The sequence below is a fragment of the Diceros bicornis genome, chromosome 19 (genome assembly GCF_020826845.1).
Source record: "Diceros bicornis minor isolate mBicDic1 chromosome 19, mDicBic1.mat.cur, whole genome shotgun sequence".
NCBI lineage: Eukaryota > Metazoa > Chordata > Mammalia > Perissodactyla > Rhinocerotidae > Diceros > Diceros bicornis.
Window position 1 is genome coordinate 13,280,046 of NC_080758.1, and position 70,903 is coordinate 13,350,948.

General features: G+C 53.7%; 1 long non-coding RNA gene across 2 annotated transcripts; it reads left to right on the top strand.

Moving 5' to 3' along the window:
- The first annotated feature begins 1,844 nt into the window (after positions 1-1,844).
- On the top strand, positions 1,845-20,519 carry LOC131418109 (uncharacterized). Of its 2 annotated transcripts, none has more exons than XR_009222855.1 (3): positions 1,845-1,957; positions 18,989-19,289; positions 19,904-20,519. It is a non-coding gene; the product is annotated as an uncharacterized LOC131418109 (long non-coding RNA). The 2 variants fall into 2 exon arrangements; XR_009222856.1 differs by lacking the exon at positions 1,845-1,957 and adding an exon at positions 10,148-10,271.
- Positions 20,520-70,903: the final 50,384 nt, after the last annotated feature.

Here is a 70,903-nt window from a genome sequence, read left to right on the forward strand (position 1 = left end):
TCTTGTCTTTTATACTTCCTTAGGGAGGAGGGCACAGATCTCATTTGTGAGTGTCTGTGTGTGTGTGTACTTGTGTGTGTATGCCTGTGTGCATGTGCACACGCCTGTATGCGTGTTTGCATGTGAGCGCCTGTGTGTGTGTGCACGTATGTGTGTGTGTGCATGCATGTGTGTGTTCACTGTGGGCAGGTGCATGGACCGGGTTTCAGGTCAGGACTTAACCCACCAGCTCAGACCCTCACGGGGTGGGAGGGTCTGCCAAGCGCCCTCTGGCCACGTTTCTTCCCCATAATTCACAGCAGACTCCTCTGTCCTCCCGGTCTGAGGCCTCCGCCTGTTTTCCAGGTTCTTCCAGGCAGGTGGGGACTCCTGGCCCCCTGGGGAGCTCAGTGTCCCCCTGGGAGAGGCGAGGGGCCTCAGGGGCTCAGGTGTCCCCCAGCCTGGGAAGTCGCTCAGCCAGGACACAGCGGGCCTGGGCGGGGCCTCAGCAGGATTCTCGGGACCCTCCCGGCCTCCTGATTCTCCAGCACCTGCCCGTCTCCAAGCACGCCGTCTGGGCTGCCTCTCTCCTCTCGCGTCCCTCCTCGCCCTGATGGCATCTCTGGGCGTGACCGTCCCGGCTGGGTGACGGGCTCTTCAGGGTCCTCACACCACTCCCGACCCCTCCTCCCCCCTTGTGGGTTTAACCTCCAGGGGACCTTTCTCTTGACACCCACACACCTCGTTTCTTCCTTCTGCATCTTTTTTGGAGGGATTTTGTGAAGAATACCTGACTTAGATCAATGACAAAAAGAACCCTGTTGCTGTGTTTATCTTCCCATCAAGGGGCTGAAACAATCTGAACAGGTTTTGTCCGAGCGCTTTCTGGCTGAGTTTGGGTTGGAGCTGGGAGCAGATGGGATTTTATGAGGGTTGTAAAAGTCCGGCTTTTAACGTGTCTCAAACAAATCGATGTGTAAAGGAGAAACATTAAAAGTACGGAAAACGTGGCCTGGGATGTGTTTGGAAGGTTCTGGAGCACAAGGGCACGGAACTGGGACACAGAGTGGCTTTAATGGCTCTCGAAATTTGCCGGAAACTTGTTCCAGAAAAGCAGAAAGAGGCTACAGAGTCTCCCTCAGGGGTTCGTGATCAAACTTCCCGGCTCCCGAGCAGGGACGGTTGTGCACGGGTTTTATAACAAGATTGCAGCATCATCCATGTATAATACACTCTTGTGGTTAATTCTGCCCGAGTTTTCAGTTAAACCCAAGCTGTCTTGTTGGTAGAAATGCAATTACATTAGAGAAAAACTGTTTATATGTCTTGAGATATTATGATGATGAAAAACAGCAACATAAACTCCCATTAAGGCAGAAGAAAGTTAATTGTGTTTCATGCTGCCTCCCTGGGCCAGTAAGCCGGCATAGACATGATTTAGTTCAGCAAAACAGGGCTCATCTTTTGCAGCACAGTACACATTTTCTCCCTTAATTACAAATAATTGTATAGCATAATTTATACTAATGCCTGACGCCGAAAAGTGCATGTTCAGGAATAAAGGGTTAGTTTGGGAGGTGGGAAAATTATAAACAGGTGTAATTGCAGTCTCCTGGGGGTTGCTAGCTTGTAACCTTGGAGACCAACGAGATTTAATCAGACTTATCAGCGGAAGTCAGCTGGGCAGCCTCCAGTTAAGAGAGTGTTCTAAGAACACAGATAACAGCGACAATTTGTCTAGTTGCTTAACCATCCATCAATCGTTCTCTTTTGGATAAGCAGACAAGAAAGATTAAACACATGAATTTTACTGTGTGGTGAAACACACACAGCAGCACTAGTCCACGTGTAATTGAGCGTTTAAATAAGCGATGCCGCCCCCAGCAGCACGGCTGCAAGTCTCTGTGGACGAGGCAGAGCTCGTGGGTCTTTGGTGGATGGTAGTTCTCTAAAGGGGAAAAGCAGGGTCCGTTGGACCGTAAGTACAATTCCATTTAGGTCTCTCTAAACAGAACACCTGATTTTATAATCACCTTCCAGAAAATTCACTTGTGAGCTGATTAATGGCGGTGGTGATAAAAGCAGAGCAGAGCAGCCCCATGGCTGAGGTTCTAATTTATCTGGAGTCGGCCCCTGCCGGCTGGTGAATCCGTAGCTGATCTCCCCAGGCCTTAGTTTCCTCGTCTTAAGAATGGGGAGAATATTGAGGACATTGCGGGTTGTCATGTGGATTAAGTGAGATTAACAAGAATAAAATGCACGCATGGTGCCTGGCTCGTGGACGGTGCACAATGGATGTTCATTGAATCAGAATTGGAAATGCACTCTCGTGGGCCCTGTGAGTCTCCTCCATAGTCTGCAAAATGACTGAAAATCTGGGGCAGTTGGGGATCTAATTCCCCACCATCAACCTTCTAGAAGGTTTCACTGTGGATGAAGGAGGCTGTAGGCCTGTGTGCCTGCATTCGCTCGTTCAGAAGGAACCACAAGCCGGGCTGTGGGAGCTCTCGGTTGGTGCTGGTTAGACAGTAGGTGGAGGGAGGGCTTGTTTCTTTGCCGTGAACAGGGACCATCCGCTGTGGGCCCTTCACAGACATTATTGGGGACCCCCGGCCACAGCCTGTCGGCCTCAGCCTGGATGCGGGCAGCCGTGAAGGCCCCCAACAGGCCTCGTTCGTGGGTTACCCACAGGCCAGCTCTGATCCCGCGGTGCATTTCAGAGCAGGAGCCAGGCCTCCTCTGGGAGGAGGCGTTGGGAGGGAAGCCCCGTGAGCTGCTCTGGGGGAGCTGGCCCCCTGAGCCCGGTGGAGGAGGGGCGGCCCTGGGCCTCGGAGCCGCCCGTGTGCGCCCGGGGAGGAAGGGGCTTTGATCAGGGTTGTTGGAGCCGGCGGCAGCCTGCGCGTCCTTGGTGAGATGCTCATTATTCATTCATTTGACAAACGTTTATTAAGTTGTTAGGTACCAGGCCTTAGCCAACAACAGGGTATAGGACATGATCCTCTTCTGGCTGCCAGATAAAATGTGGGGCACCCAGTTAAATTTGAACTTCAGATACACAATGAATCATTTTTTACTATAAATGCAATTATGTCCTATGCTAAATCTGGCAACCCTATCCTGCTCCCAAGGATTAGATCAGAATTTCTCAACCTCAGCACTATTGACATTTGGGGCCAGATGATTCTCTGTTTTGGGGCTGTCCTGTGCGTTTAAGGTTGTTTAACAGCATCCCGGCCTCTACCCACCAGATGCCAGTAGCAACATGCCCCAGCTGTAGAACCAACTACATCTCCAGATGTTGCCAGACATTCCCTAGGGGATACGGTCTTCTTGGCCAAGGACCAATGGGTTAAAGTCTAGGAGGTAAAGTAGATATAACAGGTGAACACGACAAAGAGTTTGTGGCAGCTGCTACTGGTTGCTCATCCAATATCTAGTCCCCCTCTTCCTTGCCAATAGAAATCTGCTTTTTTGGGCACATGTTGAACTTTCAAAAACTCTTGGAGACTCAAACTGCAATGAAGTGGCTACTGCAGCTCCCCAAGGGGAAAGCCTCTCCAAACACGGGGAACGGGAGGGCTCGTAGGGGAAGGAAACAAAATTAGAGTGTCAGCCGCAAGCTTGGTGGGCTCTGGTCAGGCAGGTGCTACCATCTTGCAGAAAAGAACTGTCTTGTGGTTTGGCCAGTCTCTATTCCTTATGCCCTGGTCTCAGAATTGTTGACTCACACGAGGAACTGAGAGGGAGTAGGTGAGTCTCTCGGGACCTGGGAACATGGAAGTAAGCTCAGAGCAGCACATTTTATCATTTCCCCAGCAGCCACTGCTCCTGCTGAAGGAAACGTGTCAACGCTGCCCTAAGCCCATCAGTGCAATCCCGGGACGAGCATGTGACAAGTTCTGGTCAAGAAGCTATAAAAAGAAGTCTCCTGGGGCTTCATGGAAAGACTTTGCTCTCCATTACATCAAGAAGTCCTCAGAATGTAGAGACCTTCTTTCTGCTTTAGATGCTGTCATCTGAGGTCATGATTTGGAGTTACGACAGCCATATTTTGATTATGGGCAGAGACTTTACCAACCTGTAGGCTGAGGAGAAAGAGTCTGAGCCACTAAACCAGCCCTGGGAACTCTTGCCAAGTAAACAGTAAATGTCCTCAGAGTGTTGCTACTTATGGCCAGAATTCCCAACAGAGCTGGGTTCAGGCCGTCAACAGTAAAGCAAGTACAACTGTGTTGGTTTCCTATGGAGGCTGCAACTAATTACCACAAATTTAGTGGCTTAAACAACACAGATTTACTCTCCAAATTTATTCTGGAGGTCAGTAGTCACAAATGAGTTTTACGGGGCTAAAATGAAGGTGTCTCGGGGCTGGTTCCTTCTGGAGGCTTCCGGGGAGAATCTGTTCCTTGTTTCTTCCAGCTTCTAGAGGCTGCACCAGTCTACAGTCATGTGTCACTTAACGACGGGGACACGTTCTGAGAACGTCGTCGTTAGGTGATTCCGTCGTCGTGCAAACATCACAGTGTGCTTACACAAACCTAGATGGTATAGCCTACTACACACCTGGGCTCTATGGTGCTCATCTATGGGACCATTGTTGTATATATGGCCTGTGGGTGACTGGATCGTTGTCGTGATGTGGCATGTAACTGTGATTTCTGCTTCTCTCACCACGTCGCCTTCTCCCTCTTGCGAGGACCCTGCGATTATGTTGAGTCCACCTGGATAATCCAGGATAATCTCCCCAGCTCAAGACGCTTAGTCTAGTCACATCTGCAGAGTCCCTTTTTACCCTGTGAGGTAACGTTGACTAGTTCTGGGGTTAGGACAGGGCATCTGCGGAGGGTCGGTATTCAGCCTACCCAGACAACGACACTGTGCCACCAGCCTACCGATAGTGTGAACCTTGCCAAGTCTCTTTCCTGTTGTCGATGCAAAATCACCAATAATGACTCTATAGATACGAGAGAGAAGGTGAAGAATTATAACCCAGGAAGGCCTTTTTATTTATTTATTTTTGTGTGAGGAAGATCAGCCCTGAGCTGACATCCATGCCAATCCTCCTCTTTTTGCTGAGGAAGACTGGCCCTGGGCTAACATCTGTGCCTATCTTCCTCCAGTTTATGTGGGACGCCACCACAGCATGGCTTGACGAGCGATGCGTCGGTGCGCACCCGGGTTCCGAACCTGGGCCGCCAGCAGCGGAGCGTGCACACTTAACCGCTAAGCCACGGGGCCGGCCCCAGGAAGGCCTTTTCCAGAAAGGAAGAAAGTGTTCAGGAGAAGTATGATTTTCAGTACAGTCTTATACCTTTTTAGAACAAAACGCATACATTCAACACGCCCAGGATACAGATTCATTGAAGTTTCAAAGAGGTATTCAGTTGCAAATTAGCAGGTCAACATGCCCCTGATGTCGGGAAAGGGACTGATATGGGGGGCGCTACCAACAGGGCAGAGGAGGGGAAGTATGCGTTCGTATCTTAAGAGAGTGCCTTCTTGGCCTCAGTGGTTAAGCAGATGTACGACGTATGTTTGAGGGGCCATAAGTCAGGCTTCTTTAGTTCAAGCCAAATCAGTTTTAACCAGAAGTTACCCCACATACTTCAATATGTGGAAATCTCTTGTCACTCTTCTCTGCCTCAGTCTCCCCACCTGTAATTAAATGTCCTCTTCCTTCATTAACCATTGCGAGGCAGGGGGTCTCTATAGCTCCCGCCTCTCCTCGGAGTTCCAGACCCCTGGACCTCATTAGATACAGTTAGTTAGTTAGATGACATTTTCCCAAGATGGCCCAAAGGTAGCCCAAACTCGGCACGGCTAAGACTCAGCCTGATCTCCGCCCCCGTCTGGTTCCTGCCCCTCTCCTGTTTGTCTTCTCGGAGAGCGGCACCTTCATCCACCTGTTTGCCTAAATCAGAAATGTTCTCTTCCTCATTTCCACCATGTAATCCGTTACACATGCCTGTTGATTGCACTTTCTGTGGGTAGTGTTTTCTGACACCAGCAACCATTCTCCCACCGGGTGTCCGACAGTTCAGTGTGCTTCTGGTACTAACCACCCAGAGTGGGCGCAGACCCTACGGCTAAGGGCTCAGTCCCACGAGACTGTACCCACTTCAGATGCTGGAGCCACCCGTCCTTCTGAACGAATGGCTATAAATCGGGGTTCCCACGACCCCCTCCTCAGGTCTGGTTATTTGCTAGAACAGCTCACAGCACTCAGGAAACAGTTTACTTCCTAGATTACTGGTTTATGATGAAGGGTGCAACTCAGGAACAGCCAAATGGAAGAGACTCGGAGGGCAGGGTATGGCGGGGGGGGGCTTCCATGCCCTCTCCACACACCACCTTCCCCACACACCACCCTCCCAGCACACCCACGTGTTCATCAATGGGAAACTGAACAGCTTTGTTCAAGAGTGTTTATAACCTGATTTCCAGGCCTGCTTCCCTCCCCAGAGGTCAGAGGGCAGGGCTGCGAGTTCGTGGTGACCAGACCCCATCCTGAGGCTGTCTAGGGGCCCCACCTGAAGTCACCTCGTTAGCATAAACTCTGGTGTGCTCAAAGGGGCTTCTTATGAATAACAAAGACACTCCCATCACTCAGCAAACTCCAAGAGTTTTAGGAGCTCTGTGCCTGGAGGCCGGGACAAGGACCAAATATATTTTTTATTATATGACAGTGTGTATCTCCCACACTAGTCCCTCCATCTTTGCCACCCCCTCCCCTGTCCAGGCCTGCACCACCTCTCACCTGGGCCTCTGCAACAACCTCCTGATTGGGCTCCAGGCGTCCCCGCTGACAGCGCTCAAGTCCACCCTCTACAGCAGCAGCCGGCGCGCTTCTCAGCTTGCAAATCTGATCAGCTCTGCTCCCGTTCTTCTCAGTAATCGATGCCCTACGAAAATAGTTTCATACCGAACCTCTCCATCTCAAGTTCGTGTGCCCGATGCACAGCAAGCCAAACACTGAGACATCGGTGCTGGGAGATGGAGAAAGATTTATTTGAATTGGCCAAAACAAGTAGGTGGGAGCCTGGGTTGCCTCAGATCCACCTCCCCAAGAACAGAAAGTGGGGAGTTTTATAGAGCTAAGGGGCTTGGCAGGAGGGACTTCAGGGAAACAAAAGGGTCACTCCTGATAAGCCCCTGGGCAATCTGAGTTTTGGGCTTCAAGGGCTGCTGAGGGCTGGCCATCGGTGATTGCAACCTCCCCGAAGGCATTCTCTTTCTCCTGCAAAACAAGCTCACAGATCCTCTGGAAAACAAGCTCACAAATCCTTGAGACCCCTGAGTCACCCCTCAAGTTAAACAGGAAAAACAGCAAATTGGTTTAATATCTACAGTACCCCTCAGGTACCCGGCTTCAATTTCCTGGACAGCAACCAGCCCCGCCCAGAGGACATCTCCAGGCCGGCCCTTCCAGACTCCTGGTTATCACAGTCAGGGCCTCAGGGCCTTTCTGGACTGAATCTCACAGGACTGGGGTCTGACCTTGGGGGTGAGGGAGGAGGAGAGCCCTCAGCTGGTGTGGGGAGAAAGCTGTCCTTTGTGGGAATGGGAAGATTATGACCAATCCTATTCCTAATCCCATGTACCTAAAAGATACTCTTTTCTAGACTTGATAAAGTGGAAGTTGAAAGTCCTGATCTCAGGGGCAAAGCAGAAACCAGACCAAGAACCTCCTTAGAAGGGAAATCAGAGGGGCCCTGGCTAGTAATTTACACATCAACCCCTGAGAGTCATTGGCTGGAAGGTGGTGTTGCTAGTTGGCGGGGTTTTTAATTCTCTGCGATTTCCAGCCTGCTCTGTGTGTGTGTGTGTGTGCTTGTGTGCACAGAATGACCTTCTGTTGTTCTGGAAAAAGCCCCCAAGCAAAGAGACTCAGACATCTGCAGTTGTAAGTGGGGCTGAGCACGGTAAAGGGCTGAGGGATTTGAGTAGGGACAGAGTCAGCTGCAATAGAGAGATGCTGCTAAGTGTCCCTCATGCGATAACACAGACATTTGTTCTGCAGCAATGAGACCAGTGCTGAGAAAGTTAGTCTTTTTTAATTCTCCTTTCCCTTAAGAAGAAAAGTCTCCATGTCATGCCAATGTCTTTAACACTTCTCTAACACTTGATCATCTCTCTCTCTCTCTTTTTTTTTTCTCGCTGAGGAAGATTCGCTCTGACCTAACATCTGTGCCAATCTTCTTCTATTTTGTATGTGGGATGCCGCCACAGCATGGCTGACGAATGACGTAGGTCTGCACCTGGCATCTGAACCTGTGAACCTGGGCGGCTGAAACAGAGTGCACCAAACTTAACCACTAGGCAACGGCGCTAACCCTCTTCTCTCTTTTTAACAGAAAAAGCAGACCTCAGGCTCCGAGCCTCGGGTAGAAAATAGCACCTAGGTTGGAATTTCTACCGTTATTTTCTTTTTCAGTTTATTTTCCCAATTAAGTTGAGGATATAAGGTTTGCTGTTGAAATACATTTACATAATTAGACATCTGATTTAAAAGAAAGCGAATTCCTCACAGGCTGTGCTGCATCAGACAGGTGACGGGGTGGCCGGAGCACAGGGATGCTGGCCCGAGGGATAAAGTCCACACCCGCAGGGGGTGTCTCAGGCTCTACCTCCTGGTTTCCGCCACCTCTCTGTATCCCATTCTCATTTCCCACCGATGGCTCTGCCCACGGGAGCCCCCTTCTCGCCCCCACCAGGTTCGTCCTTGTCTCTGTTGCTATCCCGGCTGGTCCTCCCACTGCACCACCTTCCTGCTCCTTCTTTCCAATGTCGGCTCCACACGCCCTCCCCCAGCCCCTCCCCAGACCCCCGATTCCCCCCGGTTGGAGCTGAGTGCTTGCTGCTGGGGCCACCCCTCCCCCAGGATTGTTGCATCTGCTGCACGTGGCTGCTGACAGCCGGGTCCCCACCAGCCCCGGCGCTTCGTGAGAACAGGGTCCTGCTCCTCCCTGGAGCCCAGTTATGGAGGCTGTGAAGGGAACAGAGTCGAGAGTGGGCGGGAGGGAGGTGCGTGAGGACCTCATCCACTCCCTTTGTCCTCTCAGCAGAGAAGCGAGTCCCAGCAGGTGCCCCCTCCCAGGGCCCCGCCGGGTCCCGGCAGGTGCGGGCGGCTCCCGAGCTGGGCATGCGGGAGGGGGGAGCCCTGGAGGGGCCGGGGGCAGAGTTTGCAGAGTCGGCTGGGATTCAGACCTTCATGGTGAGAGCTGAGGTCTGCATGCACCTCAGGGGCCGTGTGTGCACGCGTGTGAATGAGAGTGAGTGTGTAATGTGTGTGTGACCAAGAGTGAGTGTGTATGTGTAATGTGTGAGTGTGTGTACATATGTCACTGTGTAAATGAGAGTGAGTGTGTAGTGTATGTGTGAATGAGAGTGTGTACACGTGTGAGTGTGTGACTGAGAGTGTGTACCTGTGTGTGTATGAGAGTGAGTGTGTAGTGTATGTGTGAATGAGCGTGTACACATGTGAGTGTGTGACTGAGAGTGTGTACCTGTGTGTGCAATGTGTGTGACTGAGAGTGAGTGTGAATGAGTGAGTGTGCACATGTGTGAGTGTGTGTGTGAGAGCGTCTGGAGGAGATGGCGGTGGGGAGATGGGGGCAGAGAGAGGAGGTGACCTCAGAGGAGAGCCGGTGTCCGGGGGACAGAGCCGGCCTGGAGCCGTGGCCTGGGGTGTGACGAGGGCAGGAGGGGAGCAGAGGGGTGAGGACTCCCAGGTTCTGGTCTCACTTTGTCAATAAAAATTAGAGCAGCTGAAATTCACGGAGCGCACGGGCGTCAGACACGGTCTGAGCACTTTTCATGCATTTTGTGCATTTTTATTTAACAAATACGTTGTGCTTGCTGTGTGGAGGCATTTTCCGATTGTTTAGAAAACAAAAACAAGTAAACGAACATTTTCAACCATTTAGTCGTTAGACCGTTTGATCCACACGAGGACCCCGTGCGGAGGCGCCGCCATCGTCTCTGTCTGCAGACGGGCATTGGTGACCCGTGCAGGGTCTCGGGGGACACTGGAAGGGCGGGTGGGGTGACCGGCCCTCTGGCTCCAGAGTCAGGCTCCTCCCCCGGGGGATGCCTGGGTTTCATCTTGCTCATAAAAGCCGTGGGTCCATTGTGCTCATTATCATTCTACAGCCGGAAAACCCGAGGCTCACGGGGATCAGCAATTTCTCGGCTTGAAAGCGGCCGAGCAGGACCCCGCCCAGGCCGCTGGCTCAGGCCCAGCTGTACCCACCGGGCCACGGGTCCTGCGGTGATGAGCCCTTTGAAGAAAGGTGAGTCACTTACCTTGGCCGTGCCTCAGTTTCCTCATTGGCAAGTTGGGCTCTAGTAATCCTGCCCTTCTGACTCACAGGGAGTGGTGAGAGAAGGATCAGGGCCAAGGCTTCCGGAAACTTCCATTAGGAAGGCGCCCCCGCCTGGGAGGACGCTGGTCTCGGCCGGCTCTGCCCCCAGCACCTGAGCGCCTGTGGCCCTTCCCGGCCCCTCGTCGGCCTGCAGTTTCCTCCCCTGGAGGGTGGCGGCCTGGCTGAGAGCTCAGGTTCATCGAGCTCCACAGTGTCCCTGACCGCCCGGCTCTGTCCTGACGGACAGCGGAGCTGCCTGTGGTGACCGTCCAGGAGCCGGGTCCCTGGAGACGGCAGACCCGCCATCTGAGCCTCGTCCAGGAGAGTGCGCTCGGGGGGAGCTCTGCGCCGGCTTCTGTGTGATCCCCGCGGCCAGAGCCCTCGGAGAGACGCTCTGAGCTGAGGAGACGGGACACAAGGGGAGCTCGGGCCTCAGAGGCTCCTCCTGGGGGGACGCTGACACGGAGTCCAGCCCGGGGCGCAGCCCAGCTTCTGTCGGTCTCCCCGCCCCAAGGATCCCTTTGAGGCTGCACTCCCAGAGACCGCATCATTCACTCATTCACTCATTCATTCAATCCATAGCTCTTCACAGAGCAGCTCCCATGTCAGGCCCTGTTCAGGCCCCAGGGACACAGCTGTGACAAAACAGACCACGGCTCTGTTCTCACGGAGCTGACCTTCCAGTGGAGCAGGGAGGGGGCAGTGAGCACTGAGGTACACGCCCCACATGAGTGCAACCATATATACATACATACGTGTGTGTGCACATCCGTGTAAATGTGTGTATGTACACACACATACACACACACGTACATACACCTATATAAGTGTGTGTTGTTCTGGATAGTAATAGAAGCTATAAAAATCAAGTCATCAAGCAGGGTATTGGGATAGAGAGTTCTGGGGGGCCACTTTAGGTTGGGGGGCCTGGAAGTCCTCTCTGAGGTGTGCCAATTCAACAGAAGCCTGAATGAATTAAGGGAGTCTTCCAGGTGCATATCTGGGGGAAGAATGTTCCAGACAGAGGAAACAGCATGTGCAAAGTCCCTGTGGTGGGAGCATGCCTGGCATGTTCTAGAAAGAACAAGAATACCAGTGTGACCACCACAGTGGAGTGAGCAAGGAGGAGAGCAGTCAGAGTTAGGTGCCTGTCATGACACCAGAGTGACCAACCACCCCAGTTTGCCTGGATGAGGGGTTTTCCGGGACACGGGAAAACTGCTAAACTGGGAAAGCCCCAGGCAGACCTGGACGAGTTGTTCACCCTGCACGGTACAGAAATTTGGCTCATATTCTGATGAAATCGGACATGATTGAAGGGTCTTGGACAGAGGATTTGATAACAGATCCCTCCGCTGTGTGTGGAGGAGAAACTGTGCGGAGGGTGAGAGTGGAGGCCGGGGACCAGTGAGGAGGCGCCTGCAACAGTGCAGTGAGAGATGACAATGTTTGGACCGTGGTGTCTGTGAGGGATGAGGCTGAAGCCCTGGAAGGTTGGAGCTGCTGTTTACCATGATAGGGAGACCACGGGAGGGCGGGCTCTGGGGGGAGATGGAGATTTCAGAAACCTGCAGTGGTGTTTCGTGGTCCTGATGCTGAGGGCTGGCCCCACCCTTGGTGCCCACAGCCTCTTTCCATCTGCACGGCTGGCCCTGGCGTGTCCACTCTGGCTTTACAACATGGCTGTCACGCCCCTTCCTGAAGTCTCATCTCTAAGGTTGCCCAGGACGGTTTACAGTTTCTCTTCGGAAGGCCCAGCCTGGACTGTGTCCTGGAGGGTTGAGGTTCACTCCTGACAAGGATGAGCAACTCTCACAGTTAACAAGGGGATGAATTGTCGAAACTCTCGTTGGTGGCCCCGAGTCCCCTGGGCCCATTGTGGAGATTTATCATGGCAGCCACCTGTCCAGATGTGGCTGTCGGAATGTGCCACATCTGTTAGAGGGATATGTGCTGGAAGGAAATTCCTGCATCTTCAAATGCTATCACCTGAGAAAGAGGGAGGGGCTTTGATGGAGACGCAGTTTATTACAAGAAAATGTCTTAATATCCATCGCTATTGGCATCAAAATATTGCCGAGCAGTTTAAGTGACAATGATGTGTTTCTTTAAAAACAAAAACAAGAAAACACATCTACCTAGCTTCTAAAACAGAAACAAAACAGAGATGCCCGGCTTCTTATTATTCATTCATTTGTGCAATGAAATTTACAGATCACCTACTAAGTGCAGGGCCCTGGGCTAAGGAGGAGAGAGATGAAACAGGTCTGTTCTCAGCGGGCGCATGGCTGGTGGGGGACGTGAACAGGGACATAAACAGCCCCACACAGGTGCGCTGAGTCAGTGCAGTGAGAAACGTCCTGAGGCTCAGAGAAAGGAGGGAGTGCTGGGTGCTGGCGGGTCTGAGAAGGCTTTTGCAAAGGGATGGTGTGTCTGTTAGCTTGCTTTTGGCTGCAAGTAGGAGAGACCCCTAATGAACCTGACTCGCATGGTGAGGGAATGTGTTGTCTCCCATGACCAAGACCAGCCATGGGGTGGACTTCAGGGCAGGTTGATTCAGCAGCTGTCCAATGTCCCCAGGGATCCAGCATGGTTTGGCCTCCCTCCAATCTACAGGGGACCCAGGCCGGGCTCTCGGGAGGCTCTTTCGGCTCAGGTTTTGAGGCAGCCCTGGAAATGTCCCGTGAGGAAGAAAGACGTGCACGTGCTCCTTGCAGCACCCCAGTCTCTTCAGGCTCTCACAGCCTGGGCTTGCTCTGGGCTGAAGAGCGTCTCCTGTTGTGAATTCCCTCTCAGAATCTCCTTCCAAATGTCCCTCTTCTCTCATGTGGGGGTCGTGGTTGCTGGCTTGTGGGATGTGTCCGGTACTCTCTTTAGAGTAAGTGGGTTCTAGCTTTGGGACTTCAGCCAAAATTCCAAGTCCCCCTGAAAAGTCCGTTTCACTGTCCCGTTGCACTGGGTTCACTGTCTCAGAAGAGTAGGACTCTCCTGGAAAGAGGCGTCGGGAGCATGACTGGTGTCCGGGGGCGTCGCCGAGGCCCCTCTTCCACCAGCGAGGGCACATCAGCGCGCGGTCAGCGGTCAGCGGGGCGGCCTGGACTCCGGGTCGCGGGCCCTGCAGCCATGAGCCCCAGGGGTGTCGCCCCCGCCCGGCCCGCCTCTGCTCCTCTGTGACCTGCGGCTCCTGTGGGGCCCTGTGACCACGTCCAGCGAGGACTGAGTGAGTCAGCGCAGCGGAGCCCTCAGAGCCCCGGCCCCGCGCGGGAAGAGCCGTGGGGGCGTCAGCCCTGTCGTCAGCGGGTCCCCAGTCGGGGTCACAGTGAACCGGGTCGGGAGGCCGCCCCGGATCAGGGCTTGGGGTTCAGGAGGAGGGACTGCTGTAGGAACTGTGTGAGACCCAGCCTGTAATTGGCAGCTTTGCTTCCAGCAGCTCTGGAGAGACAAGCCGTGAAGGGCTGATGGTCCCTGAACCTGGAGCAGAGAGGCCGGGAGGATGGGCGGCCTCGCTCCGGGGATGCGCCCGCCGCCCGCGACTGTCGGGAGGCCCCGCCAGACGCACCTCCCCAAGCCCCGGGCTTCGGGCCCCGGGCCGCTGCTCTTTCTCCTCCTGCTGCTTAATTTTTTTAAAAAAATTATATCCCAAAGCCTCCATCACTACAGCTTCCCTGACACGCTGCTGTGGGCTGAGTTTAAGAAAGAGCGTTGACATTTCCAGGGTCTTTCTGCTCTGGGTATCCCTCTTTTATCATGAGACCAGGAAGAAACATACGCTCCTACTCAGCGCTGGAAAACGCATCCTTGCCCATTCTGGAATCTCTCCTTCTTCTCTCCCTTTCTTGCTAAGTGTCTGGATCGGTGCTTCTCTTCCCCTTTCAGGGCTGGCAGATGCTTCGGTACCTGCGGGCTGTAAAGCAGACTTTATGGCTGCTCATTGCATTAAAGACACACGCCACTCCCCCCCAACCTGGGCCACCGTGACTTGCCGTTTGTCCCACTAGTGTTGCTGGGCACCTTCTGGGTGCTGGGGATGCAGTGGTGACCAGTACTGTCAGCGTCCCTGTCCTCCTGGAATTTACATTTGAGTCGGGGGAGATAGAGAATAAATGCGTAAATGAAATAAACGCAGGGTCGTGTCAGACCGTGATGACTCCTGTGAAGGAAAGAAGTGACATGACTCATGGGAGGGGGTGGCTGATTTGGACTGGGCAGTCGAGAGCCCTTTGAGGAGGGGCCACTTGATCTGTCTTCTCTGAAGAGAAGGAGTTGGCTGAGGGCGGGCGTATGTAGGCAAGGCCCCTCCTAGTGGAGGGACCTGAGGTGGGATGAGCTTGAGGGACATAGGACTAGCAGTGATGGGGAGGGTAACTGGTGTGAGGGGAGTATGGGAAGAGATGGGATCTGAGAGGAGGGAGGGCCTGACCCATCGGTCCCCATGAGGGGGCACTGGAGGGTTTTGCACAGAGAGGTGCTGTGATCTGATTCAGGTGTTGGAAGGGTCTCTCTCACTGACCCATGTGGGGGAGGGCTTGTTCATGAGCAGGAGGGGAGGCAGGAAGGCCAGGACGAGGCCTGGCAGCTCCCGGATCAGCTCATGCTGGAAAGGTGAATGAGAAAGCATGTGCTCTGCCAACTGCAGAGTGCTGCCCACCTGAGGGACGATAGGCTAGGACCTGCCGTGGGCTCAGTGACATGTGAGGGTATTGAAGGTGGTGATGATGAGGGGGATGACCTTAGAGCATCCTTCTCAGCCTGCGTTTCCGCAGGGACAGGTCTAACTCAGGAGACAGGATTGATCCCGGCACAAAAACACAGGGAACTGATAAGGCCAGGAATGAAGGTCAGCGTGTCATCAATGTAATCTGGATGATGGTGATGATGATGATGGTGATGATGGTGATGATGATGATGATGGTGATGATGGTGATGGTAATGATGGTGATGATGGTGATGAAGATGATGACGATGACAATGATGACGATGATGATGATGACGATGATGATGGTGATGGTGATGGTGATGATGATGGTGGTGACGATGGTGATGACGATGAGGACGATGATGGTGATGATGATGATGGTGGTGATGATGGTGGTGATGATGGTGATGACGATGATGGTGATGATGATGATGATGATGGTGGTGGTGATGATGATAATGATGATGATGGTGATGATGATGGTGGTGGTGGTGATGATGATGATGGTGATGGTGATGATGATGATGTTGATGGTGATGATGACGATGATGATGGTGATGGTCGTGGTGATGATGATGATGATGATCTGGAACATTTTAAACCCTTGCGTCTTATGGGCAGACACTGCAGAGCACTTTACTGATACTTTCTGCTTTAACCTGTCCAATGAGCCTATGCAACAGAGACTATCATTATCCTTGTTTCTCACTGGAGGAAACTGAGGCACAGAGAGGGTACATAACTTGCCCAAGATCACACAGCTAATAAGTGGTGGGATTTGAACTCAGAGAATCTGCCTCCAGAGGCTGTGCTCTCAGAAAGCTGACTCTTCTGATGGCCCGTCTACCTGCCCAGAAACCAATCAGGAATAGTTTCCCTCGATGACCTTCTTAGTGGAAATTTCTTGGCATTCCAACATCTGGCTTCCAAAAAGGCAAAATGAAAACACTTCACCTGGTGTCTCCTCTTTTCCAGACTCCGTCCTCCCTCTGTGACCTCCTGCTCTCTGCTCCAGACTCTAATGCACTGCCCCTGCTAAGAACAGGGAAATCCTGATTCCCAGGTGCCCTCGGAGCAGGATGGAGAGTCGTCAGGTGGGGGTCAGGTCCTTCCCCTCCACGTGAGAATAACCAGTGTCTGTGGCTTTACGACCTGGGATGGGCTGTGCTCAAGGTCATGTTACATGTTGGGATCCACCTGCAGCAGGGAAAGTGAGGGGCTTTGAGCCATGATTCAGGGACTGAGCGATGTCTCCTCTCTCACGTGAGACCATAAAACCAGAGGTCACAGCGAAGATGGCCATTCCCGGGGGCCAGAGAGCAGCTGAACATGACCCAGACATTCTGTGCCCTGGAGACGGGTCTGCCCCACTGATGGGCTGGAACAGCCGTCTAAGGCTTGTCCCCGACTTGCTCACCAGAAATGCACCCGGGGACATGAGGAGCTTGGCAGTGATTCAGTTCTCGGGTAATAAAGATGGAAACATGATTTCCAGGGGCCAGGCAGTTAAATATTCTCGCCAGTAGAATTCTGCATGTTGGTGCACTTTGCTGAGCAGAATCCTGCCATTTGGACAGTGCAGGCTGGTGGTGCGGTGTCTACACAACACGGCACACCTTGCTGACCACACGGAGCCCGGCAGTGGCTCCCCAAGACTGAGCCTGCAGGAGAGCCGGGTCCTCCTTGAAGTTCTGGGGAATGTGTACCTGCGGGGCCTCCTCCTGCTCCATTCCCGATGTCACACATCCTGTGGCAGACCCTCAGAGGCCCGGGCCCTGGGCTGAGACTTTCTTGTCCTTGGGGACTATCAACACGTGATGACCCGAGGGTCGTTGGACACAGGGGCAGGGTGGGCTGTGGGGAGTTTCCTTGGTCTGGGGCATCTCCTTGGGGGCTGGGAAGGGCTCATCTGAGGGGCACGGGGGCCCTGGAGCCATGAGTGCCTCTCTCCGGCCGCAGCCGACACTGGTCTCCCTGGGAATCTGGAAGTTTCCTTGTAAAGGCCACAGTGGCTCCTCCAGCCCCACCCCCTTTCTTAGGGCCTGGTGGGCTCTGGTCTCCCAGGAAGGGGGTGTTCTCCTTTGCTCAGGATCATCGGATCATGTTGGGCAAGGGCATGTTGGAGCCACTGCTGCTGCTGGGAAGTTCCAGATGGGTAGAAAAGCGTGCTGGGCGGTGGGTAGCCTCAGGGTGGACATGAGGAGCAGCACCTCCCAGAGTCTCCTGCGGCTCAGGTTCTGGGTGCAAACCTGACTCTGCCGGGTGGATCCACTTGTCTGGATCCAGGAGGCAGAGGTGAGGCCGGGGCCTCCACTGAGGTTTAACTCACTCGGACCTGTGTAGTGGTGCCCCCCAGAGCGAGGGGGGCACGTCAAGGCTGAGGGTGTTGGTTTGAGCCTTTGTGGGGACACAGAGGTGAATGGGGCAGAAGATGCAGCTGGGACAGGCAGTACCCACTGGACACGGGGAGCCTGAACTGGAGGCCCTCAGTGTCGGGGAGGTCCCATGGGTGTCTCCAACTCATTATTTCTTTGTTCATTTGCTTTTGAGGAAGAGGGTATTGGACAGCCCCCCCACCCCCCAATAAAATTTTAGCTCCAGGAGGGAAGGGATTTTGTTTGCCTGGCTCAGTATGCATTGAAATATTAAATTAATGAATGAGGGCAGCAACCCTATCTGTCCCTTTCAACCTAGCACCTGGCATGTAGTAGGACTCAATAAATATTTATTGAATAAATGAATGAAGTCTCTCAATTTCCCTTCCCCTCACACGTGTCTCCTGTATTGTCTTCGGGACCCCTATCCCCCATCTCATTCCGACGTCCCTGTTTCCTGGCTTTTTCAGTGGATTTGGCCCCCACCCGCCCCCCATGCACTCCCCCAGTGCCCTGATTTAATGGCCTCCCTCCTGCCTGGGTGACGGACGTCTCTCAGCCTTGGGAGCCGAGGCTTCGCACTCCAGGCAGCCCAGAGCAACCCCGCAAGGCCGACAGGGCGGACTCTCCTCCTCCATCAGCTCCCTCTCCGCTGAGGTCGGGGTTGCAGAACCTCTTCTGACTGGCCCGCTGCCTGTGGGTCGTGCTCCTGCAAACCAGTTCCCACAGATAGACCCAGTTCCCAGAGTCTAGGAGTCAGTCGCCTCCTACTAGCACCAGCACTAAAAACAGTGTTATTCCCCCAAACTCCTGCACCTGTGGAGAGAGAACACAGACAGCCTATTTTTAGCAGATGACAGACTACACACACGGGGCTATAATTAGCATCTCATTCAAAGGGTGGAGTTTCCAACCCAAGGCAGAGTGATGGCCCTGGGGGTCCCCTCACCTCAGCACCTGTCTGGTGTCTGGTGTCTGGTGTGGGAAGGAGCCAGCTGCACGAGGGAAGTCCCTGGGCTTCCCTGGGAGTCCCAGGAAGGGGGCGCAGGCCTTTGTGGGTATTGTCCCTATCATTGCTCACTGCCTCTCACCCCTGGTCTGTCTGTCTGTCTGCAGAACCTTCGATCCTGCCCAGAGGTAAGTGCTGTCCTACAGGGACGACCTGGCAAGGCCAGTGTGACAAAGATGTCCTGTCACGTTGGTTTTGGGCCGGTGGGTCAACTGTCCCCCACTCACGGCTGCCCTGTGGGAGGACAGGGCAGGGGTTGCTGAGCTGCGCCACAGACTGCAGGTGCCCCCCAGAGTCCCCCTCCACGTCTCTCATAGACGCAGGGAACATGGCCACTGAGAAGAAAGACTACATTTCCCAGGCTCCCTTGTGACCAAAACACAGCCAATGGGGGTGTGAGCACCGTCTCTCTCTTTCCATTGGCTGGGAGAGAACTGGGGAGGGATGTCTGAAGGCAACAGCCCCAAAAATGACACTAACAAGAGAGAAGGAGGTGGAGCCTCAGTTTCCTCATCTGTAAAATGGGAGAGTAGTTATACCTATGTTCTCTGGTTTCTGTAATTAGGATTCTTCCATCTGCTAAGTGAGGGGAAATTCAACCTCAACCGTCCAAGGCAAAGGAGGATTTATTGGCTCAGGGAACTAGAAGAAAAAAGGTTTGTGGAAGAGGCTGACTCAGACAGGACTGTCCTGGGCCCCGGGGGGAGAGGAATGTTTTACCTGCGCCTGTTGTTTTCACGGCAAGTTTGTTAAGGTCATGAACAACTCTGGCTTGAAAGGACCACAGGATCTCACCGTAACCCAGGTGTCGGCTGGTCGATGTCCCCAAATCCCGCATCTACGGGGAGTCTAAAGCCGACCTCAAGGTTTCTGCCATTCACCGAGCTGGCGTCTCTCCTGCTCCCCCCGCTCTCATTTCCCACCTCTGCTGAGCACTTCCCCCCCACTCGCGTCTCCTCCGGGCTCTTCTCGCTTCTGCAGGCCTCCATCACCCACCCACCAAATGGGCTCCTTCCATTCGTTCCTCGCTCCCCAAATTCAGCATCCCCGTGGCAGCTGTGACGGGCACATTTCACTGGTGACTCTGGAGCAGCACAGGGGGAGCTGATTTTATTGATGTCCTGGTCCCTCTGCATTTCTGCCATCTCCGGCATCAGGAGGCGCTGCTCGGCGAGTCCTCCCCCTTCGGCTTCCTCGGTCCAGATCTCACCTCCGTTTCCCCGCTCCTGTCTGAGTGGCTATTTCTTTGTGCTCTTTTTTCAATTTGGGGCCCACATTTTCCAAGCCCAAGTGGTGTCCCAGTATAATTTCCCGGCATTATAAAAGTTCCTCTCCTTAGCAACTCTCATCCCAGCCGGCACAAGGTGGGTTTTCTCCCCATCTACACTTGTGAGGATTATTGCCACCCCTTCCTGACTGTCTTCTCTACACCAGGCGTGGGGCCTGCACCTTTCCTGAATTATCTCATTGCTTTGCACAGGGGCTGCGTGAGGTGGGGCCCGTTTTCCCGTTTTACAGACAAGGAAGTCGAGGAGGGGTCAGGAGAAGGGACTTGAAGGTAAGTGGAGATATTTGGGTTCCTCTGGTGCTGTTTCCCCCCAGAGCCCAAGCCCCTAATCATTGCTCACTGTTCACTCAATTTCAGTCATTCACAGGCCACCGTCTCTGCTTTCCCACACGCACACCGTGGGGATGATCCTTTCCCCAAGGGTGGACAAACGCTTCCTGTGAATGGTGAGAGTAAGTCTTTCAGGCTGCGTGGGGCACATGATTTCTGTCGTGGCTGCTCCACTCTGCCGGTGCAAAAACAGCTCAGCCAGAGACAAAAGATCACCGACTCCGCGTGGCGGTGTGCCAGGGAATTGGGTTTACAGAAACAGGTAGTTAGCCTGTGGGCCGTGGTTTGCTGACCCCGATTCACTCAACATTTTTCTTTATATAATCCCATTTTTGTTTCCACTAAAAAAATTTTATTTGAAAGGAAAATTACATCAGTGGAGTAGATGGAAAACCAGCACGTCGTGCTGGAAAAGGATGGTAACCATAGAAATAAAAACAATAAACCTAGACCGAGGGGCTGCATTCTGCACCGAGCCTGGGGCCTGTTCTTTCTTTATTTCAAAAGATGAAAAGCAAGGCTTAGAGAGATGCTATAGGCATAGTAGCACCAAATCAAGATGTCTTTGAGGTAATTGGAAGACACGAAGGAGAATCCATCTAGGAGGCGACATTACTTAATGGCACGCCCATCTGTCTTGTGAAATGATCTCATGCGCTGGGGTTCGTGAAGCTCCAAAGTAGGAGGAGGGAGCTGGGAGGGGGTTGGGAAAGCACTGCCCTCACGGTGGAGCGGGGTGGTGGGGGTCCCTGTGCCGGCAGTGGGGGGATGCAGGACTCACATGTGTAGGATGTGGATGGGGCCTTGCCTCCCTGAGAGCTTTGTGGGGCCACTGTGGTCCCCGCCAGGGCCAGGACCTGCAGGTGGGTATCAGCTACGGCTCCAAGGGCAGGCTAAAGGTGGCTTTTCTATTTGTGTCGGAGAAACTCCCACAACACCAGGAGATGAATAACCCCGATTTCCCTTTATCACGGTTCCTTTTTTCCTCATCCCCACTTCTTTATCTTTCCTGCTGTTGCTCACCCTCTCCGTATCTACATATTTACACGCACCTACACACATTTCTGTTTGAAAAACCACGTATTTTGGTTATCTTTTATTTCTGGCAACCACTTCTTCATCCTCCCCCGTGAATAGCCGAGCAAAGAATTTAGACTTTCTGGCCTCGTGTGTCTTCTGGCAGGGCACTCTCAACGTTACTGGCAGCTTTAGTTTTCTTCTCCTTGGCTCTGCTCGGAGCTTCCCGTCTCCTGGCATCCTTTGCCTCATCTCCTGGTTCTGTCTGCCCTTCCTTGCTCCTGGACATTCCCATGTTTTCTTCCCATGACATCTTAGATTTGATGGAATTCTCTAGGATTTTGGGTACTCGTAACTGCGGTGAAGGGGAAAAAAATAGCCAGGTGTCTCAGTCAGGGAACAGACGGCAGGAAACAAGTGGCCCAATGGCAAAGTGGGGATTGAAGAGTTTAATGAAGAGATGGTTGGCAGAGGCAGGCCAGGGTTATGGGAGCCAGTGAGGGTGGTGCTGCCCCCGGGAACAAGAGAGAGAGCAAGAGGAGGGGTGACATTCTCGGAAAAGGGTTGAGCTGAAACCTCAGAAGAGGGGACACCTGAGAGGAGCTGTGGCCATCGGGTGGTGCGGCCACTGCTGAAACCGTAGGCCAGCAGTGCGGGAGAGGACCCCAGGAGCAGAGGGCAGGACGTGCACGAGTACGGCCAGCAAGGCTGGAGGGACTTGGTCTGGACAATGACCTGGGAAGATGTGAGAGTCTAGAGCCATTTGTACCCCTTAGGGCCCTTTGGCTGCAAGTGACAGATGCCTAACTGAAACAGGGATGGAGGGGACAGCTCTATGGGGTGTTCTCAGGCACCGGGAGGGCTGGGGACCAGGCGTGGAGAGGACACTTCCAGGGCCACTCTGGGAGGTCTCAGCAGGATCTGTGGGGCACCCCGTTCGGGTTCTGCCTCTGGAATCCATGACCCCACCTCCCCCAGTCTGTGGACGTGAAGGAGAAGGAACCACAGAGCCACTGCAGCCTCTTCATGTTACACACGAGGAGCTGGAGGTCAGGGGGCCATTCAACACCCCCAAAGTCACGTGGCCAGCAATGGGCAGAGGGAGGGGGTGCAGCCAAGCCCACAGGCTCCCAGACTTAGGATTTTTCTAAAGCAACAGTTTCCCAAACTTCAGGCCTTCCCGAGCTACCTTCACGATTGTCATCATTTGCATATACTACCTCTAATAGTATGAAAATTTTTCTTTTAAATCAATTAACTTGAAAAAAACCCTTTTATTCATCTTAGGCAATGGTATCAGTGAAATTGTGGATTTGACCTGCTAATATTTTTTCCAATACACTTCAAACAGTCTTATACTATTAAAACAAACAATGGTCATCCCCCCAAACCGTCTTTGAGGGGACCCGACCATAGTTTCAGAAACCGTGTACTGTAACAAAGCAGCTTTTCTACTGGGGGGGCAGTGTAGATTGGTAATTTTCAAACTTTTTTGTGGCCCCCGGACCCTCGCTGTTGAAGAGAATGTGGTGCTCTGACCTGGGACACCGATGCAGGGGAGCAGCGGGCTTGGTGCGTGAGTGGGAGGAAAGCAGTCCAGCCTGCCTCTCTTTTCCCCCGGCCGCGCTGTCCTCGAGGCCCCTCCTTGGATCCTCAGACTGAACAAGACCCCAGCACAGTGCAGACTCTGGTGGACGCAGGGTGGAGTGCACCCGAGTGAGCTGGGCCTCGTGTCGGGGAGCTGAATGCTCCAGCCCGGGTAAGCGTGTGATGAACGTGGAGGCGGGCACTCGGGCTCCCTGCCCGCCTCTGTCCTGCATGCTTTCTGGGCTGCAGAGGCCCAAAAGCTAGAACCTGCATTTCCTGGGCTCCTGTGGACAGTGGAGGTGAGGTGAGGGCCGTCCTCTGCCACTACTACTGGGACTCTGATGCATGTCCTAATGGTTGGGTCGTTAGGATGATAGAAAGTTCTGGAAGTGTGTTCTAAATTCTAGCAGCCTTGAAATGCACTTCCATCCCAGATTCCGGGGAGAGTGTGATTGAGGTGTTCCCAGGGAAGTGATGAAAATTGAGTTGTTTTATGTCATTAACACAAAAGTGTGACAGTGACCGAGGAAGCAGGGGCCTCCCTCCTTCCAGGGGCCGAGGGGGTAAGTCCTAACTGAGTTAGCAAGTTTCCGGGTCAGGGACCACCGGCCCTGCTGGTGGCAGGTCAGGGTGTTGGTGACCCCGCTCCTCCTCAGGGAGACCTGGGGGGTGTGGGCGTCCCCTGGGCACAGTCCCCAGGTGCCCTGGGATTAGCAGGACAGCGGGAGCAGGGAGGTCCCAGAGCAGAGTCGCTGGACGAGGAGGCAGGACCTTGTCTCCCTGCCCTTCTCAAACTTCCCGCAGCGGATTCCTTTTCTCAGTTGGTGGAAGATGGATGATCTCATTATTTGTGGCACTCGGCGATAAATCTGGGAGTTTCGGCTAAAGTGAGCACTTTCCCCACGTAGCGTCCTCTGCTCACGTTATCCATCACATTTAATCACTTTTCACCTCGGAGGAGCCTCTGGCATGGGGGGGGAACTGCTCTTACTGACCTGACATTGTTACTCTTTGGGGGCTGCGAGAGGGGACTGGGCTCAGGGAGGGACAGGGCTGGAGAGGGAGGCGGCGGCTCCAGGTGGGCTGGAGCAATGGACGCCTCAACAAAGGCCGCCAAATGCCCGATGGAAGGAAGTTCCAGCAGGGACCCTTGTGGGGCCTCAGCGCCCGGCCTGCTGCCAAGAAAACCTCCCACGGAAGGGAGGGGACGGAGTGCCAGAAAGAAAAGGACAGAAACAGCCAGAGAGCTCTCTGCCAAGGGGGTGCTGGAGATTTTAATTTGAGGTGAAATGTGTTCTTGTTTGTGTGCAATTAATTTTCCTCCCCATGCAGGGTTTGTCTATCACACGTCTGTTTCAACAGCAACCGGGGTCCCCTACCGTAATTAAGGCGACATGCGCCTCTTTCATTCGCAGGCCGGCTGTTTGTGTTAACCTGCTGGGGAAGCAAACATGGCTTGGATTGGTTCCTGGGTCTAAGAGGGAAAAAATACAACAAAGAACGAAGAAAACACCTCCAAATAGAGAGGTGGCTCTGGCAGGGATGACGTCATCTGGAAAGTGTGAGCAGGACTGTGGGCCCTGAATGAAGGGGCCAGGGGAACCCTGCTCTGGTTATGGGGAGCTGTGAAGAGAACAGAGGTTGTACCCAGAGATTGTATGAATGGGATCATAACTCACATGCCTACACAGCCCAGGTCGGGGGTGTATGTGAAGGAAGCTGGTCGAGTGTAGTTTTTCAACACAGTTGTATTTTGTTTGCATGGTAAATACATAGGGAATTCATTTCCGTAAAGAAATAAGCAGTCTCATTTTTCTTGAACCACGTGGCTTCTTGATCCGTCTTTTTTTTTTTTGTGCTGTTTTTAGTACAGAGATGGGTAGAGAGATTTGTTTTTACGATGGAAAAAATCCCCAACAGTCTGAGAGACAATAAATACTGATGACTCTCAGGGACAACAGAGAGGGTTGAGGACTGTGGCAAGTTCAGCCTCATGGCCCAGCCCAGTGAGGGCAGCCGCGACTTCCTCGGGGCATGAGTTGCCTGATGGAAGTTACATCCGGTTTGCCATGTCTCTGATTTTTCAGAGGAAGCTGGAAATGTAGATTTTTGTGTGAAATCTTCTCTCTCTCTGTTTTTTTTTTTTTTAGCATCGTTGAGTACAATTGACAACTGAAATTGTAAGATGTTTAAAGTGTACAACGTGCTGATTTGATATACATATACATTGTGGAATCTTCTCAACTTTAATGTTGAAAACCAACTGTACAGACCAAGGAGCTGTGGGCTGGTCACAACACCTCTCCTGGCTGGATGTGGCCTGTGGTCTGTCCTTTGCCATCTGAGGTAGACTGGTAACCTGTACACTCTAGTAGCAAAATTTGCTTCTAACTTTGGTGAATGATTCATTTCATTTGTCCAGGACTCCATTTTTCCACCCACAAAATCAGCTCCTTCTGTTTCTGCCATGGGTTCTGTTTGAAGCCTCTAAAACCTACTTACTTCTCCTTCTCTAAGTTTGGTTTATGTGGGAAGTGTCCCTACAGGCCCAGTCTCGATAGCCCACATCAGACTCTGTAGGTCCTTATCCAGCGTCTGTGGGCTCTGAATGAGGTAGGCTTTGGCTTTGACTGCTGTGATAGAGACAGTGGTTTACACGAGATGGAAGTTTATTTCTCCCACGTGTGAAGAGCTGAGCTGGTGTGGCAATTCTGGCCCAAGAAGGTGTCAGGGGCCCAGGCTCCCTCTCTCTTTTCGCTCCACTGTGCCTAGGCCCTTGGCTTTATCCACTTGGTCCAGATGCCCCACACTTGTCTGTGTTTCAGCAGTGAGAAGAGGGCAAAGGAGATGAGTAGGGCACAACCTTCCCTCCATGGGCTCAGCCTGGCAGGGGCATTCCTCACCTGTATTCACACTCCACTGGGCAGCACTCACTCACCTGGCCACGAATCGCTGCAGAGGAGGCTGGAAACTATAGTCCTAATTCTGGGCTGCCATGTGCCTGCTAAACAACACGGGCTCTTAGTAAGGAAGAAGGGGTGTATGGATAATTGGAGACAGCTCGTCACTGCAAGCAGACAAGAGGGTGGCCTACTCGGAGTAAAACAAACAAACAAAATTCTAATATCTCCACTGGGATTCTCAACTAGCTTTCAGTTTCAGTTTTACCCCTGATGGACGGAAATTATTTGGTTTTTGACCTCTATAACAAATTTGGAAGCAAAAAGTTTTTTCAAATTAATGCTACAATATTGTGTCCCACACCTCAGTGACTTTTGTTTTTCCTTCATAATTTTGGACACAATTTGAGTACCAACTGAATTATTATTTGCTTTATATTTTATTCTAAATAGATTCAGTAGTTTTTACAAGTTAATTTAATTTAAAAGGAAATTTTGCTGAATGATAATGAAAATACAACATTAAAATTTGAGAGATGCAGCCAAAGCAGGGCAAAGAGGAAAATTGATAGCTTTAAATGCACATATTAAAAAACAGGGAAGATCAAAAATCAATGACCTAAGATTTCACCTTAAGACACTATAAAAAAAGATGAAAGTAAACACCAGACAAGTAGAATTAAGAAAAGATAAAGAACTGAAGTCAATGAAATGGTCAATAAATAACATTAACAGAGCTAAAAGTTAGTTCTTTAAAAGGTCAACAGAATCAATAAACCCATAACTTACATTTTTCTGCATCTTGATTTTATTACTCAATTCCTTGGAGAAATACCTTCAAGTCAGCTTGTATAGCTCTAAATTAAAAAGTTATTCTTTACAATGGTTGTGCAATATTCCATGGGTGGATATACTTGAAAAGCACTCAGCTATTCTACTAGTAAGGAGAACTAATTTTGTTCCCAGTTCTGGGCCACTAAGAACAAAGCTGTAGTGACATCCTTGTGTGTAGTGGTACAAGATATAAATATGTTAATTTCTATGGCATAGATTTCCATCAATTTGAGAGTGAAGATATGCTCTTTTGTGAACTATTTATGGCCATCACCTCTTTTTCTTGTCAATTTGTAAGAGTTCTTTGTATATTACAGAAATAGACTCTTTGTCTATTATTGACCTACAAACACTTTTACAGATGTATATAAAGACTTTCTTTATGTAATCATTTTATGCACAAAAATTCCAAATTTTTATATTTTCAATATGTATGGGTTTTTTTCTTTTATAGTTTCAGGATTATCCATCTTGGTTTGTAAAGTTTCTCAAACCCCTCTAGATTATAATTGCAATATCCTAGACTTTCTTACAAAATTTTTATATATGAGATGGCTCCTTCAGGGTCTGTCTGAGCTGCAAGGAGTCCTCTTGTTCATGGTCATGCCCTTCCTGGAGAGCCCACTCCTGGGATGTAAGGGCCCGGACACTTGGGCCCAATGTGGGCTGACCCGTACAAGCAACGCGTGCTCTCCACAGATTTTGCCGTGGCTTTGTCAGCCTGCGCCACAGATCACCTCCTCCTGCCTGGCCTCGTCCTCCCACCTCCCTTCACAAGTGTTGATCCCTAAAAACATCTTACGTCACGTCCAGGTTCACACATTCAGCCGCGTTCTTGATCTCTCCATGTCTAATAGTCGTTGGGTTCCTCGCACCCCCGTCCCCACAGTCCCCTTCTCAGGAGTGACAGCTCCCCCTTCCCGGGTGCTCAGCTGACTCCTTCAGCTCCTCTCCTCCTCTCACACCCGCCATCTGCTCTCTCAGCACACCTGTCCACACAGATCAGAATCCCCTCACTTGGCCCGCCTGCCCTGCTCCCCCAGAGATCTCTGTCATCTCTGGGAGGATTATCATAATAGAGTCCTCCCTGGTCTCCCTGCTTGACCTTTGCCCCCTGCAGTCTGTTCTCCACACGTGGCCAGAGCGAGCCTATTAAATGGACGTCAGATCACGCCACTCCTCTGCACAGAGCCCGCCGTCTCCACACCTCGCTCTGTGCAGAAGCCCTTTACACGGTGGACAAGGCCCAGCGTGCTCTGGCCCTTCCGCCCCCTGACCTCTTTCCCGCTTGTCCCCTGTGCTCCCTCTGCTCCTGCCACACCGGCCTCTTGCTCTGCCCAGGGCAGGCCAGGCGCTCCCCATCTCAGGGTCCCACGTTGGCTCTGCCCTCCCCTTGCTCTTCTCCCAGCCGTCCAGCCGTCCACCCGGCCTGCTCCCTCACCTCCTGGGCACGCGCTCCAGTGTTCCCTCCCCGGGGGGCTCCTCCACTGCTCTCTGTACAACCACAGCCCCTCCCTCCACGACCACCCTCCCCCTTCCCGCTCCATCTTTCTCCAGGCCACTCACTGCCATCTGATGACTTCATGCTTTACATGGGGCCTCAGGCGGGATCCTTCCAGAAGCCGCCCCAGAGCCTGGGTGTGAGTACAGCGTGTATCTGGAGGTGGTCCCAGGGAGCTCTGCAGGAGGGCGGGAAGGGAGGCGGGAAGGGGCGGGATTATCACGCAGACCCTGGTGGGCGTTGAGCAGGTGACCACGTGGGACGCTGGCTCAGTCCCTCTGGGGTCCCGTGGGAGACAGTGTGGAACAGGCCTCAGAGGGGATGTTTTGGGGGGTGGTGGGGCAGCCGGGGTGGGTTCCCCCAGCTCCGTCTGGCCTTGGCTGGGGGCTGCTTCCCAGGATGTCGACTCCCAGCCACGCAGGCTCCCACAGCTGAGGAGGCCTCGGAGGGAGGGTCTCAGGGTCAGTAAGAAGCCACCGCGGGCGAAGATGTCAGGGAATGAGGGCCGGGCGGGCACCGGCTGTGGCTGCACCTACTGTCCTGGGCTGTCGCTGGTTGTCGTCCGTCTCCCTCTGCAGATCGTGAGCGCCTGAGGCCGGGTCTTTATCTGCTCTGCGCTTTGCTGCGTCCCCAGGGGCCTCAGCTGTGCCTGGCACATAGTCAGCCCTCCTGAAGTACGTGCGGAGCGAACGAACGGAGCCTTAGAGAGCCGCCTCCGGCCTCTGAGCTGGCTGTTTGGAATCCTGAGAGAGCCCGCGTTCTAGACCACACGCTCTGACCCGGCCGCTGCAGACCTGGCTCCCGGGGCTTCCTTGGCTGGTTCTGCAGCTGGTCCCGCCCTTTGTGGCCAGTTGGCTTTCTCACAGCAGCGGGGCTGCAGAGGGGCTCGGACCTGCTGATAACAGCTCCCTTTCCGGTGGGTGCTTGCCTGATGCTTCTGGAGAGGTGCCCTTTGATGTTGTCACAGCTGCGGATCCTGCTGGCGGCTGTGACGGTAATAGTCCCAATTACCCCGCCATCTCGCTTGATGGGACCAAGAGCCCACAGATTGCTCCTGAGTGCACCTCTCTAACGACAGATTTTTTGAAACTAGCCTGCCTGGTTTGATCAGGAGAAGAAAACAACTAATATATGTGTTTTTCCTTTTTTCCCTTTGGTGGAGAAGTTGCAATCATCTGGAAATTGTTTGGAGATTGTCCAAATGCCCAAGACCCCAAGGACACGGACTCTGGAGCATCGTCTCCACCCTTGAAGGCAGGGTTCCCTCTCTGCGTCTCCAGGACTAGCACGGGGCCTGGCACCAGGCAGAGCTCACAGCAAGGAGTGTCTGCCGACGGCCCAGCTGAGGTCAGACGGGAGCCGGCCCGCTGGCCTGAAGGACGTCCCGCGGTCTGGATGAGTGTGACTGTTTCCCTGTAGATTCAGGCCAAAGGTTGTTGGCAGGATTGCTGCAGAGGGAGACTCTGCCCGGCCCACCGCAGGAGGGAGACTCACAATGTCCATTCATCCATCATCAGGATGTCAGGTTGGAGTCCTCCGTTAGGGTGGTGGTCGCCAGATTTCTCTGTTGTAAAGGATCCTTTTTCCCTCTGTAATTGTTAAGTAACATGTAGGGGATACTTTGGGGCCACGTGGATATCCAAAGATTCCCCTAAATCTTCCCCCAATGTTTTTGGTGTCCACCGACGGTGCCTACCTGTGTCAACTATTACATTGATGGCTGCAGATGGTGACTTTCTAGCTCCATCAAGCCCTGCACGTTTATTAGCTGGCCTTCTTCCATGAAGAACTATCTCTTCTCCCAATCACTATACTGCAGTATCATTGTGGACTCATGGATTCTTTTTTTATCCCATGTATTCACCTCCATTACCACAATTGTTTTAAGTGCAAATATTTCTAAATTTGGCCAGTGGGAACCCCTTTATTCCAGCTTCTGTTTCCTTGATTTGTCCCCATCATCCTTTGAGTACTTCCTAGCTTCCTGGTACAAGACAAAATCTTAAAAAATATATCAAAATCATAAAAGACAGAGAAGGAGGGTGCATGTTCTAGGAGATGAGTCACGACAACCAAATGCAACGCGTGATTATTTATAGGATCCCAGAATTAAGGGAAAAAGCTCTAAATTTGGCTGTACATTAAATTATATTTCTGCATCAACATAAAATGTTATGAGGGTAGAAATGGTTTGGACACTTTGCAGGAAATCGTCTTTTTAGTGACAGATACACTGAGGTGTTTAGGCGTGAAATATGTTGTTTGCACCGCACTCTTGAATGGTTTAGGCGAATACAGGGAAAAATCCAGACACATATTACAAATATGCACATAGAGACGGAAGCGGGCAGGGCACAGTGCGGCCAGCTGGTGGCTGAGATGAAAGGGATGTGGGTGTCCACCACACTCCTTTTTAAGCTTTTCTGTAGCTTTGACATTTTTCAAAATAATAAGTTGGGGAAAATAAAAATAAAATCAAATAAATCAGACAGAACAGGCACTGTGGTCAGGGACGAGACTTCGCCCTTTGCCCGCCCTGTAAAAACAGCTCCCATCACCGCTGCGTGTGTGACATGAGGCAGCAGACAGTTTGTTTTACCAACTAAAGGATGAATCTAGATGATTTGAAGAGCATTTGTCTCTGTAGTTCAGGAGAAGGATAATAAGGCAAAGAGGGAGGGGGGAAGGTAAAAAAGGAGGATGAACTGAAGGAAGGATGGAAGGAAGGAGGGGTGGAGGGCAGGAATGGATTGATCAGGGCGTCCGAGCCAGCGCTGCTTCACATCCTTCCTCCTACATTATTCATCTGTTTCTAACAACGACCTTTAAAAGATAAGAAAACTGAGGCTTAGAGAAGTCAACAACCTGTCTGTTGACCACAGAATAAAAACTGGTCATTTCAGATAATGATGTCCAGTAAAGAAATATATTAAACCAGTTAGTCATAAGGAGAGAGGGCCAAAAGCTACCTGAGCATAGAGATGTTCAAAATCTTGACGACAGTTTATCTGTTTTTCAAAGAAATCTTTTTAGTGGGAAGGGTCGTGTCCTTTGGGCTGAACCATCAGTGGAGACACCTGGACCTCTCACCTAGAGGAACCTTGGCCTGGGGGGAGTCTGGGAAGCAGGTGACGTCCCCTCTGCTTGAGACCCGGTTCCCAGGCTACCGGCCTCGCAGGCCGTCCCTATCGGGCAGCTCCAGCCCTTTGCTTCACAGCAGGAAAGGAGGCCCCTGGGGACACGGCCTGCTGGGGTGCCCTGAGTGGGCGGTGGGCCTGGTGTGGGCGCAGCCTCCAGACTCCAGGCCAGCGCTCCATGGGGGTCAAAGTCTCATGGGCAGAAGCTAAGGGGCTTCTTCCTCGATTTGAAAAGCTCCCAGGACTCTTAGGACACGCGCAGGTTTCAGCCGGGTAATGTATTACAATGTAGTGGCTGGGGCACAAAAATTAGGATATTTTATGTAGGGCGAATGGGTGGGAATGTTTTCCACCCTTCCCCAGCCCCGTCCCCCACGCCATCTGCAGCCGAGGAAGGAAAGGACACTTTGGTTCACTTAGATGGAGTTCAGTGAAGACATTTTCTGATTGCACTCCAGTAGAGATGTGAGCAGATTAGCCAATTAAGGCAGCACCACTAATGACATTCCACATTCAGGCAACTCGCTATTTACTTCCCACATGATGGAGAAACTAAAAAAGGAACCAAATCAACATCTCAGAGAGAAAAAATATCTTTGATGAACGAATTAAAATGAAAGATTTCTTGATTATTGAAAGCATCTGAAATGATTCTCACTCCAAGGTCGAAAGTCAACAGCACCTTCTCGAACAAAAGTCCCTGTCATTCCTTCAGGAAAATGTTTATTCAGGGCCTATGACGTGTCAGGTGTGACATGAAACAATCGGGGGAAAGTAGAACAAGGGGGATATTAACCAAATAGTCACACAGGTGTAGCAGACTTGAACCCTCTGTCCCCATCCTCTGGGGTCTGGTGTCTCTCGAGATCCAGGTCGTGACAAGCCGGGAAGGTAACGGACGCCGTGTGTGCGAAGCAGACAGAGAAGGCAGAGCGGGTTTGCGGGCAGGTGTAGCCTCACAAGGTGGCGGATCCGACGGTGTTCTTGATGCTCCTTTCTGTCCTCCCCTCCCCCGACCCCATCAGCAGTCCTGGACTGGGCAGGAGTGACTGACCACCCGGCCACAGTGGGGACCAGAAGAAGTGGGGCCTCTGGGGCAGGGTGAACAGTCCAGGGAGCTGGTGGGGTGTAGGGGACTGGAGACGAGGGAGTGAGGGGTGAATGGCGGAGAGGGTCTGGCCAGTCTCCCCGCTGACTGGGGTGTGGTTACGTGGCTATCCCTGGGAACTTGGGACTGAGGGCACAATGCCACAGATGGCATGGGGGGCAAGTGACCAGAGAACCCCCCCCTTCTCTGCCACAGTGAGGACACTGCGTGGATTGGGATGTGCTGCTTGAATCAGAGTAAAGCTCTGACTGTTCACCCTCCTCTTCTTTTTGTGTGTGCTTGGCCTGCAAAGCACAGGCCTGTTTATTACAAATGTAACACCCATTTCCTCGCCTGATAAGAGCATCCGGCTAGAGTCACGTGTCTGCCATCATGGACCCATCCAGCATCCCATTGCTCCCAAGGCCAACAATTTCAGCACCTGGGACAGCTCCCTGCACACAGTGAGCGCTCAATAAATACCCCTGGTGAAGACGGAGTACACATCCCAGAACAGGCCAGGGGGTGTCAGTGGACGGGGTGCAGGAGAGAAGTGGTCTCAGTACAGTGCTTTCGGGGCACCGATCCCCTTCTAGTGAGGTGGGTGAAAGGGGGAAGATAGAGTGTGAACAGGGGAGTCACTGGAGGGGGCCCCAAATTTGATAACAGGGGTTTCCACCCAAAAGTCAGGGCTGTGCATGAAACGTGGCTGCAGTGGCGTGTTGGTAGAAGTGGCTTCAGGGAAAAAAAGCCCTGATTTGTAGCAACTGCTGATTTCTGTGGTGTAAATTCTCCGATCACAGCTGTTCCCAAGCGACCAGTTAGGAGAGTTCCTGAACATTTCACAATCGGCTCTCGGAGCTGGCTGTCCCCTGCACACGCTGGTGTGAGTGACCAGGCTGGTCCCCACTAGGGACCTCACAGCAGATGTGGGTGGGGGCACCGTGGGCTGCGGGGGAGCGTGTACGTCACACCACACAACGGAGAGCGTTACCTGAATCACCACAAAGTCACAGACGATGAGGGTCTGGGGCTTCAGACCAGTTAACACTGGAGAAGAGGACCAGCAGGAAGGAGGATGGAGCAGGGTCTGCGGGAGCGGATGGGGACTGTGACAGGGCAGGAGGCCCCTGGGGAGGCTCCAGAGCCCGCGAGGCTTTTTGAAGACGACTCTCCTTTGATCAGGCCGCAGAAGTCAAACCTGGAGGGAAGGATGCTGACTGGGCTGCAGCTTTATCAGAAAGATTATGCAAAAAATCAGTACTTGATTCATCCTTTGATCACTCTGAGAAGCAGATCACATTTGCCGCTATCACCTAAAGGCTGTTAAATATGAGCTCATTTTTCATCACATTTAGTTTCACTATTCCAGATAAAGCATTTTGGTCAGAAGAGGTGCTTGAGAACAGGAACTCTTGTGCCAATACTAGCTGGGCACCTTCCTGTGCCTCAGAGTCCTCGTCTGTGAAATGGGGACAATTACAGCAGTATCCATGGTGTGGAGGATTGAATGATTTCATGTGTGTAGAGACTGTGAGCAGAGCCTAGATTAGAGTAAATCCCAGTGTGTGTTTCTTAAATACATCACAGAATATTTGCTGTGAGACTTCGGTAGCTAGTTTAATTAGATTTGCCTCAAATGGCCTTTTCATCAGATCAGATCATCCTCAGATAATAAAGACCTTGTGTCATTACATGCAGTCCTTGCTGGGAAGGAAAGGCACCACGGTGTCATGAGAGGGGCTTCCTGACCTGGGCCCTGGGCCAGGGTGTGGGGGTGATGAGAGACAGAAGATTCCCCCAAGGAGGTGGCATTTCATCTGCGACCTGACAGGTGAGCTACAGGTAACCAGGTGAGAGGTTGGAGTGGGTAAACATTCCAGGAGGAGGGTACAGCATGTGCAAAGGCCCTGGGGTGCTGGGAGCCTGATATGCCGAGGCCAGTGTGGCCGGGACCAAGTGGACAGAGATGAGTGGTGGGTGGTGGGGCTAGTGAGGGGCAGGGACCTGTGGGGTTTTGGGCTCCATCCCAAGGGCTGTGGGCAGCCTCTGGAAGGTCTGAAGCAGGAGTGTGACTGGGATCAGATTTGCCTCTTTGGATGTTCCCAGTTATGATGGGATGCTCTCCTAGTCTGGGCCTCTTTTCTTTCCTCCTCATGCCCTATCGCAGCCTGTTTCATAGCTAAGAGCCTGGGTGGGGCAGCTGACCTCTGTTGTAGGGCCCTGGTCACATCTCAGGAGAAAATCAGAGCAGTTGGTCAGGAAATATTCAGCAAGGATCTCTGGCGTGGGCAGTGGGGGTCAGAGAGTCAGTCAGCAACGGTCTTGTTCTGGGGACTGAGCCTGACACAGGGCTTCGAGGAGAAGGCTCAGGACGTGTCCCGAGTCACAGGGGCGATGGAGGGACAGCGACGGGGTCAGAATGGAAGCCTGGCTTTGGGAGGGTCGGCTGGGAGCACCAGCAGGCGGGAAGTTCAGATCCCGCCAGGGCTAGAGGTTTGCGTGGGGAACCGGGAGACACAGGTGTGTCTCCGTGCAAATGACTTCAGTGCCCACGGTTTACGTCCCTGCAAAGTGTTAAAATTATTAAATTCCTTGAGGGGATAAGCTTAAGCCTCTGTTTCATCTGTGCTTATGGTGGGATGAACGATTTCATTAAGTAACACAAGTAGCACTTGGAGTGAACAAATAGAGAATTAGCTAAACAGGTGGAGCAGTGAAACTCAGCCACAAGGATGTTTATGAATAATTAAGGGGCTGATGCGCGGCTATATTTCCACGAGAATCTCGTCTTCAGCCTGTCACTTCTCCCCACGTGGCACAGACAAGACTGTTTTCTGGCATGAAGAGTCTCTGAATCAAATCTTATTTGTCGAGAAGGCGAGACGTGTTTGTGTTTCCTCGGGCTCCCATTGTTATAAACTTTGCAATGTTTTCTCTGAAAAATGCTGCTTTTCTGCTCAAAAGAGCTGGATTGCTGCCTTTTTCCCTCTTCCACTGTGAGGAGGAAATGCTACAAGTTCCTCGTCAGGTCATCAATTATCCTCCTTCAAGGACCCCTGAAGTCATCACCTGAAAATTATGGCTTCTGAAAAGTCATGAAACGCCCATGTTAGCATATTGTCGCGTGTCAGAGCGAGTGGCCCTCCCCTGAGTCACAGAGCCTGTCAATGGCCCGTGTTAATGACCTCTGGCTCCACACGCGGTCACTTCTGCCTGTCACTTCTGGGGTGTCGTGTCTCTTTTAGCTTCTCGGAAGCCCTGTGCTGTGCTCCAATCAGTAACACGTCTTCCTTTCCTCCATCTCAATCTAATTGCTCTAATTTATGTCCCTCGACAACACTCCCACCATCACGTCATCTGTGCCTCTGCGTGGAGCAGGAAAGTCTCAAGTTCAAGGTCCCTGGCAGGTAACCAACACACTCTCAAGTTCGTGGACATCCTCTGCAATCAACACCCACTGCCCCACCAAGAAAACAAGACCTTGGTATTGTTGGTGAGTGGCAGATAATTTATGAGCTTGTCAGCATAATCCACGGGCCCTGATCTGTATCAATGCGAAATAAGATACCACTGAAGAGGAGTCAGGACAACACGGCATGCCCCTCCCCCTCCTCCTACCAGCTCACATTGACTCATTCACGTATGAAATTGTGTCTTTGTGACGGTGAAGTATTAAAGATCCAGTGTACTCAAATTAATATCACGGAACCAGAGAGTGGAACCAGGTTATTAAATGCTCCCTGGTTCGCCCTCCTTCCAACAAGCAGAAGAAAACACACAGAAGGCTTAGATGCAAATGCGAACTCATGTCCAAGTATTCGTGAGAACCAGCACAGACTGAGAGAGGGAAGCTGGGTAGACGTCCCAGACAATTCAGGTTAAAAGACTTTTCTTGGAAGCATCCTAGTCATCCAGGCAGTTTGTGGATTCCGCCATAGTTTATCCACCCCGTCTTCTTCTGAATGAACCTCAGGGTTCACGTCAACATTTCATGGAAATGTCGAAGCATCGTTGAAATTACTTGAGCTAAAGGGAGCGTGTTCAGGTCCCAGCCCTGCCACCACCTGTGAGCTGGACAGACGATCTTCCCTCTCTGGGCCTCAGTTTCCTCATCTATAAACTCCACACTACCTCTGACATCCTTGGTGTTGCCCAATGCAAGATAAAGGAGACTGAGAGATGGACGAGACCCTGCTTGTGCTGGTGTTCCCGGAAGAGAAGCCTTGATCTCAGCACATCCTGAGATGTGTCCTGGGGAGAACGAAGCCTTGAAGTTACAAATGAGTTGTGTAGGAGTCACAGCCTCTAATGGAACGTCAAACTTTCAACTTACCAGAAATTCTAATAAAAGGGCTCTGAATTATATATTGAAACTTTACATGTCTTTTTGCAATTACTTTACTCATTTATTCCTGGGACACTTGGCTGTGCCATTGCAATTCACAGTTAGCTGGTTAATTGCTAGTGCAGACACCAATAGTCAGGTACTCTCCTTCCTCTCAGAGCCCCAGTTTTACTAAGATGTTTGGAAGAAATGTGCTCTCTAGCACCAAGGATTGAATTATAATATGGCTAAGCCAATTGTGACAATCTCATTTCCCTTTCCAGTGATTGGTTTGGGGGGACATGTTGAGACAGGTCCAGCCAATGAGATAGATGTAAGTTGGGAATCTTTTGATGGGTGGCTTCTAGGGTCCCTTATTTAAAGAGACACATGAGGAGCAACTCTCTCTTTTATATTTTCTTTATTATTGTCATGGTTCTGAAAGGAAGGGATGTCAGGTGATATGGCAGCCATCTTGTGACTATGACGGCACAAGCCTAAGGACAAAGCTGATGTGCTGAGGAGGGGAGAGCACTAACATGGAGAGTACCAGGTCCTCGACATTGCTGAGGTAACCACCAGTGGACTTGCCTACGTGTGGTAATAAATCTTTCCCTTATAGCTGCAAATGTTTTCATTCTGAGAAGGACCACCTTTCTCCATGTTCACCTCTCCATCAGCAGGAGCCAAGAGCACGTCCAGAAGCCCCTTGGCTTCTGGATAAGACCACCCCTTCCTTCCCTGGTCCACACCTCAACTGACAAGAGCCAACACGAAGACCTAACAACTCTGTGTGACACTAGAAATACCTCCATCCTCGGCCCCTAAACACAACCTCACCAGCATGTTCCACCCTGAGACCTTCAGAATTAAAATCTGTCACATGACACTTTCTATCCCCACTGAAATTGGTCTCCACATGGACCCCAGTTCTCCTTGGTCATCCCTTATCCCCTGGACTCATCCTCATATGACTCAGTGGGAAATGAGACCAAAATCCTAGCTCTCTGGCCCTCCCCATCCTAAGTCTCTGTCTTGCTTTTCTCCATAGCATTTTCCTGTCTGACTCACAGTCTCTCCCAGGGACGTTGGGTGAGGTCCCCTTAGTCCAGGTTTCCTAACACAGCCTGAGGTCATCCTCGAGAGCTAATGCTTTAGTGGGAGGTGCAACCCCAGGGCATCAAGAGTGAGGGGAGAGGGAAGTGAGGCGGGGAAGGTTGGGAAGCGACTATCAAGCTGGCGACTGCCTCACAAAGACCCGACCTGTCTCCAGACCAGCTATGCAGGAACACTGCACCTCAGGACAGTGAGTATGAGGAGGGAGGGAGAGGCCACCCATTGCTGGGCCCTCTTGTCTCGGGTGCCTTGGTGGTTAAAGTTGACTTTTTCGGGAGTTATCACCCCCTCACCACAGGTCCCATCACCTGGTTCCTCCCACAGTCGTTGGGGAAGCCAGATCCCACGCTTGTCTTTGTGGCATCTTACCTGTGTCCAGAATTGGTGAGAGGGTCCAGAAAATTGGGGTGTTGGTCTCAGACAATGGTGGTATAAGGCCTGAAATTAAGGTGCAATATTAAGTACTGCCTTGACATCTTTGAGCCTCAGAGGACCCCAAAGGCCTAACCACAAGTTCCTCTGCTCCCCCCAGATATGCCCCCCACACAGCAGGAAAGCTCCCCACCGGGCTGTTTCCCCACCAGCTGGACCAGCTGCCCTCCACCTGGTCTTCAACCTAACTGGTTTCACCTCCCTGCCAGTCCATGGAATCGCTCAAACGAGACAATTGCGTACTCCCACGGAAACCAGGGGCACCTCACCCTCTTGTGACTACAAAGCCTGCCTCCCACAGCCTCTCCTGGTTCACGCTGTTCCTGAGTGCAACCTCCATGTGGCTCTGTGGGACATGAAGCATCCTACCCCCTGGGCTTTGAGCACCTGTGACTAATGAACTGCTATCAGTCTCATCTGTCCAGTGCTGGGTGTTGTGGCTTTAGCCATTTCATACTATTTAGGGTGGGGGATCCCTCCCCCACTGGTAGGGTGAACAGGAGGTGACCAGAACACAGTGGAACCCTGTGGACCTACAGTGAGTCAGTTTCTGCAGTGGGATACAGGTGAGGCTGAAAATATCTGAGAGGACATGTAATGTGCATCTGATACACATCCCTTACAGTTTATATCTTTATTTGTCGGCCAATTTTCCCCTACTAGAAAATATGCTTTTAAGGGCAGTGATTTGAGCTGTATTTTTCACTGTTGCATTTCAAGCACTTGCAAGATTTCCAGCACACAGTAGACCTTCCACCAATATCTATGGAATGAAGACATGGACAAACTAAGATAGTTAGAAAGCAGCCTTGGCTGGAGAAGAATGAGGACACCGTTCTTGATGCCAGACTCTGCAGGAGAAGTGAGCAGAATTTCATCCCTTTATTGCTGCCTTGACGAAGGCGATGTGGAGGCAGAAGCTTCAGGTCTTCGCTGAACTGCAGCCTCTCACCTCCTCCCTGTCTTGCCGCCCAGCGTAGAGGGGAGTGGTCGGTGGCTGGGACCATCTTTCTTCTCCTCTCTCCCCGCCCCATCACCTGCTCCCGGCCTCCTCGCTCACCTTGGGGAGAGGCTTTCACAGCTGCTGTCTTTGGTCCAACACTTTAGTTCATCCCGTTTCTTGCATCAATCCCAGGCCAGTGTTCTACAGTAGGAACGAGCACACACAGCCTTGAATTGTTATTATTTATGCAATGCATTCGCCTGTTCTTCAATGAGCTGTGGGAGTCGTGCTAAGAGGGGAGACCACACTTCCCACGGCTGTCAGCAAATCCGTCCTCAAAGGGGGATCGGGGCAGCACATCTCCCCGCCCACCACAGGCTGGAGGCAGTTCCCCCAGGGCTGAGGTTACAACCCAGGCTTGACCTCTGGCCAGCTGTGTGTGTGAACAGACCAAGACCCCTTGGAGCCAGTTTCTGAATCTATAAAATGGAAAGAGCTCTGAATTGCACTGATTCTAAGATACACCTTTTTCACGTGTTAATGTCTCCTGAATCTGGTCATGTCATATAATCGATGGAGTCTTAGCGTTGCATCATAATTTAATTGGCGATGTTTTCCTTCTTAGTGGCACATGAAACAATGATGCATCCTCCCCTCAGCTTTGTCTTCGACGTGTGAACGCAGTGCCATCTGCCACTGACCGGCTATTATCAAGGTCCGATGTGACGGCAGGGGGTTGAGAGGCCTCTGCAAATGATAAGATGCTGCTCGGTCGTTCGTCCCGTCTCCGCCTGGTGAGTTTCCCTGACAGACGTGCCTCCTCTCCAGGCCTCAGGTTCCTCCTCCTCTCACCAAGGACAGTGGACTGGACCTGGGTGTTGAGGTTTGCTCTGCTGGGTGATTTAAGAAACCCAAGGCCAGGCCGGCCTGGTGGTGCAAGTGGTTAAGTGCACGCACTCCGCTGTGGTGGCCCGGGTTTCGCCGGTTCGGATCCCGGGCACGCACCAATGCACTGCTTGGCAAGCCATGCTGTGGCGGCGTCCCATATAAAGTAGAGGAAGATGGGCATGGGTGTTAGCCCAGGGCCAGTCTTCCTCAGCAAAAAGAGAAGGATTGGCAGATGTTAGCTCAGGGCCCATCTTCCTCACAAAAAAAAAAAAAAAAAAAAAGAAACCCAAGGCAGGGAGCAGCCAGGCCACTTTGAGCAAAGTTCCCCCAGAAGAAATGGAGATGAACGCCCCGGATGAGATGTCTCTGAGGAACCTTCCAGATCTGACACTCTAGGAGGGGTAAACGTCTCTCTGAGGACCCGAGGAGAGAACCGCCAGTAGAGGCTGGCGCTCGCACCTCCAGGGCACCCCTCACGTCCCCCCGTGGGGACGGGGCCCCCTGGACGTGCGCAGTGCACACTTGCATGACCACACCTGCTGGCCTCGGAGCTGCTCCTCAGGGGATGGGGTGAGAGGCCCCCAGAACGTGCCGCACGGCACAAAGCACGACGGGCCTTAAGGAAGGAGGCCACTGCAGAGAAAACGGAAATCTGACAAATGACACTCTTTGCCAAGAAATGTCGGCAGTGAGACGTGTGTGTCGGCTGTGTCTACACGAGGCAGATACAACAAGAAATTGTTCCTGATCTAATCTGATTAAGGGCAATTTAAGGGCCGGTCTGCAGTGAGATGGGAAGCCCAGCTGGGCACCTGGAGGCTGTGTCATGAGACTCGCTGTCCTGACATCTTCCGGGCACCGAACGTGGGGCTGGGGCCACAGTGGGGACCGAGAGTGTGTGGAGGACTCGACGGAGGCATTGTACCCATCAGCCTCGACTTCTGGTCTGCTACTCTCAGAACCTGTAGATTTTTTTTCTAAAGGAAAATTCGTTTTTATTATAAAAGTGATAAATATTCATTGTAAAATTAAACAACCCTGGGAGCACAGCCTTGCAACATTTCAGTCGGAACCTCGAGTCCTGAGAGCTGCCTTTTCCACACGAAGATCCGTCATGTGGGCCCTGCCCCACTGCCTCTGGAGGAGGCTGAGTCATTAGTCCGGCGTTCAAGGCTCACTGTGGTCCTGTCCCAAGTGACACGTAGGGGACAGGGGTGATACCTGGCTGTCCACGATCCACTTCCCCTCTCTGAAGCTGCCTCACTTGCTTTTGGGACTCACCCCCTCCCCACACGGGAGTGTTGTGGGTTAACTCCGGGTGACACCTCCCACCAGGAGGGCTGAGGGACAGGGCCCTCTCTCCCTCCCTGCTCTCCCGAGGGGCAGGTACTGGTCTGAGCCTGGCCCCTCACAGGCTCTTTCCTGGGACTTTGTTTTGAGCAAGTGAAGGAAAGAGGTGGGGACAGAGGGAGGTCACCTCTCCCAGGGCAGCGTCCTGATCAACCAGTTCCGGGCGTGAGATGCTTCCTTTCCGCCCCTGGATCCCTGTGCTTCCCACCTGGTCCCCCGTCTCATCCCGTCTGTGGGGCTCGAGATCCTGCAGAGAGAGCCCACTGTGCTCACGTCACCCAGGGGGGTCTCTACCGCTGGCAGCCAAGAACCTCGACTGCACCCTGCCCCGTCTGGCCATCCAGGTGAGGACACCCCTCCACACCCCACCCTCCTTCCAGAAGAAACAATAAACCTCTGGTGCCACCTCTTACCAGGATCACTACTTTGAAACTGCAATCCTGAGTCAAGGGAGAAAAATGTGACAGCTTTTTAATAAATGGGCTCTTCTGGGACGTGCTCAGGGGACGGGGGAGCTCATGCTCTCACTGTGAGAGTCTTTCTCCTTTCACTACAGGAATTGATTCACAACATTCATCAGAGGCTGTTAATTTTACTTTTGTGGGAAGGGCAGGACCCAGACCAACCTCCAAAAGGATTTCTCTTTTGTAAGCCAATCAAATTACAAGCAATTTCAGCAAGAATTTTCATATGCAGTGTGCATGGCCGACTTTCAATAATGTAAGAATTAAAAAATAATTTTCCTCCCTCTCCTACCTCCTCCCTCCCCCCAGGGAATTGTAGAGGTTGAGCAAAATATTCTGGGGATGACCTCCGTGATTAGGGCTTCACATTTACATAGAGATGGTGTGAATGAGCCTGGCTACTCCAAACCAGACTGATCCATGATTTTCTTGGTTTTTGTTTTAGTCAGGACTCTTTGGGTGTTAAATGAAGAATATCAATTCAAAGTGGCTTAAACAAACACACACAAAAAGAACATAAGGGCTCATATAACTGACAGTTCAGAGGCAACTGACTTCAGGTATTGCTGTAGCCAGGTGCTCACAAAACGTCATCAGAACTCAGTTTCTCTGTATCTCTCAAGTCTAACTTTGTTGCTGGCTTCATTTGCAGGCAGAAGCCCGGGCTTACCTTCTCTTATCTTAGCTATCCCAGTGGAAAGGGAGCCCCCCTTTCCATTTGTACCAGAACAACCCTTTGATTGAGTTTCATTTGAACAATTATTCTCACGTCCTCTTTCTTGAACCTCTTTCTTGAACAGTTGCAGTGGCCAGAGCAAAGCAGACACCGAGGGACCAGGTCTGGGTCATGTCCACCCAGACCCCAGAGACTGAGAGTTGAGGAGGGGCGGCTTTTCCAAAGGAGAAGGAGGAACCAGAAGGAGTGGCAGACGCTGGTGAGCAAACCCACGCTGTCCTCAAACTCACCCATCTGTCTCTCTTGCCACTGGTAGGGCGTGTGTCTGTGGCGCCCCCTCTGGTCTGGAGGACTCAGTGCTCATCCTCTACTGCTCCTGGCTCTGAGCCCGCCCTCCCAGAGCACTCACCGGGGTCGTGGAGAATGGGGTGCTGGAGGAGCACGATGTCTCCTCACCAGACACCCTGCAGGTGCCCCTTCTCTGAGCACCCACGATGGGCAGCTCTTCACCCTCCACGGCCACAGCACCCCCTTCCTGACCATATCCGGGAACAACACTCTAGTGTCTTTGAGTGAGGGTGGCACAATGTGGCTGGAATGAGGACCGAGGTGGGGCTAGGTCACCCCTGCAGAAGTGTGGTTCTTGAGCGGCTTTCCTGGCGCCCAGAGGTGAAACACACGAGCTCTGGAGTCAGACCAGCTGGGTTCAGGTCCCAGATCTGCCACCTGCAGCTCTGTGATCTCGGCCAAGTCACTTGAGCCCTGCCTCATTTTCTTCATCTGTAAAATGGGTCTGATAGTATCTACCTCAAAGTGTGGTTGTGAGGATTAAACTAACGTGTGCCTAGTACAGCGGGTGGTAAGTGCTCAGTGAGTGTCACCCGCCACTAACGCTTCTGATGGCACATGTCCCCTGAGATAATTAAGATTTACATCCATTTCAAAGACCAGGAACCCAAGAGACAAAGTGTCAGCGCCTCACACACAGCTCCATTTAAGATGTCTCCAAATCACAGCGTGAGGAAGAAAGAAGGAGACAAAATGGATTAATCAAGAGGATTTGCTTTTAATCTCCCCTCAGAGGCTCTTTACAGTGTCATCTGAGTTAATGGCCTCCTCACGTACAGTCACACCTTGCTGGGTGGCATGCCGTCTGAGTGTGGGGAAAGAAGAGAATGGATGTGCCAGGTTCCACCTATACCATTTCTTTTGCTGTCAGGTCAGCCCATGTGGTGGGCATCATGCCAATTTATGGATGAGCAAAATAAGTCCAGATCAGTTAAATAATTTGTCCAAAGTCATGGAAAGTATCAGAGCTGGGATTTGAACCCATGGCAGCCTGATTCCAAAGCTCATGTAGTTTTAGCCGGACCTCATTTCTTCTTCAGAGGAACAAGAGAGAAGCCAAGGGCATTGTGCCTCTCTTTGGGGGATAATGGGCCACTGGATGATCAAGTAGTGGCCATATTTTTATTAAGAAGCTCATTTAAAAGCACATTTCTAAGACATTCATTACTTTTAATCTGTATTTTGCAATAATTGGGAACGATTTTCGATGGATAGGGACCATGAGTCCACTCCCGACAGCTCGAGGAGAGCCAGGGCCGGTCAGCCCTGAGACCTGCAGACGTGACGTGTCCCGCCCGGGCTGACTCTGGGGAAGGGCTGCTCTGAAGCCACAGAGGAGCTGGCCAGAAGGGGCGTGTCTGTCACCGGATAGCAAAACCCCTTGGCTCTGTCTCCCAGACCCTGTGCTGGGAGGTGATGTTTCCCACCTGACAGCTCCCATTGTGGGCGTCCTGTGCCCGTGTCACTGTGTCCTCACGGGCACAGAGTCGTTCACGTGGAAGAGTGTTTGTGCAAATCCGATTTGATGTGCTTCGTTGTTCCTTTACTTTGCAGAGAATTCATTGCTGAGCCGGCTGGTCCTGGGGTCCACGTTTTCGGGGCAGATTGGAACCCGCCTTCAAGCCGATGAGGAAACCAAGCCCCCGCCCCACCGGGAGTCGTTGGTGCCCAGCAGCCCGTCTGACAAGAAACTCCAGCCCTCCGTCGGAGAAGAGCTGTGCGGTCACCCAGCGGGCAGATGGGAGCGGCTCTGTAGAGTCCACACCTGCCCCCTGACGGGAGGCTAAGGAACTCGGCTCTGGTCCTCGGCCCCCGAGTGGGGCCGCCCAGTCAGCCTGTGGTTAGCGGGCACCCCGCAGGCACCCCAGACTCGCCCCTTCCAGCCCCTTGGTTCAGGGTGTCTGTGGACACAGGCTCATCTACTGTGCGCTGTGACGGGGTCCTGAGCACCGTGTCCTGCTGGCGCCCCATCTTCTGACACCTCCCCAGAGCATCCGGGCGCCAGGCCTGCCAACTTCACCCTGGAGGCTGATCCCAGAGCCTATTTCACGGCTCATTCAAACGGAAGATGAGGAGGACTTGCCCATTTCATCTGTTAAATGATTTAATTCCCCAGGGACTCGGTCAACACGGCCTCCCGACACAGCCGGGTTCCTGGATGGTTTGCAATTTACCATTCTGATTACAACCACCCAGACCCCATCAGGCTCTGCACTGGGCCCCCAACAGAAGTCGCATTGTCGGGCCCTAGGGGACGGCTGGTCCAGGTGACTGAGGCTCGGGAGGGGAGGGGGGCACTGAGTGCGTCAGACTCGTCTCATGAAACTGGTGCACAAAGTGAGACCCACAAATGGGGGGAGTCCAATCCCCCCTGAAGACAGGGGTTCCCATGGAAACAGCTGATCAATATTTTATCAAATGTTAAGAGGGACCGTTATTCCCGGAGCAGTCGTCAGCCCCAGAGGACTGGGCGCTCCCGGCCTGGTTAGTGCCCACGTTCACATGCAGATCAACGCCCCTCCCCTTCCCGCCATCCTCGCTGCTCCCTGTGGACGGCAGTGAGGACGGCCTGGCCAGCCCTCAGGTCAAAATAAGGAGACAGAGGTGTGAGCGGAGAGCCCGGGGCTTGCCTGTCGGCGGGAGATTTTAGGGAGGGGAACGTGAGCCACGAACCTGACTCAACAAGCCGAGGCCTGAGCGATGCCCCCGCGTGGCCTGTTCCTCGGGTCCCCACATGGTGGTCTCCTGTGGCGGGCTCCCTGCTGAAGCTCTGGATGCTCCTGAGGGCTTCGAGATCCTGCAGTTCCTTGGAGATGCCCTGCCATCCATGATGTGCCAGGAAGGACCCTCCTGGGATGGAAGACTCGGGGAACTTGTCCTGGGAGGGAGGTGGTGGTTGCATCATCGGAGTTCTGAGGTTGCGGGTGTGGGGGATCAGAATTGGCCACCTCAAAATATGTCTCTTTGGCTTGATCTTTTTTAAGAACAAAAGACTGAAAGAAACTTTGACCTCCCCCTGACTGCTTAAAAGAATTTAATACGGCAGGCCCGTTCCAGGAAGGAGCTAATACCATAAGATAACTCTAGTATAATGTCAAGTAGGCATGATAGACAGGAAGGCACCGGCAAGCACATTTTTATCAAAGTTCTCTCTCAGGTCGCAGTGTCTATAAATGGCCCAGCAAACACTTGTTTATCAAACATTTGCTTTTCTGTCTCCATGTGGATTGCCTTCCTCCCCTTCGAGTTCCAAACCACTACCCCCAACATCCTCCTTTGTCTTTAGCTGAAGATGGTATTTAAAGTGGTGGCTTCAGACCTTCTGGGGAGTTACTTGGTTTTCCTAGGTTTCTCTCATGTATACATTTTATTAAACAGTTTTATTTTCTCCTGTTATTCTGTTTCATGTCCATTTAAGTCTTAGGCCAGCTAGAAGGACCTAAAGAGTAGAGGAGTTGTCTTCCTCCCCTACACTGGCAACAGAGTCTACGTTGAATTCTGAGGCGAGGACGAGAGGAACTGAGCAGAAGGAAACGGGGGAGCGGAGCACGTGGCCCTGGAGGGGCGGGGGCCGGGGCGTCCTTGGGCTCTGGGCAGCAGGAGCGAACGGGAAGAGTTTACTGTTGGGCAGACTGTGGGAATCGGGGTGAATTAAGTCCTCCAGGGGAACCGCTGGGCCCTTATCCACAGGAGGAAGCAGGACCAAAGCACCAGCGTCCACCCCAGGAGTCTGTCCCAGCGTGATTCCTTCCCCAACCCTGCAGGACCCACAAGAATAAAGAAGGTCAAAGCTGGGGGAACCCCAGGGGCCGCCTCATCACACTCCTCATCTCACAGGTGGTGGTGGCAGCACTGAGGCCCGGGCTGTGAGGTGACCTGGGCAGGCGGCAGGAGCAGAAGGGGGACTAGGGTCTTGGTCACTGGACGGCGGACTCCTGGATGGCTAAACCCCCTGGATGCTACCCCATGGTCCCCCTGAGGTGGAGGAGGGGGTTCAGATAGTGAACCAACTTCTTAAAAGACCATGTTGTGTGGGCAAAAGAAAAGGAAAATAATTGCTCGATCCCATCTTTACTGAGTGCTTCAACGAACACAGATTCAAAAGAAAGAAAGGCAACATTTTCATCGAGGTATAGAAAAGCCTGAAGGGTTTGGGGGAGCCGACTGGGCCACCCTCCTGTCTGCATAACTGTTTTCACGTCAGGCCACATCCAACCCCCCCGAGAGGACAGCAGAGGGTGCTTGTAAGTGCTTTCAGAAATGACAAGTTCCAGCATTACTTTATAAGTCCCCAAAGTGTACGCACAATGGTTTCCTCTGACCACTCATTTCACAATGTTTGTTGCACACCTACTGTGTGTGGCACCCTGAGGAGGGCACAGGGGTCAGCAGTGGACGAGACAGGCAGGTCCCCCTTCTCCCGGAGCTGGTCTCTTCATTGGAGGTGGACAGAGAATAAGAAAGTAGATAAACGAGTCAACCAGGGAATTCCAGACAGTGATGAGGGCATCGAGGAAAAGAAACCACGTGGCGCGATTGCGGGGAGGGGGTCACGTTAGAGCTGGAGGAAGGCGGGGCTCTCCGAGGAGGTGGCATTTGAGCTGAGACCCCGATGATGGGAAGAGCCCTCTGGGAAGGTCCGTGGGGCGAGGGAATCCACGCGCGGAATCCACGAGCAAGACGCCCCCACAAGCTCTCAGTCACCAGCATGTCGCTTCTGGGTTACCAGCAGCTTCTGGGACGTTCACTCTTTTTCCCGCTCAAGTCTTTGCCCCTCTGCACGGCGGGCGCCCTGTAACAGCCACTTTGCTGCCCACTCGGGCCGGGGCCAGGGGGCCGTCCCACCTGGTCATTTATATTTCTTTGTCTTTCCCTTAAGCAAATGAGGGATGCGGATTCTAGAACCCCACCTCTTTAATAAACAAGTTCTTCCAAGTCCCCGGGGTTTGTCCTCCAAGTATGATCTTATTCATTCATTCATTAGCTCGCTCACTCATTCATTCCACAAATATTTGTGAAGTGTCCACTACGTGTCTGACCTGCTCTAGGACCTGGAACAAAGCAGTGGACAGAACAGCAAGAGCCCTGCCCTGGGGGAGCGGACGTGCACCCTGACGTAGACGTGAGCGCTGACGAAGATCAGTCAAAGGAAGGGTACGTCAGGTCCTGGTCAGCTCTGGGGGGACATAAAGCAGGGAGGTGCACGGTGAGTGTGGAGGGTGTGGTGGGGGTGTTATTTTAAAGTGGGGCCAGGGAGGCGTCCCTGAGAGAGAGACAGAGGGAGCAGCCCTGACACTACCAGGGGAGGAGATTTCCCAGCAGAGAGAATGGCTGTGCAAAGGCCCTGGGGTGGGTGTGGATCCACAGCCAGAGGGTCGGTGTGGCTGGAGAAGAGAGAGTGAGGGGTGGAGGGGCAGGGAATCAGAGCAGTGAGGAGGGGTCGAGTCAGCCCCCAGGCCACTGGGTGGACTCGGCTTTTGCTCTGAGTCGGGTGGGAGCAGCAGAGGGTTTGAGCAGAGGAGAGACAGGATCCCACTTATTTATTTCTGCCTCCGTTGGCTCAGTTGAACTCACTTCTTGAACTAGACTCGCCTCCAGCCGTCCCAGAGTCCGTGGCTGAGGGCTGGGCTCTGGCGTGGCTGCTGACACACCACCTCCGCCCCCGAGGGGCTGGGCAGCCCGGGCCCTGCTCTGCCCAGCTTCTCACCGTGACATTTCTCACATTCACCCCCACCCGAGTCCGGCCCTTTCTGAGCCTCGTTACACCTGGGCGCGGAGAAGGAGCCCAGCAAACGGCTCACAAAGCGTCTTTTTAAAGGTTAGGGGGCACTGGCGAGGGAAGAAAGGGCCGCTGAGTGTCAGCGCTCTCTTTGATGATGCGGATTTTCCAGTTATGTGAAGATGAGAGTCACACCTCCTTACGGGGACCTGGTCTGATTGCCAAGCAGCCGAGGAGGCCTCGGGGTGTCTTGAGGCTGGAACCTCAGCCCCGTGTGAGCTACAGCGCTGCTACCTCAGCCGCTCCAAGGGGAGGGGGACGAGTCAGGTGAGCCCCAGCCCTGCTGCCTGCTCGGCCCAGGTGAGCTCTGTGTGTGGAGAGGTGGTTCTGGAGGATTCCACGCTCTGGACATAAGCTCCAGGATGCAGGGGTCAGGTCTGCTCTCGGATTCATTGAGGTCGGTGCCTGGCACCTGCTCTGGCCACAGCAGGTGTGCAGTGTGGGGTTGATCTCAGATAAGGGGCTCTGCTCAGGGGCCCTGGGGCAGGGAGGGGGGTCAGCCGAGTGCTCTCCTGGTCACACCAGACTCACTCCACGTTTCCTGCTAAATGAGTTCGTTCATTCAGTTATTCAGTGATGATCTATTGAGTACCTTGTATATTAGTTATCTATTGCTGAGTAACAACTTATCACAAACTCAGCAACTTAGACAACACTCACTCATCATTTCGGGTCAGGGGTCTGGGCTCGGCTCAGCTGTGTCCTCTGCTCAGCGTCTCTTACAGGCAACAGTCAAGGTGTCAGCCAGGACGGGGGGCTCACCTGAAGGCTCAACTGGGGCCTGATCTGCTACCAAGCTCACTCACATGGTTGTTGACAGGATTTGGTTCCTTTTGGGTTGTTTTGCTGAGGCCTCAGTTCCTGGCTGGCTATTGGCTGAAGGCCACCCTCAGTTCCTTGCCACATGGGTTCTCCCAATGTGGTGACTCATCTCTTCAAATCTAGCAAAACAGAGAGTCTGCTAGCAAGATGGAAGTCACCATCTTGTGTAACCCAATCATGAATTGCTATGCTATCAATGTTGAGGTATTCCATTGGTTAGAAGCAAGTTACTAAAGGGAGGAGATTATACCAGGTGGTGAACACCAGGAATGGGGATCTTTGGGGTCATCTTAGAAGATGGCTACCATGGTGGGTTGTGGTGGACAACCTCTAAGATGGCCTCAATGATCCCTGTCTCCCAGTATTCCTTCTCTTGTGTGAGGATACCTTCCCCAGGGGTGTGGGTGGGACCTATGACTTAGTTCTAAGCCCTAAAATATGGCAGATGTAATGGGATGTCACTTCCACAGTTTTGTGACTTTTATCTTACCAGCAGACTCTTTCCTTTGCTTTAATGGAGCAAGTTGTCATGTTGGAGAGATTCATGTGACAAGGAACTGAGGGGGGCCTCTGGCCAACAGCCAGCTAGGAACTAAGACCCTCAGTCTAAGGCCTGCAAGGAACTGATTCCCAATAACAACCACATGAACTTGAGAGCAGACCCTTCCCCAGTGGAGCCTTCAGATGAGACCCAGCCCCAGCTGCCATCTTGAATACAGCCTTTCAAGAAACCCTGGAGAAGAGGACCCAGCTAAGCCACGCCTGTATTCCTGACTCACAGAAACTGTGAGATAACAAACGTGTTGTTCTAAGCCATGAAGGTTGTGGTAATTTGTTATGTGGTAATAAAAACTAAAACACCCACTTAATGCCAGTCTTCTGGCATTGCCCTTCTAAAAAGCTTTCTCTGTAGAAAGCAGCTTCAGAAATGTTCTGACATTTGTTACACGCAGGCAATTTTAAGTGAACACCCCTTATAACCCCATTTCACATTTGGGAGGAAAACGGTGATTAACAAAACCTGGGAAAGCACGAGGCATTTAAATGTATCTGCAATTTCAAAGCCTCTCAGAGCTCGGCTGAGAGCTGCTGCACTGATTAAGGGGCTGAGGACAACCCGCGTGTGGGATTCGGGCTGTGGAAGAGACGGTGAAGAGGAAGGGGCTTCACAATGGTCTTCAGGCAGACGATGGGGTGTCCAAAAGGGCGGCAGGTGCAGAACAAGAGAAAGAAGGAGATAGGGCCAAAGGGATGCAGAGTGGACCCTAGGGAGCCCCAAGGATCAGCCTTCTCTGTCTCCCGTCCCCACTGCGGCCACCTGGTCCAGGCCACCTGCCCGGTTGACTCCACCAGTCTCCTCACTGGTCCCCTGGATTTCTCTCTTGTCCCCTGATGGTAAATTAAAATTTGAATTTCCCAAGCTAAACATCCTCCCATTACACTTCAGACAAAACTCAAATTTCTCTTTTTTTTTTTTTTTTTTAGGAAGATCAGCCCTGGGCTAACATCCATGCTAATCCTCCTCTTTTTGCTGAGGAAGACCGGCTCTGAGCTAACATCTATTGCCAATCCTCCTCCTTTTTTTCCCCCAAAGCCCCAGTAGATAGTTGTATGTCATAGTTGCACATCCTTCTAGTTGCTGTATGTGGGACGTGGCCTCAGCATGGCCGGAGAAGCGGTGCGTCGGTGCGTGCCCGGGATCCGAACCCGGGCCACCAGTAGCAGAGAGCGCGCACTTAACCGCTAAGCCACGGGGCCGGCCCAAAACTCAAATTTCTGACCGTGGGTGGTTTGGCCCTACAGAGTGGATCCTGCTGGGTCCCCTCTACTTTGTGGTCATGTCACCCTCCTGCCCTCTCAGCCTGAATCGATGTCCCCCTGCTTTCCTCCTTCTCATCATCCAGGTCTCAGTGCCACGTTGCCTCCTCAAGAGCCTTCTCCAGTCGCTCAGACTGACTCATGTAACCCAGTGACGCTTCCATCACATCAGTCTGCTTCCATCTACGACGACTGGAAACGACCGTGTCACTTCATGTATTTACTCCTCTAGCGACAGTCTTGCCCAGTAGAAGCCTGAGCCCCAGGAGGACCAGGGACCCTGTTTGGTTCCCTGCTGCCCGGTGCCGAGGGCACTGCCTGGCGTGGAGTGGGCGCCAATCAACATTGGCCAGATGGATGAAGCATCTGCCTTCCAAATGTGTGGCCAAGAAGGTTATGGACTCTCCCAAGACGACACATAACCAGTAAGGCAAGATTCTCAGCACTGGGACTGGTTTCAAGGTGGGGTCTCTAGAAGGCACTGCAAAAGGCCTGCAGGACCATTTACGACTCCCTCAGGTTGATTCTTTGATTAGAGGTATTACTACTTTCAAGACCCCCTGACAAATGGCCATTTCTGGAGGTTTGCTTGCCCTTTGCCAAAGGATTTCCTTCAAAGCTCCATCTGGTTTTGACCCAGAGAACCTGGACAGACCACCCTGGCTCCATCCTCCAAAGAGAATATTCAGGAAGTATTGCTGGAGTGCCTACACCATGCTGGGCACCGTGCTCGGTGCTGGGACTGATCAAGGCACCAGACACACGTGTCCCCGTCCTCATGGAGCTGACATGCTCGTGGAGGGTGACAGACAGTGAAGATGTAAACTCACAGATGAACAGGACACTTGCGGGCAAGGTAAGCACCACGAAGGAAATACGTGGGCATGGGGGTGACAGTGACTCTGCAAGGGGCCACTTAAATCTCGTGATGAAGGGGGCCTCTCTGAGGGGGTGACAGTTGAGGTCTGAAGGATGAGAAAGAACAAGCCATGTGAAAATCTGGGATGAGTGTTCCTGGCAAAGGGAACAGCCAGTGCAAATGCCCTGAGGTGGAAAAGAGTTTGGCATGTTCAAAGGTCAGAGAGAAGGTGCCTGTGGCTGGAGCACAGAGATGGGACCACTCCAAGAGGGTGGCCAGGAGCAGCCTTGTGGGCCGTGAGGAGGAGGGTGGGTTTTATTCCAGGTGTGACAGTGTCACGGGTGTTTGAGTAGGGCAGAGACACAATCTTCACACTTTACAAAGACCCCTCTGGCTGCCGCATGGACAAAAGAGCGAAGTGAGCAGGGGGAACCCGGGGGAAGGGACGGGGCTGGCGCAGCAACTGTTCCACCCGTCGTGATGGTCAGGGGAAAAATAAAAGCAGTGCGGACACTGCTGTCTTTCTCTTTTAGCCACAGTTATGTCTTGAGCAAGTATGCAAGAAAGAAAACAAAATCCCCAAAACCCCCCAAACCAAACCAAACAAAACCCCACGCACGTTGTGCCGCGGCGTCTGCAGTGAGGAGCAGCCACAAACGTTTATGAAGCTTTTACCACCAGGAGCTGAGGAGGAAAGGACAGAAACCTTATGATTTTGACTTTCAAGGACCTTAGATGTTGAACTGAGAATATAGTTCAAAACGATGTCTCCCGAAGAGTGGCGAGTGCCCGCTGAAGGTGGGTAAGGTGTTGGGTGGGACCCGAACCAGAATAAACACGACGGAATCCCACACGAGGGGTTCCCTCGTCAAGTCTCCCTCTGTCCCGCTGATGCTTCACTGAGAAGGTCTCTGTTGGGTGCCGGCGTAGCTTGACCGCCTCTCTAGGGCTTTCTACCCTCCCGCACCAGAGGGATGGGGCAGGGGCTTCAGGCGCATGGTCTCCAGCAGCACCCTGCTGGAAAGTGGCAACCCTGCTTTGTTTTCATCGCATTTGTTTTTATGGATTCTCTCCTATTTATGGCAAGTGACATTCATTTTTCACTTGCGGTAGTGGAATATCAAATTTCCTTAAAAAATGTAGTTGAGTAAAGAAAGGAACTGATTTAAAGCTAAACCGTGGCCAGGTGAGAACACAGAGGGAATGCAGTTATTCCAAAAATCATGCAGGAGGCACAGGAATGTTCTTTGTAAATGTGACTTGGATCATGTCACCATCTTGCTCGGAATCTTCCAATGGCTGCCTCTCCCACTCAGAAGAAAATCCACGCTCGTCGCCGGGCCCAGAAGGGCCCGTGTGATCTGGGCCTCGTGTGGCTCTCAGACTCCTCTCTCCCTTGCTCTGTCCCTCCACTCCGGCCACACTGATCGTTCCCACTGCAGGGCTTTGCACTTGCTCTCTCCTCTGCTGGACTCTTCCTCCAGGAACGTGGGTGTTCCCTCACTGTCTAGGGGACGCGGGCTGGGTGGGGTCTGCGGCACACGGGAGAGTGGGTGCCCCAACCACAGGGGCAGCTGGGGCTCAGTCCAGCTAATTGTAGACACTGGAGAAGGCAAGCCACTGTGGACAGATATTTCTTTATGGTGAAAGCCTGAAAAACCCTCATTTTAATAGGGAACATCCTGATTTTTAAATCTTGGCATCCAATTTAAAATAGTAAAATTATTGTATTCAAAAAAAAAAATCTGTGAATGGAACCTGGCCGACAGGCTGTGTTTGCCACCTCTGTTAAGGGATGTCCAGGGGGTGGCCTTGAAGTGTCCTGCATTCCAGAATGAGGGCACAGGATCCACGCAGGACAGGCACAGACCACCAGGCCACATGCGGGGGTGGGGTGGGGGTGCTGTTCAGCGGGGGAGCTGGTCACCCTGGGTTGGGGAACAGAAGAGAATTTAAGGGGGAGGCAGGATTTGAGGGGACAAAAACGAAGGATGGAGGGACCTGTATCAGTTTCCTAGGGCTGCTGTAACCAATGATCAGAAACTGGGTGGCAACAGAAATTTATTCTCTCCTGATCCAGGTGGACAGAAGCCCAAAGTCAAGGTGCAGATAGGTGGGTTTCTCCTCCAGGCCCTGAGGCAGAAACCGTCCCGTGCCTCTCCCTCAGCTGCTGGTGGATGCTGGCGAGCTCCGCCGTTCCTTGGCTGGCAGCTGCTTCCCTCGCACCTGGGCCTCCTTCCTCGTGCGCTGTTCTCTCCGTGTGCCTGCGTCCACATGTCCATCTTCTTATAAGGACACCAGCGGTGTTGGGTTAGCTCCACTCTAATCCAATGTGACCTCCTCTTAACCTGATTACGTCTGCACAGACCCTATTTCCAAATAAGGTCCCGTTCACAGGTGCTAGGGGCTAGGACTTGGTTGTGTCTTTTTGGGGAGGCACAATTCAATTCACAACGGGACATGACAGCCTGGTGCGAGGCTCAGGGGGTGGTAAGCAAGGGGCTGGTGGGGCAGGGGGCTCGGGGCCTTGCCCTCCTCAAAGTGCAGATTCAGGGAGTCGAGTGGCAGAGCTCCAGAAGGAGGCGTCTCCTTGAAGCATAGAGTTTGCTCACCCTTCAGGGTAGAGGGACGAAGGCAGAACGACTCACAGTCGAAGGTCCAGGCCCCCCCATCCACACTGGGACAGCAGCTGTGGCTCCCTCAGTGGCCTGGCCTTCCACCTTTGCCCCCGCAGTCCACACGCCACACAGCAGCCCAAGGGATCTTCTAAAGATAGAAATCAGGTCTTGTCAGCCGCTTATTTCCCTCATCATGACCCCCTGGCCCTGCCTGACCTGGCCCCTGCCCACCTCTCTCCCATCCCCACACATCCCTCTCCTCAGAGCTCAGACTCCAGCCTCACAGGCCTCCTTTCTGTTTCTCAAATCCCCCAAGCTCTGCCCTGCCTCAGGACCTTTGCACATGCTATTCTCATTGCCAGAAATGCTCTTTCTCTGTCTTTTCATGAGGCTGCTCCTTCTCAGCCCTCAGGTCTCAGACATTCTCTGAGATCTTCCTCTGTTAAAGTCATCACTTCCACCCACCACCCTTCTCTTGTGTTTCCTTCACAGCGTGGACCACTGTGGGAAGAAACTTTTTGTTGACTGTGCTGTTTGTTTATCAGCTGGATGCCCCACTGGACCGTGGCTCCACAAGGGCAAGGGCTGTGTCTGTTCCCTGCCATGTCCCCAGTGCCTGCAACAGTGCCTGCCACACAGCGGGTGCCTGTCAAATATTTCTTCAATACACGCCAGGAGTTAGATCACATAAGGCAGAAGGTGGAAAACGGGGCCTGACGGGTGATAGGCTGATGGCTACCAAGTCCCTCTTCATGGCCACCATGAGAACCCGGAACCTGAGGACGGGATGGGCATGCTCGAGAGAGGGAGGAGTGTTCAAGGAAACGTGTGGAGGACTGCTCCAAAAAATGACGAGACCCAGCAGGAGCCACCTGCCTGCTTGGACATAATTATCCTCCCTGAAAAGGAAGATCGGCCCAGCAGAACGGGGGCCCATGGTCAGGAGGACACAGACCAATCAGTGGAGTGAGGCTTCCAGGTGGGAGCTGGGACACAGACAGGAGGGCTGCTGCTTCTAAATCTCACCCTGTCCCCACCCTGAGGAAGCGCCGGCCCCTCCTTCCCGCTTGGGTGTGTTTCTGCCTGCACAAGACGGAAGTACCCAGTGGGCACCCGGTGGGGCTGCCTGAGTGTCATTAAACATTTGTGGACTTTGTTCAAAGGCCTAGTGATGGATGTCCCTTAGTCCCAGAGATGCTCAGTGCCGGGGACAGGGAGCTGGTGACCGCAGGGCTCTCTGAGGAGGGGCAGGGACAGCAAGCCTCTTGGAGAGCCAGGAGCAGGACCAGGGAAGCCTGCCCCTGGGGTCCTCGAGACCTGGCTCCTGCCCATGGACGGGGGTGTGCGGGACGGTGTGGGGTTCAGGGACGTCAGTGGGACCTGCGGCTGAGGACAGGAGATGCCCTGGAAGGCAGGTGCTGGGATGGAGGTCTAGGAGGAAGCGGGGGAGGAGGAGGGAAGGTCGAGGAGAAAGGCAGACAGGGAGAGGGGAGGTGGGAGGAGCAGGGAGCAGGGGCCGGCGGCTGCCCTCCGTCCAGCGTGGCCAGTGCGTGTGGAGGCGGCTGCCGGGGTCAGATCTCGGGGCCGCCCCTGACGTCTCTGTGGTCTTGGGCAAGTCGCCTAAGCTCTGTGCCTCAGTTTCCCCATCTGTCAAATAGGGATGATGTAAGTCCCTGCCTCTTGTCTGGTTGTGAGCTTAAGTGATGATTGAAAACCCTTAGAACAGCACTGGCACGTTGTCAAGTTCAGCCCTTACGATTCCCACCTCCAATCACTTCCTGCGATCCTACTGGGGCTGCGTCAGGGTGGCAAACCCCAACGCCTGTAGCGTCAGGAGAGTGAAGGAGAGGAGTGAAGTGGGCTTGGAGAGAGGCAGTAGTGAGTGGAGGGGGTTGTGGAGAGCTGGAGAACTTCTTTCTGCCTCGTCTACAGGGAGCGGCTGTCATCAGCGCCAGTGCCAGACGGGAATGGGCCCAGTGTGCACAGATGCCCCCCCCTTTTATTTTTATTTATTTATTTATTTATTTATTTTTTCCCCCAAAGCCCCAGTAGATAGTTGTATGTCATAGTTCCACATCCTTCTAGTTGCCGTGTGTGGGACGCGGCCTCAGCATGGCCAGAGAAGTGGTGCGTCGGTGCGCGCCCAGGATCCGAACTCAGGCCGCCAGTAGCGGAGCACGCGCACTTAACCGCTAAGCCACGGCAGATGCCCCCTTTTTAAAAGAGAATCTGGAAATCCTATTTTTATGGAAAACCTTCCAACTTTAAAATGTTGACAAGTACTTTCATTAAAAAAATATTTTTCCCATACCCTCCCCCAACACACGCCAGCTGTGGGAGAAGAAGACGCATGTGGGGCTGTCAGATTTTGGCCCTTGCACTTCAGATTATTGCACCAGTCTGTTCTTCAGATGAGAAAACGGAGGCACAGAGAGCTCAAGCAGCTCGCCCCAGGGCACACAGCAGGAAGTGGCCGAGCTGGATTGGGAGCAGGGAGGGGACTCCAGAGCTCGCTGTACCCAGTTGGCTCTGCTGCGTCAGGCCTCGGGAGGGACGGAGAATGTCCTCCCGGGAATAATGTGGAGAATTCTCTGGGGGCAAGAGGACGGGGTGGGACTCACAGGTCTGAAGTGTGGAGTCCTGGGCCCCCGGCCTTGGCTGAGAACACCAGGCTCGGGGGGAGGGCTGTGGTGGCCGAGGGCCCCGCCCGTCCCCAGGCGGCCGGGGTGGAACCAGCTCTGCCCTTCCCCGCTCAGGGTGGGGTTGTGTCCTCCCCCCATCCCCTCAGCCAGCAGCCCAGCCCCCCAGCCTCCCGAACCCACGAGACCCCCGAGTGAGACTGGAAGGAAAACCCGCCTTTGTAAGTGGAATCAGGTGGAAACTGGCTGTAGATACGTCTATCAGAAACCGAAAGGCCGTGTCCCAGCACGACCAGGAACTGTCACCGTCAGCGGGTGGAAATGACGGAGACGAGAGGGACAGCGTCTATCAAGAGATGAACAAGATGAGGGGACATCGTGGACGATGGAAGGAGGACAGTCCTCCCCACAGCAGGAAGAGAACCGGCCGTGAGGAGGACGGAGCTCCCCGGGGAGGCCCCACACTGTGGCAGCGTGTGGCTCGAAGGGGGAACACAGGGCACAGAGGAGCAACTGGTGGTCCCCTGGGAGCAGTGGGGGACACTCGGCCAGATATCGAGGTCCTCAGATGCTCAGCCCCCTCTGTGGGAGGGCCACCCCTGCCCTGTCCCTTCTGAAGGCAGCCATGAGGGAGGGAAGCCAGAGCCAGCGTCAGACAGACTTGGATGTGAGTCCCACTTCCTGCCAGCCCAGTGACTCTGAGCCTCAGTCTCCCTCCTGTAAAGTGGGGCTACTGTCAACAGCCTACGTTGACTGCCTGCTAGGGCCAGGCCCTTGTTAGGCATCGTTAATTCCTAGGGGCAGGGACTTTACTGTCCTCATTTAGAGCTGAGAAATAGAGGCACAGAGAGGTTAAGTCACTTACCTGGGGTCACACAGATGCTGTCTGTGGAGTTGGGCCTCCAGACGGGTGAGGATCAAATGGAGCCTTAGCATGTGCCAGGCACACAGTAGGTGCTCCGGGAACGTAGGTGCTGTTTCTGATCGTCATTACTGCTGCTGCCACCACTGGGGCCGTGACCTACACCCTGTGTCTGCCTCCGAGGGCCCTCGTGAGCAGGAGATGAGGTGCCGCACGCGGGATCCAGGGGGCCGGCTGGGGGAAGCGAGCGGATGACACCCACGTGGAAACAGTCAGAATAACTCCTGTGAATGGTGTTCACAGCGGCATGCTTCTCTCTGCCCGTTTCTCCGGGTCGAGGGGTTGTCTGCAGGCTCCTGAGAGCCTGGTCCCGAGGGCGGGTCAGGGGATGGTCTGGGGTTCTTGGTCGGGGGCACGGGCCCAGCTCACGGCCTGCTGCTCCCTCGGGGGCCCGTCCCCCACAGCCGTCCCAGGGGCCTGCTCCCTGGTGAGCTGGGGGGATTCAGGGCGTGGTGAGCGGCCGCAGGCCAGGGTTCTGCCGTCTGGTCGGTGCCGCCAACCCCAACACCCGCCTTGCAGGCTGTTGGGCACTCGCCGGAGGTCGTGACCCCTGAGGGTCCGGTGGGCACAGCCTCCTCCCGCCCCGCCGCCTGGAGGAGGAGAAGGTGCGTCTCCGGGAGAACCCGCCGCCTCCTGTGGGATAAATGGCAGCTGGGTGACGCATCCACAGCCGATGTTTCCTGGTGCCGAGGGCGACACGCCGCAGGCTGGGACGCGTTAGTGGGTCTTGAAACCGATGTAGAGGGTCAAGCCCGGCATTTAGAATCTGCAACAGACCAGACAGAACAGATTAGGAAATATCGGGGCCTGCGTGTGTGTGTGTGCTTGTGTGTGTGTGTGCCCGTGCACGCTGCGTCACGGTGTGAAGTGTATATCTCACTGTGGGTTGCATTAAAAAATGTTTGAAAAACTCCGTCTCCCACGACACCCCTGGGCTCTGTTGATTTGGGGAGGAGATCGTAAAACCCGGAGAATGAGAGAGAAAGAACGGCGGGCCGGGGTCTCAGCGGGACGGCCCGTGGCTGGCGCAGCGCTGAGCCCGGCCTCTCCCTCCGATGTCCTCCCTGGTGAAGCCGCTCGGTCTCTCATCGTCACCACTCTGCACCCGTGTCCCTGCTTTCCCTCTTCACAGCGCCCGTCAGAGGCGCCCGTCAGATGGCACCGTCGTGATTTCGGCTCTTGTGTCCCGTCTCCTGCCCTCCTGGTGCGTCGGCTCTCCCAGGACAGGACCCCGACCCCTGATGTGCCGGGAGCCAGCCCAGCGCCGGCGCACAGTAGGGCTCATTAAGGGCTGGGGTGCCCAAGTCACCCGTCATGTGGGTGCAGATCATCTGGGGGTGAGCTCCAGAGAGTGGCCCAGGAGGGTGGGCTCCTCTTTCTGAACGTCTGAACGTCCCCGCGTCCCCTGGCCCTGCCTGTGTGCCCCCTGCCAGGCTTCCTGCTGCAGCCCCTGCGTCTCCCCTGAGGGCCCTGCAGCCAGGCTGGGGGCCTGTGAGCTCCAGAGTCCAGGGGTGCTGGGAAATTGATGCCCAGGGGGACCCAAGCCAGGTCTGATGGAGTTGGGCGGACACCCAGCTCTCTCGGCTCTCAGAGGGGCTAATCCTGCATGTTTGTGCTGTGGGCTCCCCGGCGGGACTGGGCTCTGTCTGTCCATGGGGGTAACCTCCTGGAGGTGGCGCGGCTGCCCCTTCCCAGGAACCTCAGGCCCGTCTTCTGACGGGCAGGCGCTCCTGGGGGGCTCCACGGCCTTGCAGACAACCCCTGGGCTGTTTCCCAGAGAACCAGGCAGAATGCTTATTGTCTCCATCCTTCCTGGTCTCCCTGCCCCACACCCTGACTTGAACTACTTGACAAAGGGTGGAGGGCTCGCTTCTGGTGTGTGTTTCCATTCTGTGCAGATGATGTGTGTGTGTGTATGCACGTGCGTATGTATTTTCCCTGAGTTGGGGAGGATTTGCAAGACAAAAAACGGGTACAAGCCTGTGTTAAGGGTTTCATAAGGTGAGGGGCAAGGATGTGGTTGTCTCGCCTCATAATCCACATTGGGGGGAGGGGAATTGCAGGACAAAGAAGGCTGTGTGCGGCCAGAGAAATGGGAGAGGGAGCGGGAGGCGAGGAAGGGGAGTAGGGGGATGGATGACCGTGAGAGAGAAGGAGTGGGGAGGGTGTTTACGGGGCTGGGGCAGCAGCGTCCTCAGGCTGGGTCAGTGGCCGCCCTGACTCAGAAACACGGACTGTGCCCTCAGAGGCCCCTCGGAGCTTAAGACTCCGTCGGAACATGAAATGTGTCCAGCAGATCTTTGGGGCCATTCAGTGTTCATCCCACACAGGTGGGGCCTGGACATACGTGTGTGCAAACCCACACATATGCACACATACGCATGCTCTCTCGCACCTGCACACACTCGCACTCTCAGACACAGCAGGTCAGCGTCATTAAAATGCCAGGCCGGGCCTCTGCCTCCTTGCAGAGCCCTGTGACCTGCTGATCCGAGGAGGCCACAGTCCTGAGGGCAAGCCCTGCCCCATCCCCTGCTCTCCATGGCAACCCAGCCTGGTGCCTGCCTGTGGGTTTAAAAGCTCCAGGGCTTCTGCGATCTCCCCCTCAGTTCACGCAGATCAGCCCCTCACTAGGCAGTGCTCCTGCTGCTACGTGAGGTGGCGAGGCGCAAAATTGGCATCTGCTGTGTGTGTGTGTGCGCGCGCGTGTGTCTGTGTGTGTGTGTCTGTGTGTGTGCGTCTGTGTGTGTGTGTGCGCGCGTGTGTCTGTGTGTCTGTGCTGTGTGTGTGTGTATGTGTCTGTGTGTGTGCGTGTGTGTGTGCGCGCACGTGTGTGTGCTGTGTGTGCGTGTATGTGTCTGTGTGTGTGTGTCTGTGTGTGTGCGTCTGTGTGTGTGCGTCTGTGTGTGCGCGTGTGTGTGCTGTGTGTGCGTGTATGTGTCTGTGTGTGTGTGTCTGTGTGTGTGTGTGTGTCTGTGTGTGTGTGCGTGTGTGTGTGTGTGTCTGTGTGTGTCTGTGTGTGTGCGTCTGTGTGTGTGCGTCTGTGTGTGTGTGCGCGGCGAGTTTGGCGCACAGTTAGGATGAGGTTGGGGGTGAAACAGCGTGAAAAACCCAGCCAATGCTAATTGGATTACAGCTGTTGATTGCTGTCAGAGCACTTAACACGGTGCATTAATCCCAGAGACACATGACATCCGGCAGATTCTGAGTGTCTCACCGACACAACGTGGGAGAGAGAAGAAAGAGCGCACGTGCAGATCTGATGCCGCCTCCCGGGCGGTCCTGAAATCGCCGGTGGGAACGGGGTCTGACCTCCAGGGACAAGAGGGAGAGAATCCGACACGTCCGGCACAGGGGCCTCCAGTGGCCAGGGTGGTCAGGTCTGGGGAAAACCCGGGACTCCACGGGGCGGGTCTCCGGGTCTGCCTTCCTCGCCCTCTGGGTGCGGGACAGAGTGGGCAGTGGGGCTGGGGAGAGAGGTGGAAACGGGGAAGCTGCAGAGAAACGGGCGAATTTGGTTCCGCCATCCACAGCAGGGTCTCAAAGCCAGCGCCCGTACAGGCCTGGCGAGTCACGAAGGAGTGAGGAAGGCTCAACCTGACCCTCCGACAGCCAGCACTTCCTGAGGGACGACCCCCTGCCAGATGCATTCCAAGCAGGTTCTGGATATGGACTCAGCCAATCCCCTGCCCTGTCAGGGGGGTGTCATTACAGGTTCATCGTAGAAGGGGAAACACCCAGGGAGGGGAAGGAGATCGTCCCATCACACAGCTAGTAAGTGGAGTGTGGACACCACAGCACAGGAGTTTGGGTGGCAGATCCTGGGCCTCCGTGTTGGGAGACGATGGGGAGGGGTGGAGACTGTGGCAAACTGGGAGCACAAGCCCGTCTAGAGGGGCAGCCTGGACTTTGTGCCACTAATTGCTGTTATGAGAGGATGGGGGCCCAGGGTGGCCCCATCTCCTGAGACCTCAGGGGAATCAAGCAGTCGGATTCTCAGGTGAAATCCGTGTTTTTCACGTGTTGACATTGGATTCATATTCTTCAAAAAACACCAAGAGGGACAAACAAGACATGTCTGCCGCTGGTTTTGGGCCATGAGTCCACAGTGTGACGTCTGACCCACAGAGAGAAACAATCATTCCTTCCGGGATGTCCTGAGCATCAAGGGTGTGTGTGGTGCTGGGCTGGGTGGTGTGGGGGTTACAGACACACATGAGATGAGGGCGTTTCCCCACGAACTTAGACCCGCCTCTGCAGGTCAGTCGTGTGCAGGGCGAGGGCCCACTGAGCTGAGCTGCTCAGGCTGCAGAGGTCAGAGGGGGTGGCCGCTCCATCCACCCGGGGGGCGAGGAGGGCTCTCTGGGGGAGCAGGACGTAGAGTGACAGGGATGCAATGGGACACGGCCCTGTCCTGACATAGCTCACAGCCCTGGAGTGGACAGTGACCTCCGTTTTCCCGGGGTCGCCCTGGCTGCTGGAAGGTCGGGCAATGCTGGGTGTGCGTTTCCACGTGGCCTCCGCTGGCTGGAGACAGGGCTCTTCCTGCCGGCCGAGACCCCCCGCCCCCCGCCCCCGTATGAGTCCCCTGACCCTCAGGCCTGTAGGCATTTGCATCTCTAGCCCCCACCCCCTTTCAAAGCCCCCAGCCCCGCTGGGCCAGGGCAGGGGCAGGTTCAGGGCATTGTCCCTCCGCCCCCGTGTGGGCAGAGCTGACCCCTCCAGGGGCCGGGATGGCGGCCCCGCAATAACCGTGTCCCTCACAACGGCCGTCTCTCCTTAAAGGGTCACTTTAAGAATGCCAGGTGGCAGGCGCCAGATTTTGGCATCTGACGCGCTCCCATAAGCTCCCTGGGACCAGAGCAATCATCTTTTGTGAGCTCTGATGGGGAACAACTGGCCGCTGTCCTTTAATTAGGAGGGGACCTGCTACGCTATGGCCTCCTGCAGGGCTCCATAAACGTCCATTACATCAGCCTGCGAGCTCTGTAGCTCCCTGCAGACTGCGAGGGTCCACGGAGGCCAAGGAGGAGCCCCCGGCCCCAATCTGGCTCCTGAGCCGGAGAACAGCCTCCCAGAGAAAATGCCACTCAGCCGGCTTCCTGGCAGCCGCTCAATCCGGCACAGTATTTCTTATAAATTACTTCTTAAGCCTGAAATCCGGGCAGGACTCCGCAAGTTCATGGGCGTCTATCATCTGCTGGTTTTCAGCCGCCTGGGCACATCTGAGGGCGGGCTGCTCATCTGTGGGTGGGGGATGTTCTGGAAACTCTGGCCTCCCTGATCAGCCAGGTGCCCTCTCTGCCACTTCCCCTTGCCTTATGGAAAGAGGGTTATGTCCAGGAGGACGCGGTGCCAAGCCCCCTCTTATGCATCGCCGGGAGAGCTGTGTGTCGGGTGTGATGGGAGCCATTCAAGCACCATTTCCCCCGCGCCGTGGGGAGGGGCCACAGGTGGTATCCCAGGCTCTCCCCACCTGGACGGCACGCCATCTGAGGCTGTGCATAGGCACGAGGCGGGGCGGGTGTGCAGGACACGACTGAAGGAGGTTGGACCACAGGGTGAAGGTCGCAGGCACCAGGGGCCGGGAGCACAGGTGGAGATGTCGGTGCTCACCCAAGTCACACCAATCGGAGAGAGGGGGAGGCGGGAGCTTCCATGCCAGGGGCTGAGACATGAGGTCCCAGGGCAGCGGGGGGCTGAGATGTGGGGTCCTAGGGCAGTGGGGGGCTAGGACGTGGGGTCCCAGGGGAGCGAGGGCTGAGACATGGGGTCCCAGGGCAGCAGAGGGATGTGGGGTCTCAGGGCAGCAGGGGGCTGGGACGTGGGGTCCCAGGGTGGCGGGGGGCTGCAGAGCGCAGAGAGGAGCAAGACCCAAAGTGGCCGCGTGGAGCTGGCCCTGTTGCATTCTGCTTCCCCAGATCCACTGTCCATAGAGACCTCCCGGGAGGGGACCCGCTGCCCAGGAACCTGCTGGTCTCTGTCACTTTGTCTCCCTTTGGTCACTGCAAAGACGGACACTCACGGGCCCACTGGTGGCCCATCCTGTTCCCTGCTCACTGCCCTCTCCCCGTGCCCTGCCCCACGTGCTTGCTCTCTCTGCTCCTGGTTCCTGGGGTCTGTGCAGCAGGGACAGCCCAGGCTCGTGCCCAGGGCTGGTGGTTGCCTCCTGCAGAAAGCCCCCCTCAGCCTGGCACCACCTGGGTCCTGGGCAGAGCAGGGACGGCGGGGTAGTGGGGAGCTGGTGAATTTTCTTCTCTGCCTCTTCCCGGTATTCCCATGGACTCCTCTCTCGGAGCCTCCCCTGAGTCCTTCCTGTGTCCCTGTCCGAAGCCCCCGGTGACATCTCATCCCCTGTGTACATGTGGCTTCAGCGCAGCCCACCAAGGCCAGCACGCCCTGCTCAGCTCTGCTGCCTCTGCCGAAACCCCCACAAACACCCCTTCTCCTCCCCACATCCAGTGGAAATGCACGGCTTATCCCAGGGGAAGCCACATGTCAGACCACACAATGCACCAATTCCCCAGCCCCAACTCTGGGCAGACTCCACCCCGGCTATTGCCTTCTTCTGCCCCTTCTGCAGTAAACACCCAGCCCCCTCAGCGCTTTGGGCTGACTCACGGGGCTCTCTTCACGGGCTGCTTCTCTGCAGATGGGGCCAGAAAACACACTCACTCAGAGCCCGGGGAGGGGCCTCAACAGCTGGGCGTGCTGTGAATGCTGCAGCCTTGCATGTGTAATCGGCAGCCCAGGGACCCCTCTAGGGGTTGGGGGGGGCAGGAGAGAGCAGGTTAAGCAGAGAGCACAGGGGAGGGGCAAGCCACTGGGGTAATTAATTTTTCTTGAAGGTTTATCAGGCTGTCGTTAATTTCCTTGTCGCATGTACAAATGTAGACACAGGCTCAATTAAGAGTGATGTTCTGGGGCCAACCACGCTTGTCTTTTAATCACACCCTTTGCATATTGATTTTGACATCTCAGTTTAATCACAGGCACTTTTGCTGCTGTTGTAGAATCCTGTGCAATTTGTGGGGCTTTTCTACATCTCCCGGAGCGTGTGGATGGGTCCAAAGACAGCACTGGGCTGCCCCCTCCCTCCTCTGCTGGGGTTCTGTGCAGCACGGATGTGAAGATCCTGCTGGAGAGCGGTCATTCTCTAAGGGCCGCAGGGAAAGAACGCATTTGCTGGTTTGCAGAGACTCTTACCCTGGGAAGTTTGGAATGAGGAATCCAGCAGGGCAAGAGCATACAAGTTCACAACGAAGGAAAAGGTTGACAAGGCAAGAATCCTGGCCAGTGGCACTCCCTGGAGCCTGTGAGGTGGAGAGGCCACAGCAACAGGGACGAGCCCCCAAAAGTGCTGTGTAACCAGAGAGCGGAAATACGCCTTCTTCTCTGCAGCGGGCCTTAGACAGGGGCTGCGGCGGCTCAGTGGCTTCTCTCTGGGCCCTGGTGATTAGCGTTGGTCTCCCTCCACCACCTCTGAGGTTCTGTCTGCAAACCCCACCAGCACTGAGGATTTCAGGCTGTCCTCGTCCTGAGCAATGACAATGAGATGAACCATGTCAACTCACACTCATGTGGCAATATGTTATATGAATAAATGGATGGATGTATGGATTTGGGAAACTCCTTCCTTACAATCACGCTATGTTTGTTATCCCCATTCTACAGCTGAGAAAACTGAGGCTTAGACAGGTTAAGAAACTTGCTTAAGGTCACACAACTGGTAGGTGGTGGGGTTGGGATTTGAACCCGGGTCTGGCCTCAGGGCCCTGACTTGTAACCACTCTGATGGTCCCAGAGGTCCGTCCTGTTCTTAGGGTCTGTGGTGCACTGACCCCTTCCCGTATCTCCAGTGAAGACAGTTATGGTAATAGCCCACCTATATCCCCAGTGAAGACAAGCTTGGCCTTTGCTGTCCCCAGTCTGAGGGCAAGCCCTGGTTTTCTGGAAGGTCATTTGGTGTCAAGACAGAACACTGATGTTTGCAAGTCTGAGCACTGATTTCCCCGCTCATTCTGAAAGGGAGCAATTTTATCACTAAAGCTGCCCCAGAGGTCCGGCTTGAACGTGTGTTGGTTGAAAAGTGCCCGCTCTGACCTCCGAGGGCATCTGCTGCCGCGGCGTCCAGCTGCTCAGAATCCGCCGTGGGCGGGCCCCGGCCGAGTGCTGGGTGAGGATTTATTCATGCGATCCTCGCAACAGTTCTGTCACTACCACCCCCATTTCTAAATAGGGAAACAGGCGCAGAGCAGTGATGAAGTGAATTAGTAAGTGATAGGGCTGAGATTGGACCCGGACAGTCTGGTGCCGGGGTCCACGCTCTTAACCACTAGTCTGTGCAGCCCCCGAGATGACCCCCAGCTGCAACTGCAGGGGCTTTTGTCTGGGGCAGGTGGAGGATGTTTCTCCGTGGGTCCCCCAGGGCCCCCTGGGAAGAGCAGGGGTGGCCGTCACTCAGATACCCCTCCACTGTGGTCTCTGCCGGGAGCCCCCTCCCTGACCCCTCCCACGACTGGCTCCTTCTCCTTCTTCAGGACTCAGGTCACATGTCCCTCCTCATCCCCGAGTCCCCATCCAAGCCCACCCAGGCCCGTCACGCATCACTGCAGCCTGGTTAACTTCCTTCCCGGCACGTGTCACTCCATGACATTGTCCCGAGTGTGGCTGGAGTGATTTCTTGCTCATTGTCTGTCTCCCCCATGAGTGCAAGGTCTGTAGGGGCAGGACCGGGACCACGGCTGCTCCCCCAGAGCCTGGGGCCGTGCCTGGCACAGAGCACGTGCTCAGCAGTGCGCGTTGGATGAACACCGTGTGCTGGCCGCGGGAGGATGCTGGAAGAAAGCTCCAGGATCGCCCCATCCAAGCTGCTCACTCGACAGAGGGAATGGTGGCTCCTGAACCGGTGCCCCGACCACCCGGCGGCACTGCCCCACGGCACACGTCATGGACACACGGGACACGGGTCGCCATGGAGCCCGTTGACTCTCCAGCGAGAGCGAAGCCGTCTGCGCTCAGGCTCAGGTCAGCCTGCGGATCCCGCTCCGTGTGGACGCCCCAGTCCACAACCCAGGCCCTGCGCCCCTCAGAGGGACCCTCGGGGGAGGTGGCAGTGCGGAAGGGACCCCTCCACACACACCTGTATATGGGGGACGGAACATGAACGGGGGGCTGCTCCTCCCTCCCCAGCCAGGGTGGTGTTTCAAGCCCCCCGTTTCATTCGGCTTTTCTCTTCTGGGAGAAATCCTGACATTTCATTTTGTTTTTTGGCTTCTTTAGTCTGGGGAGCGATGGGCCACCGTCTGTAGTGGGATAAACACTCAGAAGATCTGCTTCCCTCATCACATCCTGAGCGCACACCAGGGAGCGTCCCCAGGAGGTGACAGTCGATGGCGTCACAGGAAAGTGTCGGCAGTTGCTGCGGGAAGATTTCCTCCCGGGAGAGGAACCTGGGGGTTAGCACCCACGAAATCTTGGTGGGGAGTCTCTTTTCTAAAGCCTAATTGAGTCTCTCAACCCATCTGTGATGCAGAGGCGCCTGGAGATGGTGTGATGGGGGTGAAGCCTTGTTCCAGGCGCAGCTGGTGACTCAGGACCCTCAGGATTGGAGTCCAGGGTGCGGGTCCCAGGCCTGGTGCTCCGGCCTCTCAGCTGGGCGGCCTCTGGAGACTCTCTCGGCCTTGTAGCTCTCCATTTACTCATCTTTGCAGTGAGATGAGCCTGTCCTGCCAGCTCCCAGGGTTGTTGGGGGTCACCTGCACTGGTGGACACCAGGGCATGTTTGTAGGTGTGTAGTCGCTCTCTGCCTGCAAGTTATTCCAAAATCTGATGCCGAGTTTCTGATTCATGACATGTTTTTATACCTGTTTTAAGACCAATTATTGCAGACTCCTCACACTGTAGCTTCTTACCCTGTGTTTCTAAGCTTTTTTGTGCATGATCCACAGTATGAAATATATTTTGCATCAAAAGTCAATAGACACTCATATTTATATATCTGAGACAAAACATGAACACTATTTACTTTCACTATCTATCTGATAATATTCTATTCCATTCTGTTTTATTCTATTCTATTCTACCCTATTCTATTCCATTCCATCTTCAAATTACTGTCCAAGATGCACTAGATAAATGTAAGGACCCACAAATACCCCCCACCTGCACATTTAAACTCTCCCTTGTTCTGGGGCTCTCTCTAAGAGCTGTTGCTGCAGTGGGTGATTTTCTCTGTTGACCAGACTGTGAGCTCCTGAGCCCAGGCAGTGACTGCCACTCTCTGTGTTGCCCACACCGGGCACTGTGCCTGGCACAGAGTAAGTGCCCCAAGATGCTTGCTGGCTGGACACCGTGAATCCGTCTCTCCTCTTCTCACGTTTTGTTATAACTGTCTAATTTGGGGATGCTGAATGTAAATAGCATTCCTTCCTCCTTGCAGAAATGGTGAGGGTTTAATGGGATTCTCTGACAGGCATCAGAGCTCAGAATGAAATGGCTTGGCACCCTGTAAAGAGCCTCCCCAGCCAGTAATGCCGCTGGGAGTGTGTCGCCCGCCCCCGCCCTCACACTGCGTTTTAAAGGCATTTTGAGGGTCAGGTTTGCGTGCTAACCCGAGTGAGTGGGAATGAGTCAGGGTGTTTGGGGTTATCCCTATGGCCAGGGAGAGGAGTGGTCTGCTGACCTCTGTTGGGCTGAACCAGCAACACTAAATGTTCTGCGGTATCTCTGACAGTCCCACACAATGAAAACTGCTGGCACAAAATGCCCACAGCACCCACCAGAGCGTTGAGACGCTCTGGATGAAGCTTGAAGTTTTAGAGTTAACTTCGCAACAGAGGAGGTCGTAGGAGAATTTGTTTCATGTCCCCCACTCCACCACCCCCATTCTCTTTCTTTACGAATATCAGAGTCTGCAAGGTTCACACCCAGAAAAACTGGCCCAGGGACAACTGGTGGGTACCTTTTTGGAGAACCGCCTGGCCCTGACATGCCAGCCAGCTTGGGCTCCGGGAGCAGTGAGTCCCGACAGATACGACCTCAGCAGGCCCTGGGTGGATGGAATGCGCCGCGGGCTCTAATTACCATGGAGAGAGGGAGGCACAGGTCTTCTGGGTAAATCCGCTGCAGCCACACCCTGGCACGCCTTTCTATCCGCAAGGAGCGCACGCCCCTCCCTGTGCACACAGGCTCTAGGCTTTCTGGGAAAGGTCCCCTGGGAATGTGGGAGTTAAAAAGTTCTAAGTCTACTTCTCGCCTAGGGCTGGGCTTTGAGGGCAGGGGGCCTGGCTCCTCCTGGGGCGTCCTCAGTGCCGCGAGCCCTCAGCCACACACGCTTCAGGCCAAAGTCTTGGCATTCCCTTGGTTCCTTGTTTTCCTTCTAATCAATTCATCAGCAAGTCTTCTGATGACCAACCATCCCGGTTTGCTGGGGACCCAGCAGGCTCCCGGGATGTGGCTAGCAAACCAAGACAAGTTGTCACCCTCTTCTGCACAAAAGGCATTAAGCTGGCATGTAGCGGGGGTGGATGACCCAGGCGGAGATGGTAGCCAGAGTGAAGAATTTCCTTCTAGATATGTTGGGGAGACACTAGAGGGGTTTGAGCAGGGATCAAGTCTGATGGGATGTGATATATTTTCTTAAATAACTGCTGTGGGGTGAACAAATCATGGCGAGGACCAGAGTGGAAGCCTGGGGACAAGTGAGGGGGCTGGTGCCTTCGTCCAGGTGAGCAAGGCTGGTGGCTCAGACCCGGGTGGTTGTAGTGGACACTGTGCCACCCCATGCCCCTGTAGGACCGTGGCCCTCATCCCACTGGTGGCCAGGAATGGTGGCTGCTGACGGCTCACCACTGGGTCCTTCCCTGGCAGTTGCTCTCATGTGAAGGAAGCTGCCTGCCCTAGGATACAACCCCTCCCCAGAGGCAGCCCACATCCCACACCTGGTTGACTCAGGAGTGCAAAGACTCAGCTCCCTGTCCTCAGCTGGGCACAGCTCTGCAGGGCCATCCCAAGGCCAGGGCTCCAATGGGGTCTGCTGAAGCCTTGAGGGGCAGCCTCTCTCTCCACCCTTCTCTGCTTCCTTCCCTTCTCACGGGTGCTATTCTGGAGACTTCTCCAGTAAACCGTCTCCTGGCCAACCCTCATCTCAGTGTCTGGGTCCTGGTAAACCTGATCTGGGACTGTGGCACAGTGAGAAGGGGTGTATACACACATACACGCACATATATACATACATATGTATGCACACACACATTTGATAAAGTAAAATTTGCATACAATAAATGCACAAATTGTAAATATACAGCTTGCTGAATTTTAAAATACATACTCATCTTTGTAACCTCCACTCAGATCAAGATATAGATTTCCTTCACTACTAAAAATTCCCTTGTGGCTTTTTCTAGTCAATAACATCCCCAAGATAACTACCATTCTGACTTCTATAATAAGCTGTGATCATAGATGATTTTTTGTCTGTCCTTGAACTTCATATAAATGGAATCATAAGTAGGCTCTCTTGCCTAACATCAAGCTTTTGAGATTCTTTAATGTTGTTGGGTTTGTCAGTTGTTCTTCTTTTTTATTTCTGAGTAAATGTGTTTCTTGTAAACAGCTTGTAGCTGGGTGTAGTTTTTCATTGGTGTATTTATTTTAATCTTGCCTGATGCTCTCTATCTTTTTGTGTGTGTGTGAGGAAGATCAGCCCCGAGCTAACGTCTGTTGCCAATCCTCCTCTTTTTGCTGAGGAAGACTGGCCCTGGGCTAACATCCACGCCCATCTTCCTCTACCTTATA